The following is a 72,089-nucleotide window of genomic DNA, read 5'->3' as shown; positions in this document are numbered from 1 at the left end:
GTTCGTTTACCTGAGTGAAGAGTCAAGCTATTGTGCCACCAAGTTCCTTTCCAATCATTCTGTGCACTAGAATCATTCGCTGTTATAAAAGGAGAAATCAATAGGCAGACCACAGAGAAAAAGAGGAGAAAAAAAGCTGTTGAAACATATGCAATAGAATTCTGCAGTCTGGATACTAGAAATTAAAATGGCTTTCCCAACAACACTTTCAGCTTGAGATCAGCTAATTGCCAAATACCTACCAAGAAAATAAAGAAGAACGACATGTCCTGCATCTAGAAAGCAGATAGGCTGCAGTTTCCACCAGATTTTGTTAATATTAATAAGTAAATAACAGCTGCTACAATATTTGGCGGTCAAAGTGAGAACCGGTGACCATATACGTGATCAATGTGAGTGTGAAAACCCACCATGTTTCAATTGAGATGTATTTACTCCTACGATATATCTTGCTCCGTATTAGAATTCAACCATCAAGAACAGTGATGGTCATTTTTCTGTATATTCTTCAAGAGGAAATTGCACTACCGTACAGCAGAGAATTATCTTACATCCCAGTCAATTTTACTCTCCGAAAGCCTCAGGAGAAAAGACAGCTTAAAAGTAACAAGGTTCCGAAAGAAAGACAAGTTTTAAGGCAACTAAAGCTAGGAAGGTAGGTTAAAGTGACTAGTCTTTCTTATCCAAAAGCAAGCAAGACAACAAGGGAGGTTTTAGGCAACTCGCTGGTTTCAAGATGGGTTTCCTTGCGGGTGTATTCACTTGTTTTCCTATTCAAGTTCTGGTTCCAATTTCAGAAAGTTCAGATTCTTATTGCCACTACTTAGCATACACCGGTTAAAAGGTTAAATGGTTCATTTTTCTTAACTTCAGATAAGTTAAGTTCTTTACGCAAAGAAGACAAGCGAAAAGCGCACACGAAGATTATAAATAATATGTTTAAATCGAATCATCGACAAGATGTTTATCAGAGAGATTTTATTATGGGATACAATCGAAGGGCTCATAAAATTCAAAACTTGAGAAGTAAGGGAATATCGATGGCCTTTGTTGAACAGAGAGCGAACGGACGGCAAGTGACTTTGATCTCATGCTGGCCTTTACTTCGGCTACTAATAAGGGGGTTGGGGTTTGACAAATCAAGACTGGGGCTTCGTTTAGCCGCCTATGTAGTAAGAAAAACTCTGAGTTTGACGTTGAATAGCCATAGTGAGTTCATCACCAGTGGCATAAGCAGAGGAGGCATATGCGGTGGGGAGAAAGACAATTTACCTCACTTCTTACAATTCCAGTTGAACCCGCAACAAAGCCAGCGTTGCTTTCGTGGGATCAACTGCTCGTTTTCGATATAGAACTGGATAATCAAAAACGTCTTTTTTTTTTATGAAATCGAGCGAGATGATATGCTAAAACGGGTGCTAGCTTGAAAACCGCCGCAAAACGAAGCAACATTGTCGGTTGAGGCCTCACCGGGCTTTCATAAATCAGTCTCTCAACAATCAGTATTTCTTAGTAGGGCACTGAGGGAGAACTTATCGACGACAAAAAAGACGAGGTTTCTGTTGGAGGGTCCCTGACGCCCCGAGTCAAATGGAATTGAAAAGACTTTTTTTATATTTATAAACAAGGTGGCATCTCAAAAGTGCCGCTAGTCGGTTTAATCATGGAACGTCCAAAAAGCCTGGTCAAATGCGAACATTATTATTAAAATAATATGCCCTGGAACATGTTATTGAATTGAGTGAGAGGTCCCTTTCTTTCCTAACAAAATTTGCAGGTTGTTGAAAACAATGTAACAACCCTATTTCCAGGTAACATTTTCCTATTGTATCGGATACACAGTGAAAGAGATGTCTTCTGAGTCTGAAAAAGTTTTTAAAATAGAGTAGCAAAAACAATAGAAATGCTTTTGAAATAAAATTTTCAGCTCCACTGGATTAATGTCTTTATTATATTCTTGGTAAACAAATCAGCAAAACATAGTAGTCAGCCTTCTTCTGATATTAAGTATATAATTACCAAAAATCTTCAGATCTCTTCATAATATGGACTAGATGTAATCTTTGGAAGGCAAAGAACATGAACCGTGTTGAAAAACCTTTCTGAACCGCTGATTTTTCCAATTTCTCAATTCAAAAACTGCACAAAATCAAGGCCCAAAAACACTTCCATATCTATTTGGAGTTGATATTTTCATTGATTTAGTAAGAAGAAAACCCCACTTTAGAAAATCTTGAAGAAGAATAGATGTTGCTATAATTAGATTAGCCATGGGCTCTCTGGCACAACTTTCGAGGCAGTAAAGAACAACACTTTTCCGGCGTAATCTAGTTTTTCCGACGTCCTTTTTAGAGTCTCTAATTTAATCATCCTCCAGTGATTAATCTTAAAAACTTTTCTAGTTCATTATGGGTGATAATAGGATTTATTTTACAGCCGGGCTCAAATCGTATGACATCACAAGGCTTGAATCACGAGCAGAAACTTGGTTCGAATGGGTGGAAAGGAGCAGTAATCTCATGCGTAGATCAACCTTCAGCTGGAAAACTATGGAATGGTTGTGCTTTGTCTTTCAAGAAGCCTCAAAAGATGCTGGCACGCTTGTAAGGAAATGGCAGCTAAAGGAGCAATACTCAACGTTTTACAGCTCCAGGAAATACAACAAGTTCGGAAGATTTATTAGCATTGTTACTGTTCAAGGTGACAACAGAGTAGTAACCATTATTCCAGAAGCTACATTTAATGCGGGATGGAATGAAATCGCATTCAAGATCAAGAACTTCATTAATGCTAATAAAAGGTCAATTATTACAAATGGTCCCAAGAAGGCAGATCCAAAAATTCCCTATGCTTCCTCTGTTAAAGTCAGCAAATGGCAGTCAAGGGTGTGCGATGAAGTCCACGTTACACATGGTCCCAACAATAGAATATTAATCTTCGATGGTGAGGTCAACACAGATGAGGGGTTGCTGAGCAGGTGCATTGTTGGAAGTTTTGACGAGGGCTTGGATGAAAAACCAGCCCTTGCCGACAGCCGGCGATGGTCAGTGAACACTTGGAAGGAAGCTTTTGGTGTCGATGTATACGAAATGGCCGGACACAATTTTCTCTTTCAATTTCCCAACAAATACATGGCAGAACATATCCTTAAACGGGAATGGAGGTGGAAGCGAGCAAAAATTCAGCTGGAATGGCGGTCGCCGACGGCCGGCTGCTGCTCAACCAACCCAAAAAGGGATTGGACATGGATTAGAGCTATGGGTCTCCCAATGCATTTCTGGACTGAGAAAATCTTCAAAGCCATTGGAGATCTTTGTGGAGGTTGGCTAGAAACTGAGGAAGAAACATCCTTAAAGAATCATCTCAAATGGGCAAGGATTAAAATTAGAGGTGATGGGGAGAAAGCACCGAAGGAAGTGGTAATAGTTGACAAAGGAATAAGCTTCACTATTCCGATCTGGTGGAATCTCCGACGAGGGTGGCTACTGGAGAAGATGATGATGTGAGAAGAAAGCTGTGAAATGACCACTGGTCATTAAAATCCTATCATGAAAAGGTGTGCAGGGGTTTTAATGACTGCGTCGGTCACGTGGGTACATCAAATAATGTGCCAATTTCAAAATATGATAAAGTGGAAGGACCAAGTGTAGAGGCCCAAAGGTTTCTGGCCCACAAACACTCAGATCCCTCAAAACCTACTTTTCAGAAGAGGACTCTGGGCTCTTTTTTAAATGAGGAGGCCCACTTTCTTTTTTCGGCCCAGATTACTACACCTCACTGAAAAATAGCAGACCCATTAGTCGATGAAATAGAGGCAATCTCTCTCTCCCCTCTTAACAATGCTCTATCTTCTGAAGTAAAAAAGAACGAAGAAAGAGAAATCCCTCTCTCACTCACACAGGAGGTTGAGCAACAGGCACATCACGAAGATGGTGATAATTATGAGGATGCCATGACTAATATTGACTGCGAGGGTATTCTAATTGATGGGGTGGGAGGCAGCAACGACATGCAAGTGACAGTGCAAATTGAACCTGAAAACTGGGCAATCGAGGAAGCTGAACCTCTGAAGATGTAATTGCAAAGTGACGATTTAGAGGGGGGGATGGACGCAACCTTATGGGTTCATCAGAATGTAATTAAGCTCAGCAAACAATTTAGGGTTGATTTCCAGGGATGCGAAGAGGATGCCTTGGCTTTATTCAAGAAGATTGACAGATGCAGGCAAGCGAAGAGGCAAGAACCAGAACCAGTAAACACGGTGACTCCTAAAAAGAAAGGCAGCAAGGAGTTAAAGGGCCTGGTATTTGACATGAAGTTCAAAAGTTCTGGGACAAGGAATAGGGGGAAAGAAATCTCAATCATTGATCAATGAATGTGAAAATTATTTCATGGAATGTGAGGGGACTGAATCGCAGGAATAAGAGAAGGGTGATCGGAAGCTTGATCCTTAACTGGAAAGCCGATGTATTCTGTTTTCAAGAAACGAAAATAGAAGGGGACATAGAAGGGATTGTCAAAGAAATTTGGGGGGTCAGGGGTATTAAATACGGGCAATTGGAGGCTAGTGGCACTAGAGGTGGTATTCTAATGTTATGGGATAGTAAAGTTTGGAAAGGGGAGGTAGTAACCATGGGTGCTCATTCATTGACTTGCAAATTTGAGTCGCATTCTCAAGACTTTAATTGGCACATGACAGGAGTTTATGCTCCTAATTGCATCAGAGAAAGAAGGGAAGTATGGTGGGAAATAGGGGGTACTAAAGGTCTGTTCACAGGGCCTTGGGTAGTTGCCGGTGATTTTAACACAGTCAGATTTCCCTCTGAAAAGAGGAATTGTAGCAGAATAACCAAAGCTATGACTGAGCTTTCTAATTTCATTGAAGACATGGACTTGGTTGATCTTCCATTAGAAGGGGGCATCTATACATGGGCTAGAGGGAACAGTCAGGAGACCATCTCAAAAATTGACAGGATCCTGGTATCGATGGAGTGGAATGAGTATTTTAAAAACATCAAACAAGAAACTCTTCCTAGAGTTTGTTCTGATCACACACCCTTAATGTTACGGTGTGGCAGCTGGGATCACAGTAAATCCTACTTCAAGTTCGAAAACTGGTGGTTGGAGACTGAAGGTTTTTCTGACAGAGTCCAGAACTGGTGGACATCCTTCATCTTTGAAGGAAGACCGGATTACATCCTTGCTTGCAAACTAAAAGCCTTAAAAGGTAAATTGAGAGAATGGAGCTTGAATAGCTATGGCAACCTGGAGAGGGGGAAAAATCTCATACTAACCCAAATAGCTGAGTTGGATGCTATCCAACAACAGAGGAACCTTAATGAGGAGGAGATGGCCAGGAGAACAAATCTCTCCATCGAATTTGAAGAATTTGCTACAAAGGAGGAAATTGCTTAGAGACAAAGATCAAGGGCTTTATGGCTCAAACAAGGAGACAGGAACACCAAGTTCTTCCAAAGAACTGCCAATGCACATAAAAGATTCAACAACATTAGCAAACTAGAGGTAAATGGGAAGAGTATTGAAGAACGAGCTGAGATCAAAAGGGAGATTATCGACTTCTATCAGAAACTGTACTCTGAAACAGAAGTATGGAGACCTACCTGTAATATGAACAATTGTCCATCTATTTCTGAAGCTGAAGTACAGACATTGCAAAATGTTTTCGAGGAGAATGAAGTTTTAGAATGCTTAAAGACTTGTGCAATAGACAAAGCTCCGGGACCGGATGGGTACACTATAGGCTTTTTCATCAAATGCTGGGACGTGGTGAAATCAGACATAATGGCTACTATTCAAAACTTTCATTCCCAGGAATTCTTTGAAAAGAGCTTCAATGCCACTTATGTGGCATTGATACCTAAGAAGTGTGGTGCCAAGGAGCTAAGGGACTTTCGGCCTATCAGCCTCATAGGCAACATCTATAAACTGATCTCCAAGTTACTCACTGAAAGATTGAAAAGGGTGATGCACAAGTTGGTAGACTCACAACAAATGGCATTTATAAAAGGGAGACAAATCACAGATGCAGTTTTGGTCGCGAATGAATGTGTAGATTCCAGACTCAAGGAGAAGAGGCCAGGAATTATGTGCAAGTTAGATATTGAAAAGGCATTTGACCATGTCAACTGGGAATTTTTGCTAGGAACTCTACAGAAGATAGGTTTTGGTAGGAAATGGGTCAACTGGATCAGATTCTGTATAAGCACTGTCAAGTTCTCCATCCTGATCAATGGAGCCCCTGAAGGCTTTTTTCCTTCGGAAAGGGGATTGAGACAGGGAGATCCCTTATCCCCTTTCTTGTTCATTCTTGCTATGGAAGGGCTAAACAATATGTTAAGAACAGCACAGGGCAATGGATGGGTTAAGGGCTTCAATGTGGCAAGAAACCAAATTGACAGACTGGAGGTTACTCACCTTCAATATGCAGATGATACTCTCATTTTTTGTGATGCTGATGTGACCCAAGTAAAGTATCTAAGAGTGATCCTCATAATTTTCGAAGCCATCTCTGGACTCCATATCAACTGGAGGAAAAGTTAGATTTTTCCAGTCAATGAGGTATCTAATATCTAACTGCTAGCAGGAATTCTGGGAGGTGAAATTGGTTTTATCCCAACCATTTATTTGGGGATGCCTTTGGGTGCTAAAAGCAAATCCAAGGATATGTGGAATGGAGTTCTGAAAAAATGTGAGAAAAAGCTAGCAAGATGGAAATCTAACTACATTTCTTTGGGTGGTAGATTGGTCCTCATTAACTCTGTGCTAGATGCCCTTCCCACATATATGTTGTCCCTATTTCCTATACCTGCCAATGTAGAGAAAAGACTGGACACCTTGAGAAGAAACTTCCTCTGGCATGGAAACAAAGAGAAGAAGGGCTTTCATCTAGTCAAATGGAAAACATTGACCCTCAACAAAAAGAAGGGAGGTCTAGGGGTCAGGAACTTGAGAATGCAAAATAAAAGCCTATTGATGAAGTGGCTTTGGAGGTTTACCAGGGAGGATCAAGCTTTGTGGAGCAAGGTAATAAAGGCTAAATATGAAAAGGAAGGATTTTGAATGACTAAGCAGGTAAACAATGCTTATGGTACCAGCTTGTGGAGAACAATAAGGAACCTGTGGACAAATTTTGCTGACAAGCTTCAATTCAACGTAAGAGATGGAAGGAAAATTCTTTTTTGGGAAGATAACTGGTTAGGATTTGGTTGTCTTATGAATCTTTTTCCAGACATTTATGCCCTGAATCAACAACATAGAGCTACAGTACATGAACTTCGGGGTACACATGCATGGAATCTCACCTTCAGAAGACCTTTACATGATTGGGAGTTGCCCAGAATTACAGATTTCTTTAACACTCTGGAGCTATGTAATGGACTGTAGGAGGGAGATGATACACTTAGTTGGAGTCAAAACAGCAGTGGGGTGTACACAGTCAGCTCAGCCTACAAGTACCTAAACCAAGATAGTGGACAAGTCAATCTATGGCCTTGGAAACACATATGGAAAGTCAAGATACCATACAAAGTGGCATGTTTTTCTTGGCTGGTAGTTAGAGAAGCAGTTTTAACACATGATAACCTGAGGAGAAGGGGAATGTCAATCTGCTCGAGGTGTTACTTATGTGGCCAAGAGGTAGAGACAATCAGCCATCTGTTTCTACATTGTAGAGTGACTAGTCAGTTGTGGGACTTATTCATCAACCTCAGAGGCATTAGATGGTCAATGCCGGGAAGAACATCTGAACTATTGCCAAGCTGGAATGAAGGGGGGAAGTGCACTGCTTCCAACAAAGACAGATGGAAAATTATCCCTGCAACTATTTGGTTGACAATATGGAAGGAGAGGAACGCAAGATGTTTTGAGGATTCAACTAGTTCTATTCAGAAAATCAAGATGAATTGTATTCTTCTTTTTTGTTTTTGGTGTAAAGCAGAATATAGTGACGACTTAGAGTCAATTCTACAGGTCCTAGATTCCTCGTAAGAAGAGCAATGATTGTAATAGGGAGCTTGTAGGCTTTTGTAAACTCTTTCTTTTGGCCTCCAGCACTTCCTTTGTGCTGAAGATTGATTAATACAAATATACATGTTACATTGTCAAAAAAATGTAACAACCCTATTTATTTGCAATTTATTTCCTCATGAAAAGTAGACCCATTGATACTCAGTGAAGGAAGGACCAACACATTTGTACACTATTAAGCAATAGTTCCCTTTAAGCGCGGGGGTGGGGTAGGAGAGTTCAGTACAGACTTAGTTCAAAAATGAGAGAAGACAAAATCAAAAATCACAGAACGACACACAAACACAGACAAAAAAAACTAGTGTTGTAAAACAAAAGGCTTGTCCTAATCCTAACAATACAAGATCTATACCAAAATTCAGGTCAAAATGTTGCACATCACGATAACAAATACAACTAATATGCATAAGTCATAACAAATACAACTAAAATGCATACGACTTCCTCACTACTTGATGAGTCTTTTGTAGTTCTATGTTAATTTTCATATCCCACTACAATAGAATGCAACGATACCATTCAACTATTATCTATCCTATCCAATTTACAGATGTTGAGAAAAAGCTTGAAGCGTCCTTAAAAAATATTTCCAAAATCATACCTGAAGCACCGATTCCATCTAAATAACGGCAGTGTGGGTTCCAACCATATAGATCAACCAAATGACCAAATCTGTCCTAGTGTGCCAAAAGGTATGAATTAGTACTTCTTGACAAATTTAATGGCACAAAATGTACCGTAAAATGCTACAAAAAGTGCAGAACAACTTGGTTCACCTGTCACCTCCATTTCCCTCACTGTTGTCTACCGGGTTGCCTCCATATAGTCTTCCAGGAATTGCCTTTCCTATTGAGAAATGCATCAGGTCAACTTCGTGGCCCTTGCATGTCTTGTTCGTGCAAGTATCAGGTCCCTCTTCACACCCTCCCATCTTGGAGTTATAAAGTACAAGAACTTCTCAGACGTTATTCTCATATGCATTTCATAATATTTAACAGGAAGAGGGAAATATAAAAGGAAAAAACATGAAAGAGAAAGGGAACAGGTACTGAAGCCACTTACTCTATGATAAGATGCATTTTCACCAATTTGGAACATAATAGCGACAGAGGTAGCCTTGTTACTGTATCTGAAGCGAGCAACAAAAATACGAGAATTAAGATCTCAAACAAGAAAAAAGATGTCAGACTTTGTTTGAGAACCAACAATAAAAATTTTGCTTCCTACAGTCAGATGAACTGCAAAGATGATGGTGACAAGTGGGAAGAGAGTGAAGAAGAAGGCAAGAGAGCGCAAACGAGCCTTTGTTATTCCAGTCAAAACTCAAATCATTACCCAATTAATGTGGTTTCCCATAAATGATCAAGCTGCTAATGCGTTAAATCAGCATAAGCATATTCGGTAACTGGATGACAAGGAAATACAGCCTCTTGCACAAGTTACTTGTTACCCTTGCGGTCTGACCAAATTTAATTAATCTTACTACTTACTTAATTGAAGAGTCTCCACCTTTAAACTAATCAATCAATCAACCTATTGTCCATGCCTCAATCCCAAACTCCACTAATGTGAGCTTCACATTATTCTTTCCATGTCCGAATAAAGGAGGACGTTGCGAGTTAAAGGCAAACTTAAAATAAGTCATGAAATCAAGAATCCACCTCTAAACTAATCCTTCTTTAAATCTTTTATAACTTAAATGTGACATTTCTTCGAATATCATCCTCTACCCTTTCTTCCCTTCCTACTCAAGCAGGAAATACAAATTGTAATAAAGCACGATGGTCTCTTGTTCTAAGATTTGAAAAATCCATACCCTTCAGAATATGTGTAATCCCCACTTGCAACATGAAGAAAACCTCTTTGCCGTCATGTGACGCCTGCAAAAGAACAAGAGAAGCTTGTGCTAAAACTCATCTCGGTAAATACTATCAATAAGTAAATACAATCATCAATCAATCAATCAAATATGCCTCAATTCCAAGCAAGTCAAGTGGCCACACAAATCATTTCTAACTATTCCTCTTTATTCAGGGCTAATTTCAACAAAATTAGCACCCAAGGGTGTGGCCTAGTGGTCAATGAAGTGGGTGAGAACCATGAGGTCTCAGGTTCAAATCCCAGCGGAGGCAAATACTAGGTGTTTCCTTCCCATCTATCCAAGCCTTGGTGGATAAAGTTACCGAATTAGTCGAGGTGCGCGCAAGCTTGCACGGACACCACGGTTATCAAAAATAAAAAAAATTCAACAAAATTATCTAGTTGTCAAAAAAAAAAAAACACCAAACTTGGTCTTTCTTCCACATTTTTTCCCCATCTTTCTTCCACATTGAGCTGTGACAAAATTATAGTAATTGGAAACTAACTGCGGTGGCTATATGAATTTTATGTAGCCACTTCCGCTCTATTCAAGCCTATCTCACAAAAGGATAATTTGACAAGAATATAAAAGTTTCAAAAAAAATAAGGACAAAAGCTTGGCCTTTTCTTCACGATGAAATGTGACAAAAATCCAATTTGACAATATGAATCATATGTAACATATTGGGTCTATTTCACAAATGATAATTTCAACAAGAATCCAAAGTTAAAACTGGGTATTTTTCTTCACAATAAGCTGGTTGTTGTGTAACATGTACCTTGATAGTCATTTTACCACCATTATATGGTTTATCTGAATGTGGGTCTAAAGCAGGTAAAAGTGAAAATGCAGAGCCATCTATTTCTTTCCAATCATCAACCTGCCCATCTAGGTTGATTCTTCCTGGCTTGAATTCGGCTTTAATATGGATGTCCGAGTTCGAATCACAACTCCATTCACCTGATTCTTGGTGCGAGTTTAGGCTTCCAGTTTGAGCCAAGATCAGGATCGTTACTAGTACGACAACTCTTCCTACCATCTTTCACCTCTTTGAACTCAGATGTTACTCACCGAACTGTATGTACAGTACTAATCAATTGTTCATTTCTTTGAAACACACAAATTATTATTCGAAACCTAAATTAAAGTCAATGAGGAAAATAAATAAATAATATCTCGGGATGAAAAACTTATTAATATTTACATTAAATCAATATATATATATAGAGAGAGAGAATTTTTAAATTAAATTATTTGACTTAAAATAAATATCGTGTGTACCAAAAAAATCGATAGTCTCGTGAATTGACTTAAACTATAGAAGTATGAAAGTGTAACGGAAATATTTTAAGGTTAAATTTAGAAATAGATAAAATAATTCTCGGTCATCTTGATAAATATGAAGCTTTACATATTAGCTTGAAGAAAGAGAAAAACAGCAAAAAGAATGTGAGTCAATTAGGTCTCTCGGCAGAATTAAGGCTAGCAAAGGATGACTAATTGAATACTCTTCGCTGAAAAATAGTGCATATACAGGTTAAACTTGACTTATTATTATTAGTATATAAATATATTGTGATCGTATTTACTGTTGTTAATCCTTTTGACATTTGATCATGGTAAAAGAATATGTGCCTTTATCTAAATTTTAAGGGGTTAAATGTCCTTCCAATTGTTTTCCAAAAGCAAACTTGAACCAATTCTTCTTCAAAAATAAATTGTAATATGTATTTTACATTACATATTAATTCAACTATAACCAGCTCCGAAATTAAATTCAAACGAACCTAACTTTTGAAATTGAGTTCGATTTCATTTATACCACCCAATCAAGTGGCTTACGTAGTCCCAAATGAATATCGGCTTGTGGATCAACATCAACTTCTACACAAAAGCCTTTTATTTCAGAAATTTTGAAGAATTAAAATTTCCTTTCTTTAAGAAAAAAAAATACAGTAATATGTTAATGCACACGAATGGATCATCTTGATGATCATCCATTCATCCAAAATTAATTAGAAGAATCATGAGTTCGAATACAGTCATGACTAGATTCTAAAATTACGATTTCAGATTCTATCTAGTTTATTTTTTAAGAGGTCATAATTCAAATCTGTTGTTTTGTGTCGAAACCATATAATTATCCTGTTATAATGTAAATGTTGAAATTCCTGCGATTAAATTTGAGATGAGTTTATTCCATATATGGTTAAAATAAAATCACGATATAATTAATCTCGGAATTGTAATATTATTTCTACCCTATAGGATAATGGAATAACTAATCCCCGAATTAATAATAATTAATTATGAAATAACTTGTTTCTCAAACAAACGCCAAGTGGATATTTTGGTGCTACCAATGGGACAATCTGGACCACAAAACCACATTTTAATGTAAGGTGTTCAGTCATAACTCTTAAAACTATTTATTTTGGTGCTGCCAAAAGGACTATCTGGATCATAAAACCACATTTTAATGTAAGGTCTTCGGTCATAACTCTTAAAACTATTTATTTTGGTGCTGCCAAGGGGACAATCTGGACCACAAAGCCACATTTTAATGTAAGGTCTCTGGTCATAACTCTTAAAACTATTTTTCTATATCTGATAACCATTTAGAGAGAGAAAATGATGAATTTGGCAATTTCTTTACGAATTGGCCCACATAATTGGTAAATTATTTCATCGATATTGAAAAGTGGTTGCACTTATATTTTCTGTTTTTTATACTCCTTCCCCTTGCTATTTTTGCATTGTAGTTATAGGAAAAAGACTTAGATCAAGCAGATCACGAGAAGTTTGTACTCTCTTAGGAATTGTGTTTGATTTTCAGAATACATCTTGGTCTAATTCCCCTTACCCAAAGTATACTTTTCCAAAAAATATATACATATATGTTTTTTTTGTTTATATTTAAACAAAAATTGAAAACTTTTCTAAAGTAATAGTTCAGTTTTATACATGTACAAAAATAATGTGAACGTAAAATTAAAAAGATTAAATAGTGCACGAGGATATATTGAAATTCAAAAGTTTAAATTTATCAATCTAATCCGCCCTTAAAAAACTCCTCTAATGTTATTATTTTAGGACTATAGGTATTTGTTTTAACTGAAGCAGTAAAATTGAATCCCCTAACCAAAATATAATTAGGTAATAGAAAAGAAAAAAAAATCTCTACAACACGTGGGAGTGTAGAAAAGCTAGCAATTTGGCATGTTTCCTAAATCTAAATCCTAAACATTATGGAATTTGGTTTCCTATTTTTCTTCTATTTTCTATTTACTAAATGTTAGAATCCTAATCTCAAATGGTTTGTACTTTTTTGCTTTCCTATATGGTATAATCCCAATTCATTTAGGATTTGTAACTAACGGACGTACTTAGCATATATGAAATCTTACTACTATTAAATATAGTCTTCATTCACTTTGTTCTTACAACACGCTTTAGTAACCAAAAACAGTGCGTAAAGCATATGTGCCTTGTACTAATTGGCAAGCTATTCATTTTTCCGGTATTGAACATACATCTCGGGTTGCCATGTTCAGTCAACAATCAAACAGAGAAATGCACCAATCTATATTAGTTGGTCTTTTCCGCCTTCAGGACATGGGTGGCTCTAGGGTAAAGCCACTAAAGCTTTTGCTTTAGGCCCTTAAGAGTCAAAAGCCCCCCTAAAACTTTTTTCATTAATTATAATTATTTATATTAGTAAGATTTTTTTAAGTTAACAAAACATTAACATTTTGTTTCAATACACTACATTGGTTCTAGTTATCAAATATTTTATTACTTGATGTGAATATTCGCATAATTTAACTCAAATTTTAGAATATTAGACAATGTTATATTGTGGAACACTCAAAAGATAACTTAAAACCTTGAAAGAAAAAGACCGTTCATTTTTTTCTTGGTTATCTAAATTAATCATGTCTACTTGTCCAACCGTTGTCATATTACTAATGCTATTTTCTCACATCTTCCTAGTTTTGGCTGTGGACCTCCGGTTTCATTTAGCCGCCCCTGCTTCAAGATTTATCAAGATCAATACAGATGGCAGTTTCATACTCAATTCAGGATTAGTGGGATTTGGAGGTGTTGCACAAAACGACAAAGGAAGGTGGCTAGGCGAATTCTACGGCAGGCTTAATATGAAAGCAACATAAGCCTTACACCGGAATTATGGGCTATACATGATGGTTTAACCCTAGCTAAAAATTATAACTTGAAAAAGGTTAATTATCATTGAAACTTATTCAAATGATGCCCTAATGTTGCTAACTGTGAGAAATGATGTCGAAAGTCACCCTGATCTAGAAGAATGTAGGCGTCTCATGTCCAAACTTCAAATTTGTCTAATTCATATTTTGAGACAAGATAACAATTGCGCCGATCACTTGTCTAAGTTGGGAAGAAAGCAAAACCAAGACTTGGTAATATTACATCATCCACCATTTTCCATGCACCAATTGCTTTTGGCAGACATGACTCACTTAGCATATCCTAATTAACTACCCAAAACATGTAACGTAATGTGGAGTATAGTAAGGCAAAAATGTAGTACCCTTTGTATGAATAATATTTCATTTTGTTAATATCTGAAGGTAGTTTAGTATTTCTTTTTAGAATTTTGTGTCATTTTCAAGTATTTTTGTGATATTTCTATTTGGCTTGAAGCCTACACGTCAATTCTTTGAAGATAGGAATTCGTTCTTTACCAAGTTAGTTATATAGTATCAATATCACTTTTTTAGGAACTTAAATTATTTTCTTCATTTTTATTTATAGCTCAACTTTGTTTAGTACTATATTTAAGTAAGTTTTAAAATTTTGCACTCATTGCACTATCAATTTTATCTTCTCGCTGTTTTTTTTCTCTCTTAGCTAGCTTTTTTTTACACAGTAAACATTTGCTCTAATACAGGCAATGCAAAATGGCACCAGATAACGAGGTCATATGTCGCGATATGTCTTGTATTGCAACTAAATCTGTAATACAACATTTTCAAATAGCTATCTTTCTACTCCCATAATTATATTTTGAACAGATTTTCAACTTTTGATATTTACCCAAATCAAGGTATATAACAACGTAAGAAAAGAATGCTCTGACTAACAAAATCATATAACATTCCCCTATAGGGAACTGTCCTCGCAAGATAATATACAACACTATATTCTGAGAAAATTACTAGAGATAGCTAAGTGGAAGTGACGCCTCCCAAAGCCCCATGATAAACTAACTATACATCATTCACACATGATCGTAGAATAGCCTAACTCAATCTCTTTCTGTAAATTACTGTTTAAATATTGGAAAGGAAACTCAAATCTTTTTACCCCGTGGAAGTTTTATCCTTTGAAAGAGCTATCTTGGCTTTGAGTCACTTGCCTTGCTTCTGAATGTCGATAAGGAAAAATAATAATTTTGGAGTTGTACAATCAGTAAATCTATACTATATTAAAAGCAAGAACCCCAAAAGTAAAAAAGTTGAATTATTTTAATACCTAACCTAATAACCTACTTAATTATTTCAAACAAAAAATAAAATAAAAAAAAGCCTTCAAAGAGACCCAACGCTTCAGACACCTTATGTGAAGCCAATAAGTTTACACGGTTAGGAAGCATATGCTCAATACTGTTGTTAAGATTGACTAAGCATATTTATGTACATGTTGTTAATCTGATAATTACGGTTAGTCAGTTAGCTTAATGGTAGTTTAGCTGCTAGTTGTTAATGAGTTGTTGCCAGCTGTTAGGTTTAGTCACACTTCTCCACTCACGTATATATATTGTAATTGCTACAGTGAATGAAATCACTTTTTGCATTCCTACATTCTCTCTCAAATTCCAGAACGTTCTCCTCATCCATGAGCTAGCAGCCTTAGCTCGAGCTTCCTCTCCAATGGAGCCTACACCTCACAGTCTCTTAATTTCCACATGGTATCAGAGCAGAGCTCTGTTTTCCGATTTAGTTCTCACTCAATCTTCAATCGATTTCACAAATTCAATCGATTTCATTGACTCAATAAATCTAGGGTTTTCCAAAATCTGGAAATTAATTTTTCTCACTTTTTTGCGTCAATTTGATTCATTGTTTTTCTGTTAGAGTATAATTTCATCTCTCTCTTTCGATACTTCAAATCATGACCGGAGAAGAGGATATTGCTAACCCAATTGTTCATCAATTTGAGAATAACGGACCCAATTTGGTAAGAGATGTTATGGATTCAACTAATCCTCTATATATGCATCCATCAGAAAATGCTGGATCAACCTTGGTACCAATACCTTTTGATGGAGTAGGATATAGATCCTGGAGAAGAGGAGTTCTGCGAGCCCTCTCAGTGAAGAACAAAATAGGTTTTATTAATGGTAAATGTAGAAAGCCTAATGTTGATTCTGTAAATTACGGACAATGGGAAAGGTGTGATGATATGGTCACCTCATGGATTTTGAACTCACTTTCGAAGGACATAGCAGACAGTTTACAGTATGTAAATGATGCGAAGGAACTTTAGCAGGAATTGGAGGATAGGTATGACCAGACCAACGGAGCTAAGATGTATCAACTTCAAAAGGAAATCAATGACTTGACTCAGGGCTCACTGGAGATCACTGGCTATTACACAAAGATAAAGAAGCTTTGGGAGGAATTACACACGTTGAATGTGAATACTCAGTGCAATTGCCAGTGCACCTGCGGGGTAAAGGCTAATATACACAAGGCAGAACAAGATATGAGACTCATTCAGTTTTTGATGGGCTTAAATGAGGTATATACTGTAGTAAGAGAAAGTATTTTGATGATGAACCCACTGCTCAGGATAGCACAAGCCTTCTCTATTCTAATTCAAGAGGAAAAATAATGCGAAGTTAGGCTACACAGTCAGCTAAGTTTGGAATCTGCATCATTAAACGATCATGGGCAAGCAAATAGTGGTTTTAGAACAAATTACAATCAAATGGCAAACAATGCAGGAAATAATGCCTATAGATCAGGGAACAGAGGTCCACGTTTGTTTTGTGACTATCGCAAAAAGCCAGGCCACACTAAAGAAAAGTGTTATAGGTTACATGGTTTCTCACAGAACTTCAAGTTCACAAGAAGCAGGAATACAACATCTGCTGCAAATGTTCATGGAGAATCTCAAGAAATGTTGTCTGTAGAGTTTGATGTAGCTGATAATCGAGGTCATAATCAGAACCATAATGCGCCCAACTTGACGAAAGAACAGTACAATCAGTTGCTTAACCTACTGGAAAAACTTCACTTTGGGACTATAACTAAGACCTCAAACAATATCACAAGTGGAGTTGTGAACTTCACAGGTATATTAGCTTGTTGTACTTATGATGAAATTATTGGTGATCTTTCATATAAATGTTCCCATTTACCTGCTAATTTTTGAATTTTAGATTCTGGAGCCTCGAACCACATGCCATACAACAAAAATCTACTCCCTAATACTAGAACCTCGCCATACCCATTTTTAGTTACTCTCCCAAATGGATATAGGGTTAAAGTGACAGAGATAGGTGATGCGGTTCTTAGTCCAAAGCTGACCTTACACAGGGTGTTGTTTGTTCCCAGTTTCAAGTTCAATCTCATTTCCATTCATTCATTAACATCACAACTCAAATCCATTGTTAATTTTTCTGCGTACACATGTGTATTGTAGGGCCCTTCAATGAAGAGGCCTCTGGAGATTGGTAGAGCAAGGAATAGTATGTATTTTCTCTGCTCAAAATGCCAATCAGTTAGTTCAACTTCTTTACTCAGTTCTGGTAGTTCTAATTCATGTCACGATGCAAGTATTGTGCAGACTCATTCACCATCTTCATTTCCAATTGTAAATAGCTGCCAGTCAAGCAATAAAAGAGTCTGTTTTGGTGAGAGTCTCAGTAGTGATTCTGATGTTGTACAAGCTCTCAAATTACCTTCACTTCCTATTGTAAATAACTACCAATATGATAATAAGAGAGTTTGTTCTAATAATACTTCTTCGTCTGTCTCAAATCATGAAAATTGTGTTGATTACTTGTGGCACAACATATTAGGCCATGTACCTTTTGTGAAAATGAAGGGGATATGTTCTATACCAGCCAATTTTGTACCCAAACAACCTTTCCTTTGTTCAGTCTGTCTTATGGCTAGACAGGGCAGACTTCCCTTTTCACAAAGAACCATATCTTTCACCCAAGTATTCGATCTATTACATATAGACCTTTGAGGCCCTTACCACCTTGCCACATATGATAATTACAAGTATTTTTTAACTATAGTTGATGATTATAGTAGATCTACTTGGACATAGTTATTGAGTTGCAAAAGCAATGCACTAGAAGCTATCAAAACCTTTGTTTGCATGGTTGAAAACCAGTTCCAAATGTCAGTCAAGACCATTAGATCTGATAATGGGTGGAATTCAAAAGCAGTGAAGTCCTGACCTTTTACCAAACCAAAGGGATTATTCACCAAAGAACTTGTCCATATACATCACAACAAAATGGTGTGGTCGAAAGAAAACATAAATATCTTTTAGAGACAGCAAGAGCTCTATTGTACCAGTCTAAATTGCCTTTGAGGTATTGGGGAGAGTGCACCCTAACTGCAACATATTTGATAAATATACTCCCCTCTACAATGCTAAATAACAAATGCCCATTTGAAATCCTCTACAAACAGAAACCCACATATTCCCATCTGAGGAGCTTTGGCTGTCTATGCTATCCTACCACCCTTAAAACTCACAAAGACAAATTTGAACCAAGAGCCAACCCACACATATTTGTAGGATACCCCTTCGGAACAAAAGGTTACAAGGTACTTGATTTGCTTAGTAAAAGAATACACATTTCTAGAGATGTACAGTTTTATGAACACCTTTATTCATTTGCTATTTCTCCTAATCATTCCACTTTCCCTTCAGTTTTACACCTGATAACTTCCAGTCCAAGTTGTGCATCCCATCAGCCCAACATCATAGATGACTGTGATCAAACTAATACTTTGGATAGTTGTCAACTACAGGATAAGAATCACACACACAACTCTGTCACTGATTCTCCTATATCTGTTGATCATGTTGTACCTACTTCCCCACATAACATAGCCCCTGCACCTTCATGTGAGTCACTCATAACAGATGATCTGAATACCGCCACAAATCATGTACCTGATCCTCCCATCATGTTACCAGAACCTAGAAAATCTACCAGGGAAAATAATTGTCACGGCCCAAAATCCAACTAGTCGTGATGGCACCTAACCCAACCCCTTAGGTAAGTCAATTACCAACTATTCTATTATAATGACAATTATTTAAAAGAAAATATCTAAAACCAATATATTTCCCCAAGAACTGGTAGTACAAATCGTGAGCTTCTAAGAATAGAGTATACAAAGCGAAAATAAAATAAATACATAGTCTGTTTGAATAGTACATAAACAGAGCTTATATAAATCTAAGGCTACCCTAAACAAGAGGCAGCTACAACAGGAATGCATGTACATCTTCAAATCCGGCAACCATAGAACACAACTACAACGATAGCCAATATCTGCACGCAATGTGCAGAAGTGCAGTATCAGTACAGCCGACCCTATGTACTGAGTAAGTAATAAACCTAGCCTTAGATTGAAAGCAGTGACGAGTTTCTACCAAGGTCGGGGTCCAAAACCACTAGTCCACAACCGTCCATAACAACATAAAGCAAATAATACCAGCAGAAACACAGAGATAAATGCTCGGCCAAATCATTATTTCAAAAATAATAGTTCTTCCTTTCAAATACATCAGTGAAAACCCAAGTCGTTTGCTGAAGTTGCCAAAAATATGAATAATTTGAAAAAATTATTTTTTCCAAAATCCTTTCAATAATAAATAAAATATCTCATTTTCTTTCCCAGACAACCAGTGTAAAATAAATGCATCACTATGCCCATCTGTCAACATGTGTGAGAAATCATGAATAATGTGATACTGTAAAGCATGAGGAAAACACATCTCTATGCATATATGTCATGTGTGCATATCAATGCAATGTATCTCAGAAATTGCACTCATGTACTCACACTCTCTCAGAGTACTTAATCTCATTGTCCCGCATTCTCTCTCACTGTGCTCAGACCACTCAATCACTCAGCGCTATACAATACCTGTTGCAGCGTGCAGCCTGATCCCTGTTTATAGTCAACTGCGCTCACTGGGGGTGTGTACAGACTCATGAGGGGTTCCTACAACTCAAGCGCTATAAGCACGGGCAACTCACGTGCTGCACGGACAACTCACGTGCCATAATATAAATATCTGGATCCGTATGGCCAACTCACGTGCAATAATAATATAAGGATCTGCACGGCCAACTCACGTGTTGCACGTCCAACTCACGTGCAATAATAATATAAGGATTCACACGGCCAACTCAAGTGGTGCACGGACAACTCACGTGCTATAATAATATAGTATGCTGCAGGCGGGCAGCCCTGATCCACACTCATCCTCACAATCAGGCCCTCGGCCTCACTCAGTCATCAATCTCTCCAGTCTCTCGGCTAACAATGTCATGAATAATAGCCCAAAAATGATGATATGATGTATCAATAAATAACAACAGAGATTGAGATATAATATGCAATGAAATGAATGTGACTGAGTATGAATTTTCAATTTAAAACAAATAATTCACAGCAATATGACCTCTGGGGGTCCCAATAATACTGGCACATAGCCTCAACATGATTTTTAATATGCTTTTCAGCTCAATATCTTTAACTCATAAAACTGCATGGAAAATGCCAAGATTATTTAACTACAAATTCCACAGAAATAATTATGTCATAATTTGTATAGTGCACGCCCACACGCCCGTCACCTGGCATGTGCGTCACCTCCAAACAATTCATAAAATATATATATTCAGGGTTCATACTCTCAACTCCAAGATTAGAAGAGTTACTTACCTCGAACAAGCCGAATCCAATGTCGAGCAAGCTAAACAATGTTCCAAAAATCCCATTATGCACGTATCAACTCCCGAACGGCTCGAATCTATCACAATTAATTTGATTCAGTCCACACAATTTATAGGAATTAATTCCATATCAAAATACTAATATTTTCTAAAAATCCGAAATTGCGCCCCAAAAATCACCCGTGGGGACCACTTCTCAAAATCCGACGAAACTCACAAAATACGACGACCCATCCAATTACAAGTTCAACCATACTAATTTTACTCAAATCCGACTCCAAATCAGTATTCAAACTTGAAAAAATTCGTTTTGTGACATTATAGAAATTTTCTTCTATTTCTCTTGAAGATTCAATAATCTTACACCAAAAATGAAGATTAATTCATGGAATATAATCACAAAGGAGTTAAGAAAACTTATCCCAAGTTGTGTGAAAAATTTCCTCTCCAAAATCGCCCAACCCGTGCTCCAAAATCCGCAAATGGGTGAAAATGTTGAACTCTCGAATTTTAAGGTTCCGCCCCAGCGATTTCCGCACCTGCGGACAAGATTTTTCGCACCTGCGCCTCTGCTTGTACGAGCAAAACGTTGCATTTGTGGACTCCACTCGCCTGCCCAGTTTCCGCTTCTGCGCGCATCCGTCCGCATCTGCGCTCACGCAGGTGCGGAATTTTCCCTCGCACATGCTACCAATGTCTCACAGCCCTATGCCCGCATATGCACTCCTTGTCGCGCAGGTGCGATTCCGCACCTACGAAACATCTTCCGCACCTGCGCACCTTGATTCAGCGCACCCCTACTCGCACCTGCGACTACTTTTCCGCAGGTGCGATTACACCAGAAGGCTTCAGTTCCAGCAGTCTTCCAAATTCAAAAATCAATCCGTTAACCATCCGAAACTCATCCGAGGCCCTCGGGTCCCCGTCCGAACATACCAACAAGTTTCATAACATAACACGGACCTACTCGAGTCCTTAAATCATACATAATAACCTTAAAAATACGAACTATACACGGATTCAAGCCTAATAAATTTCCAAATTTCCAAATTCTACAAACGACGCCGAAACCTATCAAATCACGTCTGATTGACCTCAAATTTTGCACACAAGTCACATTTCACATTACAGACCTATTCAAATTTCCGGAATCGAATTCCAACCCCGATATCAAAAAGTCAAACCTCTGGTCAAACTTCTCAAAAATTCAACTTTCGGCAATTCAAGCCAAATTCCACTACGGGCCTCCAAATAAATTTTCAGACATGCTCCTAAGTCCAAAATCACCATACGGAGCTATTGGAATCATCAAAATTCAAATCCGAGGTCGTTTACACATAAGTCCGCATCCGGTCACTATTTTAACTTAAACTTTAAACCTTGGAACTAAGTGTTCCAATTCCTTCCAAAACCTCACTGGACCCGAACCAATTACCCCGGCAATTCACACAACAACTGTAAGGTACAATTTGAGAAGTAAATGGGAAAAGGGGGTTGTAATACTCGAAACGACCGGCTGGGTCGTTACATTCTCCCCCACTTAAATATACGTTCTTCCTCGAACGTGCCAAGAGTTATTTCCAAGCCATCAAATCACTGTTCCATCTTACCACATACGTACTCGGGGGTGAACCCACGTCACCCTATCCCACATAGGCTTGACTACACAATGCAACTGAAAATCATTAATTTAACCTTAGCCCATAAACCTTGGAGTTTAATTTTCAACCTTTAAAATTTCTTTCAAGACACAAATCTTACATTTACATACCGTATAAGTCCGAAATTGCATCGAGCTATAACTATAACCACGGATATAATCAACCAACATATTACACAACTCGCATGCTCGTAGCACCATTCTTGATCGCAGTGACTACTCCAAAGCCAACCGCATACTAGTATTAAACCCATATCGAACCAAACCTTATCCCAAAACCTTCGTACACTGTTGATAATAAAAGAAACACGCGAAATTTTATGACCACTTACCAGATCAACAAGTCACGGAGCCCTCTCACCCCAACCAGAACCATAATCCCTTTCTGAGCCGACTTTCAATATTATATTCCCGAATATACCGAAATCAATCCTAATAGTACCCATTCTAGGTCCAATGACCTTATATTACTAAACACAACTGTTCTACAGACATGCCTCACCAATATAACTCAGAGCCACAACTCGTGCCATCCGTGCACCAATACGCAACAATTCAAATGTACCCAATCATGGAAAAATGACTCAAATGAGAGAACTGCCCCGCCAGATTAACAAGTACCGCCACAACGAAACGCTGAAAATTCATCGTACACCGTAGAACCATCACCCGATTCTAACACGAGGTTCATGTTATATACTCCGAGCTACCCTGCTCCAAATTAATAACGACGGAGAGGCAAATGACAAAAATACCACAAAAAACCCGAAAGGACATAACCATTAAGCTATCGATCATGCAATACCCAAGTACTCACCACACTCAAATTTCGCTATAAAGCTCAAATAGAACCGCACCATCTATGCACATAACCAATGAATCATAACTCCTCATAGCATAAAGGAGTAACTCACAGATCATTTGAGAACACGAATAAGTTTAACATCAACCGGATGACATATCCCTCAATAATAGAAGTATGGAGCCAACCATTCCGGCTCGGTGTAGAATACACATCTTAATTGGGCCTACCTATGGACCCCCAAATCAACTCGGGTTACCCATAAATAGATAAAAATAATTCCTCCGAAAATCCATAATGACTGAATCATAATATATACTATCATCTGGCTAACTTCGGCCACGACCTCATAGTCCACCGCCATGAAACAATCTGCTCCTGACAACTCCTAGTCTCCAAATCCATAGAACACACGCACCACCATTTCTGGTCCCATCTCCACCGCCCAAATATCTAACGCACCTCTCATACACGATCATCCCACGAGGAATATTTCTAAAATTCTTCTGTGCCACAAGGCAAAAATTTGGACATCAACAGTCGATCAACCGGGAAAATGCCGCAATACCTATGAAATATCCATAATTCAAGACATAGTGCGCCTTCTGAAATGTACACTCTACTCACGCAATACCAAATAGTTATAGCATTCATCTAAACATCAAAAATCGTTCATGCCCTCTAAGAATTTATGACCTCCCCTTCAAAGCCAAACCATGACCTTGTACACGCCAACATTAATCCCACACAACACACCGCATCTATCTTGCCCTTTTGTGAAAAGCATAAGAATCTTATTATCAACTTTGAGTCACCAATAATTTACATACCCACGTTTCTCTTGCTTCTCTCCAGGAGAAAATCACAATACACAACACGTTTCCCCATATCGGTAGAAAAGTATCCGGCTCAAGCCATCCAGAGTACTTTGGAATCCATTTGCACATAATCAAGCCCTTAGAACTAAATTCCTCTAACTCGACCAAGCCTCGCAGGTCGCCAAGTCCAGGTGTATTGCCATAAGGCACCTGTAGAAAACCCCCCACATCATAAGCACCCAAAGAACCGATCATATCCATTACCATACTGATCCAACCTACTACCCAGTTATCCTATTTTCTCTGAGTCCCTTCCGAATTGGTCTTCAGATTGATACTTCTTCTTGCTAAAATACCATGATCTTTAACCATAACCCACCCTACAAACCTTAGCATAGAACCACAACGCTCTACGGCCTATAAGCAACTGTATTCTTCTTAAGCACCTTCAAAATACAACAACTATATACTCACTCTGAGAATACCTTATGTGAATTTGAAATTGTTCTTCTTACCTTCCTTATACTAAAATGTAGAATCCCTTAGTCATACAGAACTTTCGTAAGTCCAGGCACCATCAAATACAAATCTCAGGTTTTATCCATACACAAGTCCGGAGAAATTCTCAATTGTTATATAGAATTCTCAAACCCACTAGAATTCTCTCGGAAGTCACCCACTTTGCTCAAATCTAAATTGCACCGCCCAAATGGGCCAAAAGACACGTGCCCCATTAGCACAACAACACTTAAAGAAGTAACTCTATCTAATACCCCCAATCAAATTCATACTCTGTGCGTACTACATATTTTGAAAATAACAACTCACTCGTCCCACGAATTTCATTTACTCATACGTGCAATATAATCCTTAACCAGGAATTTCCTTATTCGAGTCATCCTCGATCTCAACTTCTGCAAGTCATAGCTAACCCACAAATATGTCTCAAACTAAAATTAAAATTTAACACCTAACCATGAAATCAAATTGTCAATAGCAGACTCCCCTACTTAGCTCAAAGCCATAGATTAAAACATTCCATAACTCATAATACCAATAATTTCTTACTGCCATAATGCCACAGTCAGTCCAACAAAACTTCTTCCCAAGTTCATACAACGCCAACCATAAAAATACCTCAATCATCCACTAAGCTCGTATTCATCCTCTTAACACACAAGTCAACTTTCTCAATCAAATTTGAATTCAAATCTCCAAACATATGCCTCACTGGCAGAAAAGAAACCCTCCACTCATATTACAAGGAACACACCTACGTAGATTACTCTCCAGGAGATAACCCACCTCCCTAGCCTCAAATTGACATCTTGTTATATCTTTTCGCAGCCACAATTTCTACGCAATCACTAAATCTTTCTGAGTCCAAACTCGTTAACCAGACCTAAGAGTTTAATTTGTCCCACAATTTAAACACGTGAAAGATCTTTCAAAACATTCACACTCGAGACTATACGTCGCATCAAATCAAAAATCAAGCATCCAATGGTCTTCCTTTTACATATGAAGGAAACACTTCTCGTTATGTTCAAATCGTCTTAACATATCCTGCGGTCACATCATACCCATCATACCGCTATTTCACCGCTCATCGAGCCATAAATTTCACTGTAGGGTCATCACCGGATATATAAGTCCAATTATACGAGTTACAACTGAAGCTACCGAGCCTAAGTTGCGGTCTAACCATGGCCTCAAGTCCTCAAGACTGGCCCACCACCAAAACACAAAATACTCACCTCGAACCTCGTTCATAGAATCACAAGCCGGCGATGCACAGTTGATATCGAGCGCTCATGCACGCATACGAATACGTGAAAGGAATTCAAAGAGTTTATGATTCAAGCTGAATCAATCTCGCACGATAAGGAAAGAAAGATAGGAAGTATATATCTTGAATGCTCTGTAGCCTCTCGAAGATAAGTATGGACGTCATCATACCGATTCGCAAGACTCTACTAGACACTTGCTCATGACTTGTAGAACCTAAGAACCTAGAGCTCTGATACCACCTTGTCACGACCCAAAATTCAATTAGTCGTGATGGCACCTAACCCAACTCGTTAGGTAAGCCAATTACCAACTATTCAATTACAATGACAATTATTTAAAATAAAATATCTAAAACCAATACATTTCTCCAAGAACTGGTAGTACAAATCATGAGCTTCTAAGAATAGAGTATACAAAGCGGAAATAAAATAAATACATAGTCTGTTTGAATAGTACATAAACAGAGCTTATATAAATCTAAGGCTACCCTGAACAAGAGGCAGCTACAACATGAACGCAAGTACATCTTCAAATCCGGAAACCATCGAACACAGCTACAACGGCAGCCAATATCTGCACGCAATGTGCAAAAGTGCAGTATTAGTACAACTGACCCCATGTACTGAGTAAGTAACAAACCTAGCCTTAGATTGAAAGTAGTGACGAGCTTCTACCAAGGTCTGGGTCCAAAACCACTAGTCCACAACAGTCCATAACAACATAAAGCAAATAATACCAGCAGAAACACAAAGATAAATGCTCAGCCAAATCATGATTTCAAAAATAATAGTTCTTCCTTTCAAATATATTAGTGAAAACCCAAATCGTTTGCCGAAGTTACCAAAAATATGAATAATTTAAAAACATTAATTTTTCCAAAATCCTTTCAATAATAAATAAAATATCTCATTTTATTTCCCAAACAACCAGTGTAAAACAAATGCATCACTATGCCCATCTGTCAACATGTGTGAGAAACCATGAATAATGTGATACCGTACAACATGAGAAAAACATATCTCTATGCATATATGTCATGTGTGCATATCAATGCAATGTATCTCAGAAATTGTACTCATGTACTCACACTCTCTCAGAGTACTTAATCTCATTGTCCCGCATTCTCTCTCACTGTGCTCAGACCACTCAATCACTCAGTGCTATACAATACCTGTTGCAGCGTGCAGCCCGATCCCTGTTTATAGTCGACTGCGCTCACTGGGGGTGTGTACAGACTCATGAGGGGCTCCTACAGCCCAAGCGCTATAAGCAGGGGCAACTTGCGTGCTACACGGACAACTCACGTGCCATAATATAAATATCTGGATCCGCACGGCCAACTCACGTGCTGCACAGACAACTTACGTACTATAATAATATAGTATGCTGCAGGCGGGCAACCCCGATCCACACTCATCCTCACAATCAAGCCCTCGGCCTCACTCAGTCATCAATCTCTCCAGTCTCTCGGCTAACAGTGTCATGAAAAATAGCCCAAAAATGATGATATGATGTATCAATAAATAACAACAGAGACTGAGATATGATATGCAATGAAATGAATGTGACTGAGTATGATTTTTCAATTTAAAACAAATAATTCACAGCAATATGACCTCTGGGGGTCCCAATAATACTGGCACATAGCCTCAACATGATTTTTAATATGCTTTTCAACTCAATATCTTTAACTCATAAAACTACATGGAAAATGCCAAGATTATTTAACTACAAATTTCACAGAAATAATTATGTCACAATTTCTATAGTGCACGCCCACACGCCCGTCACCTAGCATGTGCGTCACCTCCCAACAATTCACAAAATACATATATTCAGGGTTCATACCCTCAACTCCAAGATTAGAAGAGTTATTTACCTCGAACAAGCCAAATCCAATGTCGAGCAAGCTAAACAATGCTCCAAAAATCCCATTATGCGCGTATCAACTCCCGAACGGCTCGAATCTACCACAATTAATTTGATTCAGTCCACACAATTTATAGGAATTAATTCCATATCAAAATACTAATATTTTCTAAAAATCTGAAATTGCGCCCCAAAAATCACCCGTGGGGCCCACATCTCAACATCCGACGAAACTCACAAAATACGATAACCCATCCAATTACAAGTTCAACCATACTAATTTCACTCAAATCCGACTCCAAATCTGTATTCAAACTTGAAAAAATTCGTTTTGTGACATTATAGAAATTTTCTTCTATTTCTCTTGAAGATTCAATAATCTTACACCAAAAATGAAGATTAATTCATGGAATATAATCACAAATGAGTTAAGAACACTTACCCCAAGTTGTGTGGAAAATTTTCTCTCCAAAATTACCCAACCCGAGCTCCAAAATCCGAAAATGGGTGAAAATGTTGAACCCTCGAATTTTAAGGTTCTGCCCCAGCGATTTCCGCACCTGCGGACAAGATTTGCGCACATGCGCCTCCGCTTGTGCGAGCAAAATGTTGCATTTGCAGACTCCACTCGCCTGCCCAGTTTCCGCTTCTGCGCTCACGCAGGTGCAGAATTTTCCCTCGCACCTGCGACCAATGCCTCACAGCCCTCTGCCCGCATCTGCGTTCCTTGTCGCGCAGGTGCGATTCCGCACGTATGAAGCATCTTCCGCACCTGCGCACCTCGCTTCAGCGCACCCCTGCTCGCACCTGCGACTACTTTTCCGCAGGTGCGATTACACCAGAATGCTTCAGTTCTAGCAGTCTTCCAAATTCAAAAATCAATTCGTTAACTATCCGAAACTCACCCGAGGCCCTCGGGTCCCCGTCCGAACATACCAACAAGTTCTATAACATAACATGGACCTACTCGAGTCCTCAAATCATACCTAACAACCTCAAAAATACGAACTATACACGGATTCAAGCCTAATAAATTTTCAAATTTCCAAATTTTACAAACGACGCCGAAACCTATCTAATCACGTCCGATTGACCTTAAATTTTGGACACAAGTCACATTTCATATTAGAGACCTATTCAAATTTTCGGAATCGAATTTCGACCCCGATATCAAAAAGTCAAAACCCCCGGTCAAACTTCCCAAAAATTCAACTTTCGGCAATTCAAGCCAAATTCCACTACGAGCCTCCAAATAATTTTCCAGGCATGCTCCTAAGTCCAAAATCACCATACGGAGCTATTGGAATCATCAAAATTCGAATCCGAGGTCGTTTACACATAAGTTCGCATCCGGTCACTATTTTAACTTAAGCTTTAAACCTTGGAACTAAGTGTTCCAATTCCTTCCAAAACCTCACTGGACCCGAACCAATTATCCCGGCAATTCACACAACAACTGTAAGGTACAATTTGAGAAGTAAATGGGAAAATGGGGACTGGGTCGTTACAATAATCCACCTTCTTACTTAAATGAATATGTCTACTCCCTTCCAACATTGAAGAACAACTCTCAACACACACATTCACTCAATTCATTTTTCACCAAAAACCAACATGTCTCCCTGAATACCTTGAGTGAGAACAGTCAATAGGTTATGAGGAATATTTCACATGACAGTGAACCATGTTCATATGAGGAAGCAACTATAAATCCTGCTTGGCAAACATCTATGACATAGGAATTTGAGGCTTTGTATGCTAATCATACTTGGGATTTAGTAACTTTGCCTGCAGGAAAGAAAGCTATAGGATGCAAGTGGGTGTACAAGATCAAACACAATGCAGATGGAAGCATAGAGAGGTTCAAAGCAAGACTTGTGGTTAAGGGTTACACACAGTAGGCAGGGATTGACTACACAAAAACCTTCTCCCCTGTTCTCAAAATGACAACTGTCAGAACATTAATAAGTGTGGCTGTGAAGAAAGGTTGGGACCTTTTTCAATTATATATAAATAATGCTTTCCTACATGGGGATTTGCATGAAGAAGTGTACATGGATGTCACACAAGGTTTACAAGTTGACACACCATGTGTTGTATGCAAATTGAAGAAGTCCTTATATGGACTAAAACAAGCATGCAGGCAATGGTATGACAAATTGACAGAATCTTTGTGTTCAAAAGGATTTGTGCATTCAACTAATGATTACTCACTTTTCTATAAAAAGAATGGTTCCTCAATTGTATTTGTGGCTGTGTATGTGGATGATGTAATCCTCATAGGGACAGATTTGGAAGAGATCAATGGTTTGGAGAGCTTCCTACATGACAAATTCAAGATCAAATATCTGGGTAAGCTACATTATTTCTTGGGTCTGGAAGTGCTCTATAAGAATGATGGAGTACTTATTTGATAAAGAAAATTTGCTATAGATTTGTTGAAGGATTATGATTTCCTGGGATATACTACAGTCTCTTCCCCTCTTTATTGCACAGTTAAGTTGAAGGCAATTGAAGGATCCATGTTGACAGATCCCACATATAACAGGAAACTTGTGGGGAAGCTCAACTTCCTCACAAACACAAGACTTGACATAACATACAGTGTGCAACATCTAAGTCAGTTCATGCAGTCGCCAAGAGAACCACACCTTAAAGTTGCATTACATGTTCTTAGGTATCTAAAAGTTAATCCCACACTTGGTGTTTTCTTGTCCAACAGTTCTGACTGCACCTTAAAAGTATATTGCGACTCCGATTGGGCCGCATGTCCTGATTCTAGGAAGTCTGTGAGTGGCTATGTAGTTCTGCTTGGAGAGAGTGCCATCAGCTGAAAATCAAAGAAACAAGACACAGTTTCCTTGTCGTCTGCAGAAGCTGAATATAGATCAATTCGAAAGGTAGTTGGTGAGTTAATATAGATAAGGAGATTGTTGGAAGAATTAACTGATACATGCCAAAAACCTATTCCTGTTTTTTGTGACAGTCAAGCTGCTGTGTACATGGCAAGGAATCATGTGTTTCTTGAGCGTACAAAGCATATAGAGGTTGATTGTCATTTCGTAAGAGACAAGATACAAGATGGGTTGATTACTCTTCATCACATCTCAACAAATGATCAACTGGCTGACATTCTAACTAAGGCTTTGACAGGCATCAAACATACCAGCATCCTTGGCAAGTTGGCAGTGAATTCTTCCCCACCAACTTGAGGGGGATGTTAAGATTGACTAAGCATATTTATGTACATGTTGTTAATCTGATAGTTACGGTTAGTCAGTTAGCTTAATGGTAGTTTAGTTGCTAGTTGTTAATGAGTTGTTGCCAACTGTTAGGTTAGTCACACTTCTCCACTCACGTGTATATATTGTAATTGCTACAGTGAATGAAATTATTTTTTGCATTCCTATATTCTCTCTCAAATTCCAGAACGTTCTCCTCAACCATGAGCTAGTAGTCTTAGCTCGAGCTTCCTCACCAATGGAGTCTACACCTCACAGTATCTGAATTTCCACAACTGTCGTGCAAATATTTTCATGCCGTTTCAATATTTTGGACCAAATGATGCAAAATTTGGATGCGACAATTCTTGCCAATGCTACTACATTTATCCAAAGGATCGTCCTTCTTTATCATAATTTATTTTGAGGAAATAAAGTAATATTCATGGAAGGCAAAGTCAATTCCAAAGTGAATAAACAATAAAGTGACAACAAAATCGGATTCTTCTTTCTTCACTCTATTCATTCTTTAATATTTGTTCTTTGTGATTTATGAAATTCAATATGTATAAATATTAGGATGGATGGTTATGATCTAATATGATTCTTCAATAATGTGTATCGAGGTCTGATTCAATAAATGATTACGCTACTTCTTTGAATCCTTTTTGTTTTTCGCTTTCACTGTTTTTCCCTTGTACTTGACAATTCTAAATAAAGTAGAAACTGACGAGATAAACAATTTAGGTTCTAATTCTATTTAGAGCACAGAGTGCGAAACTTGAAACATGTGTATAAGCCATGTAATTGCTTCTCTGATTTAAAATTACCAAAGGTAAAAATAATTTTCCTAAAATCGCGATTCGTGGCAACCACAATATTTCTTAAGAGGCTGCACAAACACTAAGTGTTGCCACTTAGTATAATTAGTAAAATTCTTTCAACCTTTCGGTATATATAGATGCAATACACATCTCACTTTTGATGACAAAAAAAAGGAAGAAATGATTTGATGGCAGCCGCCACCCTGCGGCATATGATATTTGGGATGAAGTTTTTTAGATTGTTGAAGAATAGAAAAGAAATTGCAGGTAATATCTTAAATAGTGCCTTGGATAACATCTTTCAATAATCTAGCTATGGATTCCTTTTGGAGTTAAAAGTTATAGTTTTGTACAGATAGAGTTAGAGTAATTTAAACAGTTGAGGATCAACGTTACGTACGATAAAGAATAAACTATGCAAATCAAGTGATTCATACTGAAACTTAAGATTTGTATTTCTATTCTACATATGCTTAAATGATTTATATACTCAATTGGATTTAATTTTGTCTGATTGATAGATTTTAATTCATAATAGTAATTTGATTATTCAATTAAATTAGGGTTTGCCAATTATTCATAAGTAAAAGAGACTATTTAATTTTTAAAAAGATAAACAACATTTAAAAAGTTACAATCAGGTAATATATTTTGTTTACTATGAGTACATGGGCGAATATGGATCTTTTTGTCGTCATATTTTTGGCATTGTTTCTTTTACATAAACTTTGCTCATTTAGTCAACATCATGTATATGAGGAGGTTTTACTCCATAATAGAGTTACTCTGTGCCTAAAGTTAATCGTTTGTTTGCAAAGTTTGTGGTCTGCTTGGAACAAACTTTATATTGGTGTTTGTTTAGAATGAACTTTCGTGTTTATCCCAAGAAAATTCAATTTTATCTCCTTAAAAATCAAGGATACCTTTTCAAATTTGTCTACAAATAATACTTTACGATAATGATAAACAAAGCATAGAGTCAAATAATTTTGAATTATAACATGTTCTGTTACATGACCAACTTTACATATGTGTACCTCATAAAATCAAAATAAGTAAAAGAAATCACATGTTTGTATGAAACATATAATTTATAGTTTTCATGTATAATTATTTATTAAAACTTTTTATTTTAATACATAACCGACATACGTGCCGAGAAACTAGTTAAATAAAAATTAGCATGTATAATACTTCGGATCACTGAAGCATAATAATTTTACAGACTTCAAATTTCTGCAATAAAGTAATATTGAGAAATACCAGACGTTCTATAAATATGATAATTAATATGCAGTTTCAATTTTGACCAGAACGACTACGTGAAGGAGTTGTAGGCCGTGTCTGAAATTCAAAAGCAGAAGAAGTCCTCAGCAAGCATATAATAGAATTCACATACTCCCTCTTGTTTTTTAAACCAGTGGATGCCTCACAGTTCTGGTGTTTGGAAAACAATTGATGTGTAAAAGGCATGCAAACTTGTTCTATAGAAGCAAGAATATTATACAAATTATTTTTTTTCCCTTTTATATAAGTATGTCGTTCCAAAAATAGTCAAACAACAGCTAAAATTCAATTCTGCTGCACAAAGTTGTAAGGTATTGTTTTGGTAAGTGACCATGCACATTTAACTTTCAACTAATACAACAGTTATCATTTACTCCCGGAATAGAAGTTTAGCAAATTTTATGTATTCGATTCCTCATCTTATGAGGAGTAGTAATTTTAGAGAGATGCCCAACGCAGGGGCGAAGGTACATTATCCAAAGGTGGTCAATTGACCATCCTTTGTCGAAAAGTTACACTGTGTATACAAATAAAATATTAGGTTTTAGAGGTGTATAATATATATATATTGAACACCCTTTGTCGGGCAATTTTTTTCAACTCTTTCAAGTTTGAACATCCTTGCGGAAATTCTTGACTTCGCCACTGACCCTACATAAGAATATCAACAACAAATTTTTATTGAAAAAGTATAAAATAAAGGTAGAATAATAAAACCCAGTCAAGAATTTGATAAGTTGATATACAATAACAACACGCCCAGTGAAAACCCATAAAGTGGAGTCTGGGAAGGTAGAGTGTACGGTGACTTACCTCTACCTTGAGAGATAAAGAGGTTGTTTCCGAAAGACCTTTGACTCAAGAGAAAGCATGGCAAAAAAAAGCTAGATAAGGACAATCAATTCAATGCAGTATGAAAATAAAAGTAACGAAAGTGAATAAGTCATGATAAAGTAGTCTAAAAATGAGCATTAGCTATCACAGATAAATAAGATAATTGAAGTACAAGAAACAATAGATAGTACCAGAAATTAAAGTGTAAGAAACTATAGAGCAAGATAATGATATCGAAAAGTATTGTATTGCTTCAATATAATGATTGCTAATTGTAATGCTTTGAAGAAGATAACTTGTAAGCAGCGGTAAGTTGCCAATTGAGAGACTTTCCAATATTGAGAACAAGAATAGTAAAAGAGAAAATAAAAAAGGTAAATATATAAATAATAATGTGGGCATGTATTAGTTGTTAGGATATAAGCGAGGCAAAAAATAAAATAGCTACCATACCCATGTAAGGAAATAATTCATTAAAAAATATTCAATTCTCTAATTATTACAATGATCATCACATTAAAGTTATTGTACTTTTGCTCCAAAAGTTCTTTTTAAATTTAAATGTACACATATTTTTTAATAATACATATACAATACATCTTTAAGGAAAAATGCGGCCCACAAAAAGTTGGGGCCCCAAGCGATTGCCTTATAGTCGAGCCACCCATGTAGGTGACGCTTTGTCACGACCCGAAATCCCAACCTCGAAATCGTGATGACGCCTAACATCCACTAGCTAGGCAAGCCGACGTGAAATAATTAAATAGCTAATTTTTAACAGTTTAAACACAATGATGATATACAACGAGAATTAGAAACCCAATCCAATACAGTACTAACACAAGTCATGTAATAATATCTACTCCCAAAAATCAGGAGTTACGAGTACACGGGCAACTAGAAGTTCTACAAACAGAGTCTAAAATGAATACAACTGTTTCGAAGGAATGAACAGTAAAAGAGGGAAGAGGAAGGGGACTTCAAGATCTGCGAACGCCAGCAGATCTACCTCAAGTCTCCATATGCAATGATCCGAGCTGACGCACCTCACGCACCGCTGGGACCAATACCAGAATCTACACAAGAAGTGCAGAAGTGTAGTATGAGTACAACCAACCCAATGTACTCCGTAAGTGTCGAGTCTAACCTCGACGAGATAGTAATGAGGCTATGACAGGACACCTACGTAAATAAACCTGTACAAGTATATATATACAAAGCAGTAACAATAACAGAGAACAACAATGTATAAACCGGGAGGGGGCATGCAAAAGGGGAAAGATATGACAACTACGACAAGTATGAAATCGCGTAATAATCAAATAAATCTTCAACCAATGAGATCAGATAACCAACGATATGAAAATGGCACGGCATCACCCTTCGTGCTTTTACTTTCGTACTCACCATGAAATGATGATATAAGTAAAAATAAAATGGCACGACATCACCTTTCGTGCTTTTACTCCCAACCTCACCAACAACAATGAATAAATGAGATGAGTGGCATGATATCACCCTTCGTACTTTTACACTCTTCTTCACCATATAATAATGAATAAATGAGATAAATGGCATGACATCACCCTTCGTGCTTTTACACTCTTCTTCATCATATAATAATGAATAAATGAGATAAATGGCATGACATCACCCTTCGTGCTTTTACCACTACTAGAAATTCGGCAAAAATCGACCAAGAAAAATCGGCCAAAAAACCGATCAAAGTTGGCCGATTTTTCAAAATATTTTATCTTTTAATTTGTTTTTACGAAACCGACCAACTTTGATCGTTTTCTTTGGCGCAAAAATGCGGAAAACTATTTTTGAGTCCCACAAAATTTATTTTTCAAGAAACTGACCAACTTTGGTCGGTTTTTCAATTAAAATAAATAAAAATTAATATTAAAAAACCGACCAAAATTGGTCGGTTAATTCGGCCGGTCATTTTAAAAAACCGACCAACTTTGGTCAGTAATTTAATTTTTAATAAAACTGACCAACTTTTGTCGGTTATTTTCGTGCGAAAATACAATTAAAGAGTATAAACAAATAAAAGACAGTCTTAAAACAAAATGCACCAATGGTCTAGTGGTAGAATAGTATCCTGCCATAGTACAGACCCCGATTCGATTCCCAGATGGTGAATCTTTTGATTACATAATTAAAAAATCGACCAACTTTGGTTGGATATTTTTTTTGCAATATATTTTTTTTAATTTAACTGACCGACCAACGTTGGTCGGTAATTTTCGACCAATTTTGGTCGGTATGCCTTTTCGACTGTCAAAATACCGTCCACACATAAATGGTCGCGTTTTGGTCAGTAATTGGCCATAACCGACCAACTTTGGTCAGTTTTTTTGTCGGTATTTAGCGGATTTCTAGTAGTGTACTCTCTTCCTCACTATGTATTAATCAATAAATGAGATAAATGCAATGACCCGGCATTACCCTTCGGGCTTTTACACTCTTTCTTACCATGAAATGAAGATGATATGAATTCGAAAAAATAAATAATGCGGAGAATGTACTTAACGTCAAATATGATGCCAAGATACCCAACTTCAACTTTCAAAATACTCATCAATTACAAAATAAGCAATAATTACGGAAGGAATGATTAAAGAAGTAATAACCTAACCTAAGCATAGATATCATAAGGATACAAGTTCCACCCGCATGTTTTAACCCAACAATAACGCATAAGTACTCGTCACCTCACATATATATTGTACCCATACATTAAACACATAGCAAATAGGCAAACAAGTCCTAATATCTCAAGTCAAGGTTAAACACGACACTTACCTCGTTCCGCAATCAAATCAAAGCTCAAACGGGGCCTTTCCTCTAAATTCAGCCTTCAAACCAACCGAACCTAACCAAAACAGAGTTAATATCATCAAACAATGTTAGGGAAATCAATTACAATAGATAAAGCAAAGATTTTTACACTTTTTTAAAAAAGTCAACCTCGGGTCCGCTTGGTCAAAACCCGAGATTCGGACCAAAATTCAATTATCCATTCACCCCTAGCCCGATTATGTGATTAGTTTTGAAATCCGACCCCAATTTGAGATCTAAATCTAAATTTTACAAAAAAATCCAAATTCTACCAAAATCCCTGATTTTCTACCATGAAAGAGCATAAAATAAGGTTAGAAATCAATGGGTGTTGATGAAAATGGAAGAAAACAAGTTAAAATATACTAACCTACGAAGTGGGGATGAAATTCCTCTTCAAAATCGTCTTTAGACCGAGCTCTAATGTGAAGATGGTGAAAAATGAAGAAAATCCCGTCTTTGGAACATTTTAAGGACCCGTTTGGCCATAGATTTTGTCAAAATAAACTTGGGTTTTATTTGGCAAACACATATTTGGCCATAGATTTTGTCTATATTTTGGACAAATCTCAAATCCCAAATCCCAAAACCAGCTCAATAGCTGGTTTTAGGCCAAAATATCACTATTATATTTTTTAAAAATTGTCCCAAACTTTTATATTTTATAAAAGAGCCCACCATTTATTATTTTGTAACGATGTTGCTTCGTCTTCTCGGTCATCTGATAGTGTATCATGTAGTTCATTATAAAAATAATAATTTTGTATCAAATTTATTTATGTTCAGGACTATGGTTTGCGATAATATAATGAATGTTATTGATAATGGTACTGTTGGGTATTTGTGATAGTTTTTAGAACTTGTGGGCATAAGTCATGTTTCATGTTTTTCCAAACCAAACTTCACCAAAAACAGATGTCCAAACACATTTTCATCTTCAAACCAAACTTCACCCAAATCAGATTTTTCAAAATAAATTTGGGAATCTATGGCCAAACGCTAGGTAAATCACTGGCGTCAGGTCTTCATCGCGTTCGCGAAGGACCTGACACGATCGCAAAGCACATCAGCCCTATTGGCCTTCGCGTTCGCAAGATGCCCTACACATTTGTGATGGCTCTGCCTCTGGCTTTCGCGTTCGCAAGATGCCCTACACATTCGTGATGACTCTGCCTCTGGCTTTCGCGTTCGTGATCCTCCGATCGCGTTCGCGTAGAACACACAGCTGATCCCCCTTCCAGGCCCATACACGCTTCCTTGTTATCCTGTTACGTGAAAAGAAATTCGATTACACGAAAGAATTTCTAGGGGAGATGACAGTGTGATTAAAATTTTAAAACAAACAAATTGAGGAAATTTAGTCATAGCCGTCTCCCCACTTTGCAAGTTGCAACATTTCAGAATGTAATCTATTTAAGCTAATAATATACCACTAGATAAATATACTCACTCTATTTCAAAACGAATAAGTTTCTTGACCATGTTTTATGTAAAAGGTCTTTAATTATTTTGAATTGTGACTTATATTATTTTTTATGTAGTTTTAAATATGTAACTTTTATTTCGAAAAATTTAAAGAATCTGTGTCCGAATTTATACTGAAAATTACTCCGTCCGTCTCAAATTATCTGTCATGATTTCTAAAAATAGTTGTATCAAATTATTTGTCATTTTAGAAGTTCAAGACAAAATAAATTATATTTATCCTATTTTACCCTTAATAGTAATTGTTATTAAAAATGGAGATAGTATATAAATAGAGTAAATATTCAATGAAAAGAGATCATATCTTAAGGCATAAATAAAGATAAAATCGTCTAAAATCCCTCCTAATTAATATTTCTTAAGAGACGTATAAAAAAGAAACACGACATATAATTTGAGACGGAAAGGATAGTTAATTTAACTCTCGTACTTTAAAAAGATTCAAACAATTTAAAAGGAAAGAATTAACTATCTTTCTTTTAGTATATAACGGGATACCTAGTGGCTAGTGCTTGTTAATTAATGAGTTACATGGAAAAATAAAGGCCCCCTTACACCCCAAAAAGTTCATACCCAATCTTTCAAAGATCCAAGAACTTTCTCACTTTACCAGCACTAATTTTAAAACGAAATCTCCAAGTCAATAGTAAGCATATATATCTAACATATCGAATTTTAAAGAAGTTTAAGGAGCTGCAGCATTTGAATAATGCAAATTGCACTCTTTAAATTGAGCAAGCAATACTTTTCCTGCTGATGTAGTGAAATGGAAGAAAAAGAGAAAAGAAACACAAGAGAATAAAGAGTAACTATTTGAATTTACTCTAAAATAGTTAGTAATTGTTTAATTTTCGCTACTTTATTAAGTACATGTTAATTATTTCTGGTTACTTCTTTAATTTCTCTACATTATTACGTATTAATTAATTCCGAACTATTTTAGAGTAAATTCAAAGTTGAATAAACGCTAAACTTTATTATTAGTAGTATAGTACTACAACAACAAAAAAGTCCAGTATCCTCATGTCTCAACAGTCTCTTGTTTATCCACTAAACAAAACCTTCTCTTTTTCACCTTTACTAAATTTCTAACATTTATCCACCTTCCAATGTTTTAATTGTAGTTTTCATTACTTCAGTTAAATAGTTTAATGCCGTCTACTGGAGCACTTTCATTTTTAAAATGTACTCTATGTTCCAAATCAATAGTCTTATTTCCTACATTATTTTCCATGTCTTATTTCTATTCTAGTTCTAGATTAAAATTGTGTCCACCTTGAATTTAAAATGGTTAGTCCCTCGTTTTATATTAAAAGCAAATTTGAAATTCTTCAAGATATTTACTTCCTCTCTGCTTATGGACATAAGAAAAAATTGAACTTTTATTTGAAGTAAATAAGGACACATTAACTGCGGAGCAATTCCAGGTAAGGTCCCAATGAACTAAAACTGTCCCTTGTTTCTTTTGGTTTTCGAAGAGATAGAAACGTCAACATTTCATTAAGTCTTGGAAAATGATTTGGGTTTTAAGTAATCAATAATAAAGGTAAAATTGATTTTTTTCTTCTTAATTTGTTAAAATGGATAAGTAAAAATAAAAATATTTTTTTAGTATAATGAACAAGTAAAAGTAATGAAGTAACTAATAATAAGCCACCTCATTACTAATTTCTGGACTATGTTCTCATCCTTTTTGCTAGCAGTTAGCTCGGGAATTTAAGTCGGTTAATGCAAGTGCTACTTCATCAACTACTGTTTCATTTTAATAGTCACATATAAACACAAACCAAATACTATATTTATTCACGACTCATGTTTACATTAAATTAAATAATTTAATATTAGTATTTAAAAATAAAATAAAACATATAAGTAAATAATAAATATATGTATAAAAGGCATATATTGGTTTGTTTGCGGTTTCCAAACCAATGAAATTAGGATGGATGATAAAGGTGGAGCAAAAGCCTCAAGAGACCTCCACAATAGAACGATTTAACTCACCGGAGTATTGGTACCAAAAATACCGGTGAACATCGAGTCACTCGAAGGTTGTAAAACACACTGAAATTTTTGTGCAGAAGAGGAAGAAAAAGATCAGAAACTTTCGTAAGGAAAAATTTTGGGATTCAAAGTATATTTATAGAGTTGCTGGCATTGTTTCTGAAAAGGTTTGCAACCTTTTAGAAACAGCCATGGTTGTTGGAACAGGTTGTTTGAAATATTACGGAAAAACGGATTTAAAATAATCCGGAAAAGAAAACGGGCCTGACCGGGTCATGGGTTATTCCGGATTGAATTTTTCGTTAATTATTTAATTAATTAATTAATTAATTGAAAGAAATTTTATCCAAAAAGATTAATCAATCAATCGATCTTTATCCGAAGTCGAAGCCGAGCCGAGCGAGCGAGCGAGCGACGACGCGAGGCTTGCCTTCTTCTTAACTCTTTAAGAGCTAGAAGAAGAGCAATTATATATATACCCATCAAAAGCCTTTTCTTCCTCCAATATGGGACAATGTCCCTTTGCCAAGGAGAGAAACTAAAATATTTCATTTTTCCTGCATTTCTCATTCACCCTCTTTAAGCTACACAAGCTTAAAATCCCAACAATCCCCCACATGAATGGGGAATGGCTATAAAATAAAGGAATGCATGGACGCGTGTGTGTTTTACATGCAAGAATTAATTGCATCTGGATAAGTAGGTTTCCCTTTGAACTTTCCGTAGTGAACTTATATCGGATATACTCGGTCAATCGGTAGATTTGATATCTTTGAACCGTCGAGCTTTGTTGTATACCTAGACAACATAAGTCACACAATCAATCCTTAACCATCTATGGTTCTCACGGTTGTGTTCGTTTCAGCCATGAACACCACCTGGTTTCATGAGTGCTTAGAGAATGGGCCTTTACTTTCATTTCCCTTGAAGCGGCTTATACTTCACACTCACATAGGTGATTTCTAAACGTGTAATCCTATAGACACATTATCTGGTCATATCCTGCCAGACTTAGCAATTCATTAAAAAACCTTTAAGCTTTGTTGACTCATCAAAAAATCCTAATGCTTTACCTCGATTTTTGAACATTGTCTTCATCACGAGAATGGGTTGAGTTATTTGACAATGTTGAACCGTCATTCATAATTTTGTTTGATCTCTTTGAACCTAGCTCGTCGGATATCCAGTCTGCTAGGTAGAGTTACCGCCATGATGACTTGTCCTAGACCTTAACCCCATTTCCTTTGATGATCTTTCAACTGCCTCTCTAGATAGGCCTTTTGTAAGTGGATCCGACACGTTATCTCTTGACTTTACGTAGTCAATTGTGATAACACCACTAGAGAGTAGTTGTCTAACGGTATTGTGTCTCCATCGTATATGACGAGATTTTCCGTTATATATAACGCTCCCCGCCCTGCCTATTGCCATTTGACTATCACAATATATACAAATAGGTGCCAAAGGTTTGGGCCAAAATGGAATATCTTCCAAGAAATTCCGGAGCCATTCAGCTTCTTCACCTGCCTTATCTAAAGCTATGAATTCAGATTCTATTGTAGAACGGGCGATGCACGTTTGTTTGGATGATTTCCAAGACACTGCCCCACCCCCAATTGTGAAAATATATCCACTCGTGGATTTAACTTCAGATGATCCAGTTATCCAATTTTCATCACTATATCCCTCGATCACGGAGGGATATTTGTTATAATGCAAAGCGTAATTTTGGGTATGTTTGAGATACCTCAAAACTCGTTTCATTGCCATCCAATGTATGTGATTGGGATCACTTGTAAACCGACTCAGTTTACTAATAGCACATGCTATATCTGGTCGCGTACAATTCATAATATACATCAAACTTCCCAATAATCTTGCATAGTCCAGTTGTGAGTCACTTTCACCTTCATTCTTTTGAAGTGCATAACTCACGTCAATTGGAGTCTTGGCAATTTTGAAATCCAAATACTTGAACTTGTCAAGTACCTTTTCAATGTAGTGAAACTGTGATAATGCTAGACCTTACGGAGTCTTGTGAATTCTGATTCCTAAGATCACATCAGCAACTCCTAAGTCTTTCATATCGAATTTGCTAGCCAACATGCACTTAGTAGCATTTATATCTGCCATGTTTTTGCTCATTATCAACATGTCATCAACATATAAACAAACAATGACTTCGTGACTGGAGTATTTTTAATGTAATCACATTTATCGCGCTCGTTGATTTTAAACTCACTTGCCAACATTGTTTGGTCAAATTTGGCATGCTATTGTTTGGGTGTTTGTTTAAGTCCATAAAGCGACTTAATAAGTTTGCACACTTTCTTTTCTTTACCAGGAACCACAAAACCCTCAGGTTGTTCCATATAAATCTCTTCCTCTAATTCTCCATTTAAGAAAGCTGTTTTAACATCCATTTGATGGATTTCAAGACCATGCACGGCCGTTAGTGCCACTAACACCCTAATAGATGTTATCCTCGTTACTGGCGAATAAATGTCAAAGTAATCAAGGCCTTCCTTTTGTCTATAACCTTTGACAACAAGTCTTGCCTTATATTTGTCAATAGTGCCATCAGCTTTCACTTTTCGTTTAAAGATCCATTTCGAACCTAAAGGCTTATTTCCCGGAGGAAGATCTACCAATTCCCATGTATGGTTATCCAAAATTGATTGAATTTCACTATTGACTGCCTCTTTCCAAAACGCTGAATCAGAAGATGACATAGGTGCTTTAAAAGTTTGAGGCTCATTTTCAAGCAAGAATGTCACAAAATCTGGTCCAAAGGAAGTAGATGTTCTTTGACGTTTGCTACGCCTTGGATCTTCTATACTTGGAGTATTTTCCTTTGGTTCTTCCCGAGGTCGTTTAGGTCTTTCACTTAACGACTCAGATTCAGTTTTATACGGATAGATGCTTTCAAAGAATTCAGCATTATCTGATTCCATTACCATATTAATATGAATTTCGGGATTATCGGATTTATGAACCAAAAACCGACATGCTTTACTGTTTGTAGCATATCCAATGAAAACGCAATCAGCAGTTTTTGGTCCGATTTTAACCCTTTTAGGTAAAGGAACTTGTACCTTTGCTAGACACCCCCACACTTTGAAATATTTCAAGTTGGGTTTTCTTCCTTTCCATTTTTCATATGGAATAGATTGCGTTTTGTTGTGGGGTACTCTGTTGAGTATTTGGTTAGCTGTAAGGATAGTTTCGCCCCACAAACTCTGCGGTAATCCGGAACTTATTAATAAAGAATTCATCATTTTCTTTAATGTCCGATTTTTCCTTTCCGTAATTCCATTGGATTGAGGTGTGTAAGGTGCAGTAGTTTGATGGATAATTCCATATTCTGAATATATTTCTGCAAACGGAGATTCATATTCTCCACCCCTATCACTTCTAATCATTTTGATCTTTTTATTCAATTGATTCTCCACTTCATTCTTGTATTGCTTAAATGCTTCAATTGCTTCATCCTTACTATTAAGCAAATAAACATAACAATATCGAGTGCAATCATCAATAAAAGTAATAAAATACTTTTTCCCACCTCGAGATGGTGTCGATTTCATATCACAAATATCAGTATGAATTAAGTCTAAAGGATTTGAATTCCTTTCATTAGACTTATAAGGATGTTTTACAAACTTAGACTCAACACATATTTGACATTTTGATTTATTATACTCGAATTTAGGCAATACTTCTAAATTAATTAACTTCCGCAAGGTTTTGTAATTAACATGTCCTAAATGAATATGCCATAAATCATTTGACTCCAATAAATAAGAAGAAGCTGAAATTTTATTCATACTGTCAACAACCATTACATTTAGTTTGAAAAGGCCCTCTGTGAGGTAGCCCTTTCCAACATATATTTTATTCTTGCTTACAATAACTTTATCAGAAATAAATACACATTTGAATCCATTCTTAACAAGTAAAGAAGTAGAAACTAAATTCTTTCTAATAGTAGGAACATGAAGAACGTTGTTGAGCGTTAACACCTTGCCGGAAGTCATCTTCAGGGATATCTTCCCATAACTTTCAATCTTGGCTATTGCAGTATTTCCCATGGAAAGCTCTTCTTCGGGACCAGCAGTAGAGTAAGTCGCAAATGCTTCCTTGATAGCATAAATATGTCGAGTGGCTCCAGAGTCAATCCACCACTCCTTCGGATTTCCAACTAGGTTGCATTCCGAAAGCATTGCACACAGATCATCAATGTTATCATTCTTATCCACTATGTTGGCATGTCCCTTCTTCTTATCCTTTTTCGGGAGACGACAATCAGGGGCTTTGTGATCGGTTTTTCACAATTGTAGCAGCTGCCCTTGAATTTCTTTTTGTTCTGCTCCTTAGTCTGTTCAGAAGACCTCTTTATCTTCTTACTTTTTGGAGCAGTCTCCTCAACGATATTAGCTCCCATGATCATTGAATTTCCACGATACTTCTTCTCGGCTGTTTTGTTGTCTTCCTCAATCTTGAGACGAATCACAAGATCTTCCAACTTCATTTCTTTGCGCTTGTGCTTTAGATAGTTCTTGAAATCTCTCCACGAAGGAGGCAATTTTTCAATCATTGCAGCCACTTGAAATGCTTCATTCACGACCATACCTTCAGCAATAAGGTCATAAAAAATAAGTTGAAGCTCTTGAACTTGGGTTCCAACAGTTTTGTTGTCTATTATTTTATAGTCTAGAAACTTTGCAACCACGAACTTCTTCAAGAATGCATCTTCAGTCTTGTACTTCATCTCAAGTGCGTCCCATAATTCTTTCGAAGTATTCATCGCATTGTACACATTGTACAAGTCATCCTCTAAAGCACTTAAGATATAGTCTTTGCAAAGAAAATCTGCCTGCTTCCACACCTCAACAATCATGAATTTCTCGTTGTCCGGCATGTCCGCAGCAGGCACTGGAGGTTCTTCACTAGTGAATTTCTGCATACTAAATGTGGTAAGCCAGAAGAACACCCTTTGCTGCCATCCTTTGAAGTTGGCTCCGAAAAATTTCCCCGATTTCTATGCCGGTGGAACAACAGTCCGGCTTGACGAGGCTATCATCGTTGCCGCAATAGTCGCAGGAGAATTTCCGTTATCAATTGTCATTTCTCACTGTAAACAACAGAAGAGTTCAATTAATGGCAAAACCAGAACAGTAAACAATACTGTTATTAACAGCAAACAGTATGTATAATAAATAAAACCGAAGTTTGTATATACTGTTTCACAGAAAACGATGAAGTTTTTATGTTCTTCAAATCGTTTTCTGAATTTCAATACTCCGATGAAGTTTTTATATCTTTAAATCAGAATAGTAAAATTCAGAAGGAGTAGAAAACCACACAGGTTTTAATCTCCACAAACAAAATACAGAATATAATAAAATAATTTTCTTAAGATTGTTATAAATATGTATTGATGTAATAAACAATTAAACCATTAAACTTTCTGAAATATATAAACAAAACAGAAAGTTAGTAATACTTGTTTAACTAAATAAATTACGGAAAAACAGTATAGGAATAAATCGAGCCCACTGAATACACAGTGTGTCCTTAAGGAAATTATTCCCCTCAAGTACCCGAGGTACTGGAATATATCCTCTCAGGATAGAACGATTTAACTCACCGGAGTATTGGTACCAAAAACCCTGGTGAACAGCGAGCCACTCGAAGGTTGTAAAACACACTGGAATTTTTGTGTAGAAGAAGAAGAAGAAGATCAGAAAATTTCGTAAGGAAAGATTTTGGGATTCAAAGTATATTTATAGAGTTGCTGGCATTGTTTCTGAAAAGATTTGCAACCTTTCAGAAACAGCAATGGCTGTTAGAACAGGTTGTTTGAAATATTGCGGGAAAACGGATTTAAAATAATCCGAGAAAGAAAACGGGCTTGACCAGACCGGGTCGCGGGTCATGGGTTATTCCAGATTGAATTTTTCGTTAATTATTTAATTAATTAATTAAATAATTAAAAAAAAATTGTCCAAAAAGATTAATCAATCAATCTTTGACCGAATTCGAATCTGAATCCAAAGAAGCCGAAGCTGTAGCCGAGCGAGGCTTGCCTTCTTCTTAACTCTTTAAGAGTTAGAAGAAGAGCAATTATATATATACCCATCAAAAGCCTTTTCTTCCTCCAAAATGGGACAATGTCACTTTGCCAAGAAGGGAAACTTAAATATTTCATTTTCCCTCCATTTCTCATTCACCCTCTTTACGCTATACAAGTTTAAAATCCCAACACAATCAAACTATTGATTCTAAACCGATCATATTATCTAATTCTGTGGGTCAAAATACAACCCAAACATATAAAATCAAATTTGGCAATTGAACATTATGTAAATTTGGATGAATACAATAATTTAAGAAAAATGCATTACATTTCACTTTTTTATTCCAAAAAACAAAATACAAAAGGCAGGAAGATTAAACATGTTGGGCGGGTTAGGTTATAACCAACATTTGTTCTATCTTGACCCAAATAAACTTTGGCGAGTCGAGTCATTGACCTGTTTATTAGTTCTGATCTATCTTGACTCGCTAAAATTTGACCTAACCCGCCTACTTACAACCTCTATTTACGGCGTTGTTTTCTTGTTGGCCATAGTATGGAGGAGTCATTGGTACATTCAATTGCCAAGGAGCAGGGTGGGATCCGAAGGAGAGAAGAATCAAAGGATACTCGCAGTGCTACAAGCCAATGACAGGGTCAGTCCATGTAAATGACATTGAATGGGACCAACTGAAAGAAGCATCTCAAATGGGTGAAGCAGAGGAGTATGCTGTGTATCTTAACCAAACTGAGAAATTATTCTTGACAAAGCCTACCTCAGACACAATTCCAATGACCATAAAACCATCTTTTTTTGAAATATTTAGCTTTGTACCTATCAAACAGCTCAGTCCTATTGCTAAATTTGCTCCAATTGGACTCACCAACATGTTCAACAGCGGAGGAGCCATACAAGGACTTCAATACAGTAAATTTGCTGGTGATGGTGAAAATGCAAGTGCAAAAGCTGAAGTTAAAGGTGGTGGGAATTTCTTAGCTTACTCAAATGTGTTGCCTATCAAGTGTTACTTGAATGGTGCTGAAATTGAGTTTGAATGGTCTTCTGAAGATGGAAAATTGACCCTCAATCTACCTTGGAATGAAGAGGCCAATGGAATTTCTAATGTAACTTTTCTTTTTTAGTGCAATTTAACCTTGGCAAGATGCTGCTCAAGTTTGAGAATTATAATACTAATAGCCAAGTAATTGTAACCGGGCAGGTACACAGATAACCATTCTCAAGGACGCTAGCCAATACTTACTAATCTTAACTTCAGACCAATTCAGGATATGTCCTAAAATTTGAATTAAAAAACTGAAATTCAGGACGTACTAACTAATTCCTAAATAACAATTCTTTATAGTGGCTACCTGGTATCATTTCTACAATTGTAATGCTATCTTATTAATGATATTAAAGTATGTTTTATGTGAATTACACCCCAAAAATGCCAAATGTGACTATTGGGATTTTGGAATTAGAAGTTTTCACATTTTTTTCCTCCTTTTAACTCTCCTCGGGTTATTTTTCTCCTTTTGTTACATAATCCTTTTTCAATTTCTTTTTAGTTGTATTGTGATTAGGGTGTTCATGGTTCGGTTTGGATCGTTTTTTCCAAAAAAGAAACCAAACCAAGTAAGTTGGTTCTTCAAATATTGGAAATATGTGTTTGGTTTCTTCATATTCAAGTAAGTCGATTTTTTATCGATTCGGTTTTTATCGATTTTTGTCGGTTTTTCGGTTATTTATCGATTTCTTCCTAAATATGAGACATACACTACCAAACACATATTCCGGCGAGTACATTTTCAACGTAACACTATCAAACCAATTGCTCTTTGAGAAATCTATCATTTACCAAGATGTATTGATGATAATTGAATCAAATAGTGATGAATAATTTAATTACCAACCAAACTAGTATATAAAAACAAAGAATTAGATTATTATAATAGCAAAGAACTAGACTAACAATATAAATGACTAATATGTACCATAGATTTTTAGAAACTATATATATATACTATATATATACTATACTATATATACACAGTATATAAGCCATATTCGATAGTATACATCTTACGATATATTATATATACATCTTAATTTAGTAAGATGTATATATATGTAGAGAGAGAGAGAGAGAGAGAGAGAGAGAGAGAGAGAGAGAGAGAGAGAGAGAGAGAAAGAGAGAGAGAAAGAGAGATATCTTAAGCCATATTCGATAGTATATAAATATATATGGTATATATATATATCTTAAGATGTATATATAGTATATAAATCGAATATTAATGTATAAATCTTAAGATATATATATATATAGTAAATTGAATATAGCTTATATATCTTAAGATGTATATATAATATAATATAGTATATATATTATAATGCATTGCTTTGAATATCTCTTTACAATATTTTTGTCTTTAAATTTAAATTAAAAAATTTAGGTGACAATTCTATAATATAATTTACTAGGAATTGCCTTAGATATTTTTATTACCATTTTTTTCTCTAACTTGTATAAAAATAATTTAAAAAATAGAAAGTATTCGTTGGGCCCGCTTAGGGACCGGCCCACTTAACACGAGACCGTTAGTTCGTGGTCCCGGTCCCGGACCGGCTCCAACAAGAAGCCCGCGAAGCCCGGGACGGCTTAGGACCGGCCTGCCTAGGACCAGACCACTTAGGACCGGGCCCGGCCCACATGCCACCCCTAGCTACGATTCACAACACACATAGTTTCTATCATAATTATTTACTTTATCATGTCTATCGTAATGTACTGTAACTGAGAAGTTTACTAAAATACCCTCAATTATTTTAAATATTATCAAGAATTAGACATAAAGTAATTAGAATTGGAGTTAAAAATCAAAGTAGAAGAAAGAACAAAACAAAAAGAAGGCAAAACCTATACCTGATGTTGGAGTTGGAAGCGGCATAAGGAAAAAAGGAATGAAGACATAGATTATAGATTAGGAGAGTTGGATTAAAATAAAAAAAAAGTAAAGGGTAAAATAGAATTATAAAGTAATAAGTTAGGGCATAATTGGAAAAAAAAAATAGGAAACAATCCCACTACACCAAATCGATTGTTTAAAAAAAAGGATTTTTTATTGTTCTGGAACAATGGATTTTACAATACAAATACTACCAATTTTAACTAAACAATCATAATAAACATTATTTTGAATAATAATACAATATGATACAATGGGTAACAACCGCTCAAACAAGCCGTAAATGTATTGCTCATTTATTATTATTTACTATATAGAATACTATACTATAAGCATGCAGCAGGTCAACATGCCTGCTTGCTGACCGTAGGCTTTTTTGGAATTTCAAAATGTTTGAACTTTAGAGCTATTGTACTTCATTGTGACGACTAGGAGTGGCAAACGGGCGGGTCAGTTTGGATATGGTTCGGATCAAAAATGAATAATGAAAAAATAGATAAATTATTTGATCTGATCCATATTTAATACGGATAAAAAATAAGTTAATCGGCGGATAATATGAGTAATCATATTATCCATAACTTTATGAATATGATCACTTTTGGGATAATTCTTAATCTCCTAAACTTGAGGAGCCCCCAATTTAAGGTTTTACAAATATAAAAATTAAACCCATTGAGTACACATTGAGTACACCAATGGTTGTTCGATCACTTGAAGTGAATAAGAATTTGTTCCGACCTCCAAAAGAGGATGAGGAACTCCTTAGTCCCGAAATACCTTATCTTAGTGAAATTGGTGTACTTATGTATCTTGCTAATGCTACAAGGCCTGACATAGTATTTTTATTAATTTACTAGCAATATATAGCTCTTCTCCTACACAGAGATATTTGAACGGGATTAAACATATATTGCAATATTTAAAGGGAATACTTGATATGGGTTTATTTTATTCTAACAAAGGTAGTGCAGATCTTGTTGGTTATACAGATGCATGTTATTTATCTGATCCACATAAAGCTCGATCTCAAACCGGGTACGTGTTTACATGTGGAGATACTATCATATCATGGCGCTCCACAAAGCAATCTATTATTATCACTTCTTCAAATCATGCTGAGATAATAGCTATTCATAAGGCAAATAGGGAATGTGTATGGTTGAGATCAATGATTCATTTTATTCAAGGAAAATGTGGTTTGGAATGTGATAAAGATCCACAATTTTATACGAAGACAATGCTGCTTGCATAAATGGAGGATTTATAAAAGGAGATAGAACGAAACATATTTAACCAAAATTATTCTACACACATGATCGTCAGAAAAATGGTGACATTGATATATAACAAATCCGTTCAAGTAACAATCTGGCAGATTTATTCACTAAATCTTTGCCAACTTCAACTTTTGAGAAGATGGTTTACAAGATTGGAATGTGGAGACTCAAATATTTGAAATAAGATTTTTATCAGGGGAAGTAAAATACACGCTATACTCTTTTTTCCTTATTAAGATTTTTCCCACAGGGTTTTCCTTATAAGGTTTTTAATGAGACAACTAGTTATGCGTATTACTAAATATGTGTACTTTTTTTCTTTCACTAGGATTTTTTCCCACGGGGTTTTTCCTCGTAAGGTTTTAATGAGTCACATTATCTTTTAAATGAACATCCAATGGGAAGTGTTATAAATATATTATATTATGGATGTTCATTTAGTATTCCGTTGTAAATAAGCTTCCTGAAAAAGCTTATCTATATGAGACTCCGCCGTAAATATGTTTATCTATTTAGTACTCTATTTTCTCCTAGGTTTCTTATTATTGATGATGGTTGGCAAAGTATTAATTTTGATGATCAAGATTCAAATGAAGATGCAAAAAATTTGGTTCTAGGTGGGACCCAAATGACTGCTAGGCTCCACAGGCTAGATGAAGGTGAAAAATTCAGAAAGTACAAGGCTGGATCTTTATTGGGGCCTAATCCTCCACTTTTTGATCCCTAGAAACCAAAGATGTTAATTTCAAAGGCAATTGAGATTGAGCATGCTGAAAAGGCTCGTGACAAGGCGGCTCAATCAGAACTTACTGACTTGTCAGAGTTCGATATAATGATTGAGAAAGTGAAGAAAGAACTGAATGAGATGTTTGGTGGGCACCGGTTATGAATTGTACGCGGGCAAGATGGTGATGGATTGCGATATAACAACCAAGGCTGTGGAAGCAGCTTTTGTAAGTCGGAGGACAAGGGGATGAAAGCGTTTACTAAGGATTTGAGAACACATTTCAAAGGCCTAGATGATATTTACGTGTGGCACGCATTATGTGGTGCTTGGGGTGGTGTATGGCCTGGAACCGCGCACCTGAATTCCAAGATAATCCCTTGTAAACTTTCTCCAGGGCTTGACCGAACGATGGATGATCTTGCAGTGGTCAAAATAGTGGAAGATGGCATTGGACTAGTTCATCCTGATCAAGCTGATGATTTTTATGATTCAATGCATTCTTACCTTTCTAATGTGAGAATTACAGGCGTTAAAGTCGATGTTATTCATGTATGTTCTTCCAATACTCTGCAGTTACAATTTAGTTTTTTAGCAAGTGGTTTATTGCCTTCATTTTATTTTACAAGCAATTTTTAACTGGTAAGTTTTCATGCAGACACTTGAATATATCAGTGAGGAATATGGTGGTCGAGTTGAGCTCGCGAAGAAATATTACAACGGGCTATCAAAATCAGTAGCATAGAATTTCAATGGGACTGGACTCATATCCAGCATGCAACAATGTAATGACTTTTTCTTCCTAGGAACAAAGCAAATTTCAATGGGAAGAGTTGGTAAGATTTTCTTACTATCCTTTTCATAGTGTAAATTTAACAGAACATATGTAAGCTAATACTAGTGGTTGTTAATAAAAACTATTACAGGGGATGATTTCTGGTTTCAAGATCCAAATGGTTACAGGGGGTGCATATGATTCATTGTGCTTATAACAGTATGTGGATGGGTCAGATTATACAACCAGATTGGGATATGTTTCAATCTGATCATATTTGTGCTAAATTTCATGCTGGATCCAGGGCTATATGTGGGGGACCTGTTTATGTGAGTGATTCCGTAGGTGGCCATGATTTTGATCTTTTAAAGAAGCTAGTTTTCCCTGATGGTACAATTCCAAAGTGCCAATATTTTGCACTTCCAACTAGAGACTGCATCTTCAAGAATCCACTCTTTGATGGCAAAACCATACTCAAGATTTGGAACTTCAACAAGGTATGCAAACAAGCAATTGTTATTAAAATTTTGAATTTGATTTAGCATGCCAATTTGTATCATCATTTTCAAGTAGAGGTAGAAAAATCATCTCACTTCAACTAATCCACAAAGTTTAAATGGGTTGGTTATAATATGTTTGTTGACTTGATTCAACAAGTTGAACTTGAAATGATCCATCAAACTATTGATTCTAAACCGATCATATTATCTAATTCTGTGGGTCAAAATACAACCCAAACATATAAAATCAAATTTGGAAATTGAACATTATGTAAATTTGGATGAATATAAGCTAATAATTTAAGAAAAATGCATTACATTTCACTTTTTTATTCCAAAAAACAAAATACAAAAGGGAGAAAGATTAAACATGTTGGGCGGGTTAGGTTATGACCAGACATTTGTTCTATCTTGACCCAAGTAAACTTTGGCGAGTCGAGTCATTGACCTGTTTATTAATTCTGACCTATCTTGACTCGCTAAAATTTGACCTAACCCGCCTACTTACGACCTCTATTTACGGCGTTGTTTTCTTGTTACATTCAATTGCCAAGGAGCAGGGTGGGATCCGAAGGAGAGAAGAATCAAGGGATACTCGCAGTGCTACAAGCCAATGACAGGGTCAGTCCATGTAAATGACATTGAATGGGACCAACTGAAAGAAGCATCTCAAATGGGTGAAGCAGAGGAGTATGCTGTGTATCTTAACCAAACTGAGAAATTATTCTTGACAAAGCCTACCTCAGACACAATTCCAATGACCATAAAACCATCTTTTTTTGAAATATTTAGCTTTGTACCTATCAAACAGCTCAGTCCTATTGCTAAATTTGCTCCAATTGGACTCACCAACATGTTCAACAGCGGAGGAGCCATACAAGGACTTCAATACAGTAAATTTGCTGGTGATGGTGAAAATGCAAGTGCAAAAGCTGAAGTTAAAGGTGGTGGGAATTTCTTAGCTTACTCAAATGTGTTGCCTATCAAGTGTTACTTGAATGGTGCTGAAATTGAGTTTGAATGGTCTTCTGAAGATGGAAAATTGACCCTCAATCTACCTTGGAATGAAGAGGCCAATGGAATTTCTAATGTAACTTTTCTTTTTTAGTTCAATTTAACCTTGGCAAGATGCTGCTCAAGTTTGAGAATTATAATACTAATAGCCAAGTAATTGTAACCGGGCAGGTACACAGATAACCATTCTCAGGGACACTAACCAATACTTAGTAATCTTAACTTCAGACCAATTCAGGATATGTCCTAAAAATTGAATTAAAAAACTGAAATTCAGGACGTACTGACTAATTCCTAAATAACAATTCTTTATAGTGGCTATCTGGTATCATTTCTACAATTGTAATGCTATCTTATTAATGATATTAAAGTATGTTTTATGTGAATTACACCCCAAAAATGCCAAATGTGACTATTGGGATTTTGGAATTAGAAGTTTTCACATTTTTTTCTTCCTTTTAACTCTCTTCGGGTTATTTTTCTCCTTTTGTTACATAATCCTTTTTCAATTTCTTTTTAGTTGTATTGTGATTAGGGTGTTCATGGTTCGGTTTGGATCGGTTTTTTCCAAAAAAGACACCAAACCAAGCAAGTTGGTTCTTCAAATATTAGAAATATGTGTTTGGTTTCTTCATATTCAAGTAAGTCGGTTTTTTATCGATTTGGTTTTTATCGGTTTTTCAGTTATTTATCGAAATATGAGACATACACTACCAAACACATATTCCGGCGAGTACATTTTCAACGTAACACTATCAAACCAATTGCTCTTTGAGAAATCTATCATTTACCAAGATGTATTGATGATAATTGAATCAAATAGTGATGAATAATTTAATTACCAATCAAACTAGTATATAAAAATAAAGAATTAGATTATTATAATAGCAAAGAACTAGACTAACAATATAAATGACTAATATGTACTATAGATTTTTAGAAACTTTATATATATACTATACTATATATACATAGTATATAAGCCATATTCGATAGTATATATATATATACTATCTCACTATATACATAGTATATAAGCCATATTCAATAGTATACATCTTACGATATACTATATATACATCTTAATTTAGTAAGATATATATATATATAAGGTTAACTGACTCACTAATCATAGGAAAGTACTTTTTTTGTCCATCTCCATTCTCCCTTTCCAACATTTATCTTTTCACTCCATTTTTGAAAATCTGATACATATGTAAATGTCACCTAAATTAAAGATGTATTGATTTATACGTCTTTTATACTTTATATATCAAGTATCACTTTAATTCAAAATGTATTTTTATGTATATAATTGTTGTATATTTATTTATGAAGTGCCATCTTATTTTAAGATGTATTTTTAATATATATTTCAAATATATTTTATATGTCAAGTGCTATTTTAATTCAGGATATATTTTTTATGTATAATTTTTTTGTATATTTATATGTCATCTTAATTAAATTTAAGATATATTTTTTTATGTATATTTCACATGTCTAAGTGTCATCTTAATTGAAGATGTATTTTTTATGTATGTTTTAATTCAATGTATATTTTTTATATATACGTTTTGTATATATTAACATATATTATTATCGAACTAAGATCTTTATGTTAAGAAAGGAAGAAAGAAGGAAGAGAAAAACTTAAGAAAGATAATTAAAAAGAAAATAAATGGAACAAATTTAGAAAATATATTGGCTTAACAAAATTAAGAAGATGAAAAAAAAGAAGGAAAGCTAATAGATAAAGAGAAAAAAATGCATCATTTTTGTACAAAGAATTATTGACTTTTCATTCAAATTGCTTATGTTTAGGGATTAATAATTAATATTCCTATTTTAATGGAACTGTGTGCTACAAATATAAATATTTTTTTGCCACAACTGTAATATTGGATTTCATGCTAAAAATTTATTATATTTCTTTTAAACTGTAACCGTAAAGTTCCCAAAAAAGAAACTAAGATTCAAAATGAAAATTTAACTTCAAATACAATATTGGTATATTTCGAAGTTTGATTACTCTTTTTTGGAAGTTAGTTTACTTTTTGAATGCCAAAAGATAAGGGTGGGCATATAAATAAACTTGTTCAACATCTTATACTCTAAAATATTTTTTTAATATATGGTAAATTAGTAATTGTTGGTCTCCACAATAGTACATAGACACTAGGGGTTTTCATGGGTTGGGTTGGTTCGGATTTTCTAATTACCAAACAAAACCAATTATATTAGGTTATTAAATCTAAATAACAAACCAAACCAATAAAAGTCGGGGTTTTTAATCTCAATTTTTCTCGGATTTTTCGAATTTTTTTTCATAAAGTCTTCATAGCATAAAACGTAAAATTTGTGCTCCAAATATTTCTTTAATCCTAGTAAGACAGAACTATATAAGGTGTTTCTTAATAAAATAATATAAATATGAGACGAGTCATGGCATTGTACTAAAATATTCAATAATTGTAACGACTCGACTTGTCATTTTAATAATTTATGCCCCGTTCAACGACTTAAGGTCCCGAGCAACTTCGTAATATATATTATGACTTGTGTGTGCGGTCGAGTTTGGTTTTTGGAAGGTTCGAAATTTAATTGGAAGAACGATTCTTATTTTTGAAGCTTAAATAAAAAGAATTGACCGGAGTTTGACTTTTGAGCAAACGACTCCGGAATAGGATTTTTGATGATGTTAATAATTTTGTATGGTAATTTCGGACTTAGGCGTATGTCCGTATTTGGATTTGGAAGTCCGTAGGACAATTTGACGCATTTTGGCGAAAGTTAAAAAATGGAAGAATTTTAGAAAGTTTGACCGAGAGTTGACTTTATCGATATCGGGGCCGAAATTCGATTTCGGAGATTGGAACAGGTCCATTATATCATTTATGACTCGTGTGCAAAATTTGAAGTCATTTCGGATTGATTTGATATGTTTCGGCACGAGTTTTGGAAGTTAGAAGATTTGAAAATTTCATGAGTTCGATTTGTGGTGCGATTCGTAGTTTCAACGTTGTTTGAGGCCTCGAGCAGCTCCGCGTTATGTTTTAGGACTTGTTGGAATATTGGTTGAAGTCCCGAGTGACTCGGGTTTGTTTCGGGGTAAATTTTAAACGAGTCTGGGCATTTCGGCACTCTAATGATGTTTTGGGAACAGTAGGAGTGCGGGGCACATTTTGGAGTGCTAAGGCAAAGCCTCATGTGCGGACCGCAGAAGAAAAATTGCGGACCGCAGAGGTGAAGTGCGGACTGCAGAATTTCTCTTGCGGCCGCAGAAAGGGGGATTCTGCAGGTTCGATGGTCTGATTTCGGAAGCTTATATCTTTTGATCTACAAGGAATTCAAAAATGATCCAAAAACAAAAGCTGTAGCCCTTTGATTCTAGTTTTCAGAAAGGTTAACCAATCAGCATTTGGACATTTGTGTCGAAACTTATGATCAATTTACTGAAGCCTGGTAGTGCAGTGGCTGCTGAAGTGCGGCCGCACAATTTGGATTGCGGCTACAGAGACCTTAAATGTGCGGACCGCACAAAAAATGTGTGGTCAGCACTTTGAAAGTCAGATATGGTACCATATAAACGAGGTTTTCATCTCATTTTTTATTTTTGGACCTAGAGAGCTCGGTTTGTGACGATTTTTCAAGAAAATTATTGGAGTAAGTGATTCTAACTCGAATTTGGTTAATATACATGAATATATCATTATTTTCATCATTTAATTAGTATTTTGAGATGGAAATTTTGGGGAAATTGTAGAAGTTTCATAAAATGAATTTTTAGGATTTGAATGTCAATTCGGAATCGGATTTGAGTGAAACTAGTATGGTTGGACTCGTATCGGAATGGTTGTCCGGATTTCATAAAAATTCTACCGGGTTCCAGATGCGGGCCACGCGTTGACTTTTTAATGTAAAATTTTAGGTTGACATTTTATTATCCGAAATTATTTCCGATGAATTTTAATAAAAGTTATACAATTAATTTGGTTAGATTTGAGCTGTCCGGAGGTCAATTCAAGCAATAAGGCGATTTTGGAATATCGGCCTAACTTCAAAAATATAAGTATCTTGCCTAACCTTGAGTGGGGGAATTACCCCTTAGGTATTGAGTCTTATGTGAAAATTGTGTAATTGAAAATCATGTACGCAAGGTGACGAGTACGTACTTGGTTTATATGTGCAAATTATATCGGTTGAAATTCGTAGACGCCCTTATGTATTAAGTTGGAAAATTGTTGGAACTTAGTAAATCCTTGATTTGTCATGCCTTATTCCTTATTTGTCGAGTTTGTATTTTATATGATAATTTGGTGTGATTGTCACTTGGACTTTTTACGTGAATTCGTGTGTTGGTTAAATAGATATTTCTTGGAAATAATCACATTATGGATTTTTCATCTGCAAATAATTAATTAAATAAGTTTAAATTGAGGCGTTAATATAATTATCTAAAATTTAGATTTAAGAAGGCGTTGTTCCTTGATGAATTACTTTCCAGTTCATGTTGTTGAAATTGGTATTGAGTTATAAAGGCCGTAAATCATATTGAGGCAAAATGTTAAATTATGAAATATTATTCTGTTGAGTTGTTCACTCCCGTATATTTTTTTTAAGATTTTGTGTACATTATGTTCGAGCCATGGGCTCCTTATTGTGAAAAATAATGTATTGTTGATTTCTGTGACAAGTTATAATATTTGAGCACTTGAGGTGCAATTTGTGAGGTGTTGTGATATTGGCACGTGATATTGCTGGGAGGTTTGTTCGGGTGTTTGCACGATGTTTTTGTCGTGTTATTGTTACTATTGATATATGCACATGCGGCGTGACAAGGTGGGCTATATATGTGGGTTTGCGCATGTGGCGAGACAAGGTGAAAATATTATTATGCGCATGCGTCGAGATAAGACGGGCATTTACTTTATTATTGCGCACGTGGCGAGACAAGGTGGGCTATGCCGGGGATTGATTTGTGATGACTTGTGATGGCCTGTGGGCATTGTTGTTGTTGATATTTATGATTTGGGACTACGAGGCGGTACCTCGGGAGTGCCCTTTTGTTGATATTTCTCTATGGATGCACTTGCCTTTGGTTATTTTGTTTTTCCGTAATATGTAAATTTCTGTATTCTTCGTGATATATAATTTGACTTAATATTAAGTGTTTTGTATTTCGTGTAGTATTGTGTTGGCTTTGGCTTTTTCGTACGAGATTCTAAGGATTTATATTTCTGGTTTGTACTTTTTCTTGATGATTGAATTGTTTTAAATAAAAAAAATTACTATTATATTTTAATTTAATAAGTTTTGCATCCAAATCATTAGCTTATCTGATGTTTTATTTTAATTGAAATGGAATTCTTCTTCACTCATACTATTTCTAAAATAAACTCACTTCTTTGTTAAATTCTTACTTGGTTTAAAAATTGTAACCTTACTTCATTGAAAATAAATTGATCGTGCAGATTTTATGTATTGATATATTTGGCACGAGAGTTGTCCGTGCGGTTGTAATAGAGATATGGGCACGAGGTGCCGTGAGAATATGAAAGGGGAGCTGAGACCCGTATTTCTAATTATGATATAAGATATTTAATTGAAAGGATTTTCTTCCAAAGATTTTTATTCGAAAAACTAGTAGATAAAAGGTGTATATTTTGAAGGACTTGATTAATTAGTTGTGATTGTGTTCATCATTCGTTTGGGCAATATTTATGGTGTTCTTGATGTCTTGCTGTTTACATCACTAGTTGGTTGTTATTGCTATCACTGGTATTGTTTTCTATTATTTTTGTATACTATATTGCACAGGTTATTAGACTAGTGGGTGTCTTGACTGTACCTCGTCACTACTACATCGAGGTTAGTCTTGATACTTACTGGGTACCGACTGTGGTGTATTCATACTATACTTCTGCACATTTTTGTGCAGAGCCGGGTAAATTTGGAGTCAGTTGACCGCTAGCTAGCTAACTGTACGGATCTTGCTGTGGAGACTCAAGGTAAACCTGTTGCTGCGTTCGCAGGCTTCGGAATCACCTTCTGATATTGTACTTGTACTGTTTTATCTCTACTTCAAAACAGTTATATTTGTAGGCTTTCTAGTAACTCAGTAGAGCTTATGACTTGTACTACCGATTTTGGGATTGTAAGTATTGTATAGAGATTTCTACTTCGCATTTGTCAGTCGTTAATTAATATTGTTATTATTTCAGTAAATGTTAGGCTTACCTAGTCCCTAAGACTAGGTGCCATCACGACATCCTACGGAGGGAGATTTGGGTCGTGACAACAATAAAGATAATAAAATCGCATAAAATAAATATTATTAATAAGCCATAATGAAAACAAACATAATTTAAAATTATGACTAATAAGTACTACATTATTTACATGACTAACCACTAAAAGAAAAATAAGTTATACATTTTATCTAAACTATAAAAAAACTAAAACATCATATCCAACACTATTTTCATTCATAGTACAATTGAATTGAATGTCTTTTATAATTATTAGTATTGATTTGATTTTGGTTTAGGATTTTTGAGTTACTAACATTTATGGATTATAAAACTTATTGGAGCATCCAAAAATTATAAGCCCAAACTTAAAATAATACGTTAAAAGATAAAACTATGAAAAAGCTTAAGAATATTTATAAACTACACTACCATAAATATTTTTATGTATTATATATATTTAAAACTTCTATACATATAATGTCGGGTTGGTTTGGTTTCGGTTTGACTTTTTTTAGTTAAAACAAACCAAACCAAATATGGTCGTTTTTTTTTTCCAACACCAAACCAAATCAAATCAAACCATAGTCGGGTTTTTTTTCTCGGTTTGACTCGAATTATCCGGTTGGTGCGATTTGTCGGTTTCACTTGTACACCCCTAATTGACACTATCCGTTGCAAGAAGTATAAAATGAATGTTTTTACTCCATTGATAATATGGAGAAACAATATCTCTTAGCAAGAATTTTGGAGAAAAATAGTTTTAAGTTCAACTTTTGCCATCTTATTGAAGTTTGACAATAAAGAATAATACATAATGTTGTTGGATAGTAGATCTAATTAAAATGTTTTATAGTGATATTAGGATTATTGATGTTCAATTTTAAAAAATGAAATTTTAAATCAATTAGTTGACTCCGAAATGAGATAGCTCTTATTGAATTATTAATGTTTAATTCCAAGAATTTAATGTTCAAGTCAAATATTTTACTTAGAAGGGAAATAATTTTTAGTTGTTTAGATCGAAAATGTTTGAAATCATAAGAAATTAGTAATGAAGATAAATAATAGTCATAATTTTATCATGCTCCTTAACATCCCTGTTCCGCAAATGGTTGGAGGGACAAATCAGCTCTCTTCAAGATACTTCAATAGTGGAACTAGTATTTGCCAATGAACTCTAATAATAATGCCGAATCAAAGTAAAATTATTATGCTTTATTATGCTGCTGAGGATGTGGTGGGATGAATATGATCATTTCATTCTTAACCTGGAATTTGGAGTTCAAATTCTGAGAATGAAAAATTTCTAATAAGAAACGCTTCCCGTTAATGAACCTTATACGACGTAAATTTAAATTAGACACCGAATAAAAAACTAAAAAATAACATTATCACGAAATAAGCAAGTTTAGACCCATGTTTGGTATGTTTTCTTGTGGATTCCATTAATACCAGCCGACAGCTAAGGCGTATGTAGTATTACAGAGGAAAAAACACGATAGAAGGATGTCAAATGTTCCCGAAAGTATCATCTCCATCCATTGTTGCCTACTTATTCAACAACATTAGTTAATCAAAAGCTATCGTCAGGGGTTCGGTGTATAAATAGCATTCCTCCATCCTTAATCATAGGTCTCAGATTTAAATCGTTGATGTTTGGAATATTTCGATATGTGTTGATGTTACTTTACCCATGTTTTAACCGCTTCTTGATATTATTTGATCTTTAAAATACCCAACATGGTTTAATTATTGGTTTTATGACTAATTGAGTTGTGTGTGGTGAATTAGGGTGTTTGGAGTACAAAAATATGAAGAAAATGTGTTCTAGGTAGAGGAAGAGAGATTGGATGCGTCGCATCCAATCTAGAAAAAGATCAGATTTCGTGCACCTTTAACAGTGAAGTCGGCCCATAGCATCCGCCTTAATATCCGCACCTGGGCAAAGCAGAGAAGTGGAGGACGAGGTGGATGCGAAGCATCCACCCTAGCATGCGAAGCTGAGAAGTGGAGGACGAGGTGGATGCGACGCATCCACCCTAACATCAATTCCTGAAGCTGATTTGGATTAGAAATAGGAGAACTTTGGCCCACGACTTTTGTACGCAATATATAAGTTAAAAACGCCTCTTTTAGGTCATCAAACATATTGGGGAGGGGGAAAAAGCCACGACAAAGCTGTGGAGGCCGGAATTCATCAAGTTCCATCTTTCTCCCACCAAACTTAGTAATTTTTATGTTTCTTTGTATGATTTGTTGTTTGGCTACCATGTCTATGTGGAGCTAAACTTCACGTTCTAGGGTTGTGGTTCTTTCATGACTATTGTTATTCGGGTATTGATTTTGCCTTCTTGATTTATCATATTAGTTTATTTATTCAATCTTGCACTTAATTATTTAATTGCTTGATCACCAATTGAATATTATCTACGAATCTAGAATTGAACTCGAAAGTGGGAATTCTATATTGCATATAGGATTGAGTAGGGCAAGTTCTTGAACTCGGGCATCGGAGAACGGATTCGTGGTTAGGATAGACATATACCTAATTGCCTTGCTTGGTTGATTTACAGGAATTATACATGCGTTCTTGTTGATTCTAACTCCATAGACATATAGGCGTTAGGTTAGCTTGAATAGGCGAGTAAGAACTCGACAGATTCTTATGAGCAATATTAACCCTGTCAACCAATAAGCTAGATAAATTAGTTGGTCAATTCAATTTAAGAATACAATATGATTGTTAGATAGCCCATAACCCTAGATCGTTTTCATTACATTGATATCATAAAATATCTGCTCTTTCTCTGTTCAAAGTTCATTATTTATATTTTTTTATTTAATTAGTTTAGAATAAAATATTTTTAGATTTAATTCTTGTTTAGATAATTAGGATAGTCTAATTTAGTTAATAGTTAATCATAAGTCCTCGTGGGTTCGACATCCGACTTTTAGTCACTTTATTACTTGACGACCGCGTATACTTGCGTGAGTGTGTTTGGTCGCAACAAGTTTTTGGCGCCGTTGCCGGGGACTTAGAAATTTGCTATTTTTCTAGATTAGACATTTTTTTTATCTATTCATGTTTTTTTTCCTTCTCTTTTTGTAAATATTTTATTTTTATAACTATTTAATTTTTCTCTTAGTGTGTTTCTAGTTCTTTCACCATGACATCTGGGGATAAAATATATGGAGGTAAGGTTATTGATGAAGACTCTTGGTTGACGAAAGATTTATATGGCCCGTCATTTTGGGCTTGTCATGACCTGGACTCTTGGAAATCTGAATTTGAATATGGGAGTAAGGGTTGGTATTGGGACGAATATTCTCGATTAAGGGAATATGCGGAACGACGTTGTGTTCTGACAATGTTGGTGAATGATTGGTCTAAGGAGAGAGATGATCTTGCACATAAAATTGATAATTTTGGCTTGGCTGTGCATAACTTGAATGCAAATTTGAATGAAAAGGTTGATGCGTGTAATGGCCAACAATTTAATGATGAGTTGTGTGAAGCTGAAAAAAATCTTCTAGACCAAATTGAGGAGCTAAAACGAGAATACCAATCATTAGACCATGTTTTTCTTGAGGATGCCAATGTTGAGAAGAATGCTCTAGAGTCATATGAGGAAATAGATAATATTACTTTGGGAGACTTGAGTGTGTGTATATATGGGGATGTAAATAGTAGTACAATTCATGAGTTAAGGCGCATTAGACCTCATTCCAATATTTTTTCCACATTGTGTTTAGATAGTAAGATAGTAATCGAGCCATCTGAGCCAATGAGGGAGTCAAAGGGTGAGGATGAGAGTGCCTATATTTTTGAATTTGTTGTGCCAAAAAGCAAAAATTACATTCCTCATCTAAAGGCCGAGAAGTGTAGAGTGAAAAATTTATTACTTGGCCTGGTTATCTTTATAGCCCCACCACTGGAGCATAGCCGCAGACTGGATGCCATGTTAGGGGCTCAATTCATAAGTTCGAGGTGGAGGCAAAAAGTGGCTCACGTCGTGCCGCTACGTTAAATCAGGCGCTTGTTGGGAGGCAACCCAACTTTACTGCTTTCTTTTATTTTTGTTTACATTTTATTTTATTTTATTTTTATTATTTTGTAGTATTTATTTTTATTTTGTAGGATTACGAGCATAGGAAGCAAAGCCATTAGAAGAGTGCAAAAGCGAGCTAGATGGTAAGGACTAAGTGTGGGATGCCCACACAAAGGACAATGCCTGGGGAAAGTCTGAGTACCTCGTGAGCCGCTATTGCTTCGGCCTTTGGCCTACCAGGGAGTCTCGTTTACCCTCTTATTATTTATAGTGTGCATTGAGGACATTGCAAAATTTTAAGTGTGGGGTGAGGAGATCGTTTGGATGAGTTTCTGTGCTATTTTAGCTTAGTTGTAGTACTCATTCTTAAGTGTAGTAGCTTTTGTGGGAAAAAAAAATGAAAAAAGTAAAAAAATTGGACTTTTCCCGACGATTGATCTCCTAGACAGTTTTCTTGAGGGATTAAAGTCTAAACAAAAAAAATCCAAAAATATGTCTTTCAGCTTTCTTTAGGTAGTAATAATCCCCTATGGTTTTTCTTTGTGCCTCGGTTCTTTTCCATGAGATGTAGTTTGAACTGGGTAATTTTTTTTCTTTCCGAGTAGATTAGGAATTTAGGAAATAAAAGGAGGAAGAATGATGAACCTTAGCGCCCTTGACTTGTTTCATAGTAGAATATTTATGCTTTGGCATGTGTAGTATCTCCCCTATATTTTGATATTAATCTTGATGCCTTTATATATTGGATAACATGTTTTGTGACGACTATTTCTCGTTTTCTTGACTTGTGTTCACCTTGTGTTTAATACTTAATATCTCATGGCTCCGTGAATACTTGCATTGCATGAGAGTCGGAATGTGATCGTCTTTAGTGAGTCATGTGCCATGTGTGGTGAGGTTTTTGTGTTGTCCATGTATTGTACTTGTGTCTAGAACTTGCCCGATATGTGAGTTGAAGCAAAATTTTAGGTGATGCTCGGTTTGAAAAATAATTTTAGGCTTTCTTTGATCTTTTTGAGCTTATTTATTATCACAAATAAAATTTATCCCTAATTAACCCTTTTGAGCCTGTAGACCTTTTATTTGGTACCCACATTACAAGCCTATACCCTTTTTATTTTTAATTGATATTGTTTTGATCCTTTTACCTCTTAAAGTACTTTAATTGTTAGATGAGCGCTAAAAGAAGTAAGAAGGGACTAAGTGTGTGATGACTTTTGAGTGGAACCAATGAAAGAAAGAAAGGTGCACTTATTTTGTAAAATAATACACCACTAGCGGAAATTGAAAGAAAAAAAAGAAGAGAAAAATCTGGAAAAAATGAAAGAAAAATATAGATGAATAAATTGTTGTCTTGTTCTTGCTAGTGGGTATGAATTAAAGTAGTGCTTAAAGAAGAAGGGACTGTTTGTAGGGGTGATATTGTTTGTGAAATTGAAGTGGTGTTGAAGAAAATACGCTTAAAGTAATTTCGTGATGTATTAAAGTGCTTAGGAGGGTGAGTCACTATTCCTTATATATATCATACCCGTCCCTTAGCCCACATTACAACCATAAAAAAGTCCTAATTGATTTTAGATCGAGCGAGCTTACATTAGTAGAGATTTATATTAAGGGCAAGTCTATGGTACCAATTGCATGCATGTGACTTCTTTGTGAGAGTGAGCGATTTTCTTTGATATATGTGAGTCATTAAAATATATTTGATCATGAGATTCGAATGTGTGGATTGAACTCGCTCTCTTGTTCTTGTTGTGAGGGCACATGGTTTCACGAGGGATAGGTAACGTTATTAGACTTCTCTATGATGTTGGGTGTTCAAGCCATGAGTGCATAGTGACATTGAGTCGGTTTTTGAGGTTAGGGTTGTTGTGAGCATGTTGTCTTTGTTCGAATATGTTTAAAGAAGGGCATAAGTAAAGGGAAGTGTATGTGATGCATAGTCTAGAGCCTAATTGTTGCAAATAACCATGGTCATAGGTGCAGTGTGCTTTGAATGATAAGAGCTTAATTTTGTTTCGTCTACTATATGATGGTTTGTTCGAGGACGAACAAAGGTTTAAGTGTGGGGTAGTGATGTTTGGAATATTTCGATATGTGTTGATGTTACTTTACCCATATTTTAACCGCTTCTTGATGTTATTTGATCTTTAAAATGCCCAACATGGTTTAATTATTGGTTTTATGACTAATTGAGTTGTGTGTGGTGAATTAGGGTGTTTGGAGTGCAAAAATATGAAGAAAAGGTGTTCTAGGTAGAGGAAGAGAGATTGGATGCGTCGCATCCAATCTAGAAAAAGATCAGATTTTGTGCACCTTTAACAGTGAAGTCGGCCCATAGCATCCGCCTTAGCATCCGCATCTGGGCAAAGCTGAGAAGTGGAGGACGAGGTGGATGCGAAGCATCTACCCTAGCATGCGAAGCTGAGAAGTGGAGGACGAGGTGGATGCGACGCATCCACCCTAACATCAATTCCTGAAGCTGATTTGGATTAGAAATAGGAGAACTTTGGCCCACGACTTTTGTACGCAATATATAAGCTAAAAACGCCTCTTTTAGGTTATCTAACATATTGGGGAGAGGGAAAAAGCCACGAAAAAGCTGTGGAGGCTGGAATTCATCAAGTTTCATCTTTCTCCCACCAAACTTAGTAATTTTTATGTTTCTTTGTATGATTTGTTGTTTGGCTACCATGTCTATATGGAGCTAAACTTCACGTTCTAGGGTTGTGGTTCTTTCATGACTATTGTTATTCGGATATTGATTTTGACTTCTTGATTTATCATATTAGTTTATTTATTCAATCTTGCACTTAATTATTTAATTGCTTGATCACCAATTGAATATTATCTACGAATCTAGAATTGAACTCGAAAGTGGGAATTCTATATTGCATATAGGATTGAGTAGGGCAAGTTCTTGAACTCGGGCATCGGGGAACAGATTCGTGGTTAGGATAGACATATACCTAATTGGCCTTGCTTGGTTGATTTACAGGAATTATACATGCGTTCTTGTTGATTCTAACTCCATAGACATATAGGCGTTAGGTTAGCTTGAATAGGCGAGTAAGAACTCGACAGATTCTTATGAGCAATATTAACCCTGTCAACCAATAAGCTAGATAAATTAGTCGGTCAATTCAATTTAAGAATACAATATGATTGTTAGATAGCCCATAACCCTAGATCGTTTTCATTACATTGATATCATAAAATATCTGCTCTTTCTCTGTTCAAAGTTCATTATTTATATTTTTTTATTTAATTAGTTTAGAATAAAATATTTTTAGATTTAATTCTTGTTTAGATAATTAGGATAGTCTAATTTAGTTAATAGTTAATCATAAGTCCTCGTGGGTTCGACATCCGACTTTTAGTCACTTTATTACTTGACGACCGCGTATACTTGCGTGAGTGTGTTTGGTCGCAACAAGTTTTTGGCGCCGTTGCCGGGGACTTAGAAATTAGCTACGTGACTAAGTTAAGCTTTTATTAGATATTTGTTTTCAAGTTTTAATTTTCAGTTTGCCTGGTTTGTGTCAACGCAGGGTTTTTAACTTCTTTGATCCTTGAATCCTACATGAACTGTCAATTATATTATTTTAAAAAAATGTTTGATAACCTTTGAGAACGTTCAAGTAGGCTTGTTTTTGTTAACTAATGTACCTTGGCAAGCAAGAGTTTGTGACGACTAAAGCAGAGGTTAACTCCAACTACTTTAATTTACAATGTTACATTTTAGAATAATACTTTAATAATGCACCTACCTTGCCGACAATATCAGTATACTTGTCTCTATTTATTCTTGTGGGTTCACAAATAAAATAAAATGAAAAAACAAAAGAGCTAGAATAGATAGAGTTTACAAGTTCAAGTCTTACTACCTCATACCGGCCATCAGCAAAAATATATTAGAACAGATAGAATAAATATGAGGCACATTTGAACGTGCAACACGTATTGTGATAACTGGTACACGTATTGGGTTCACTAATAATTAACTCTAGCTTACTTCTGGTGACGTAGCGTAATCTAAGTGAAAAAATCTTCAGATTTGGGAAAATAATATAATGTAGTGAAGTTTGAGAAGCCATTGTTGAATCATCGAAAGTTAGAGATCACTTGGATAGACGTATGTCGGGACGTTAAATCTATTCTTATCCAATATCCAGAACCTGCCGACCAATTTCTAACCAGGAAATGAAGAAACTTCCTTAAGCACGAAAAGTTTTTCCAAACGGTGAGGTAAAACAGGTCTCGCCACTGCTTTGTCCCAATTCCCATGTAATTAACAACAAAAATGTCAAAAGTCCAAAGAGGAATCGAGTTGTTTATCACATGAATCTTGGTCATGTCCGTTTGTCGTTGTAGTACTATCTGGTCATCAAAACGTTCTCATTTCAAGTGAAAGGTTAACTAATGGTAATGGGCTTACTAGTAAGTAGATGGACCTCAATCAAAATGATTAAAAGAAAATAGTTATTATCCACTAAAAAATAAATTGAATAATAAATTTTTTAAAAACGAGTCAAATATGAATAACAACTATATTATCCATTTAGAAAATGGATAACCAAGAGATAACTAAAATGTTTAACTTTTACATTTATAAAGCTTTAAATTTGGAGGACTAAAAATTCTCCCAAAAGTGATCATATTCAAGAAGTCATATTATCCGTCGGTTAACCCGTTTTTTATCTGTATTAACTATGGGTCGGGTCGGATAATTTATACGTTTTTTCATTACCTATTTTTAACTCATCTCATATCCGACCCGACCCACCCGTTTGACACCCCTAGACCTGCTCCAATAGTATTTCCAACAAAGACACGGTGGCAGCTCCTGATAAGGACTCATCCTTTTTTGTCCTATGGGCCGACTATGGGCCTTATGTTTCTGGATCGATTTGCCCTATTTTGTGGGCCAACCCGACCTAAGAGCCAAGTCTGCTGTCAACACAAATTTTCTGTATTTTCCCTGATTCATTCGTTTTTCTTTTTGGTTCGTCATTGGAAAAATTACGCGACACACCAAATATATATTGTATTTACCACTCGTAGCTATACTTTTAGAAAATTTATCGTTTGTAGCTATATTTGAATTTTATAGCAAATTCTCATGTAGTACTGAAACAAGAGATCAATAATATTTAACAAAAACAACAGAGCAACAAGCTCTCATTGCTCAGTTTGTTAGTGCAACCGCTTGGTAAATGGAGGTGTTGAGTTCGACAGTATTTTATATTTCTGTATTTCGCCTTGGTTGTATTCTTTGCGCAAACGAATACAGTTGATACATGTTATATACTATGTATACACTCATGTATACAGTCGATATAAGTTGTATCATTTGTATACACCATGTATTTCGCCTTGGTTGTATTCGTTACGCAAACAAATACAGTTGATACAAGTATTTGCGGCGTGAACGAATATAGTTGACACCGGCTGTATTTATTGTGCGTTTGAGTACAAGTAATACAAGTTGATAATTAGACAAACTATAGTTAATATGCTCTAAATTGTAATGATTTATGAAAATTCTCACATAGATTCAGCACGGAAGTCAAATTCTATTCTCTCACCCAGGCCCATCGTCTATCAGAAATTCAAGCGAGGGAATGAATTTTAAAAGATGAGTCCTTTCGATAGTATAGCTTTACTTCAGAATATTTACGATGTTTTTTTAAGTATAAACCTATTAATTCTTCTTTAACCTTTAAATAGGTAATAACAAGAACGGAAGAGTGCCAAATATACCCATGTACTATCAAAAAAGGTTTATATGTACCCTCGTTATACTTTGAGTCTAAATATACCCTTGTCGTTATACTATTGGTTCAAATATACCCTTTTTCCGTTAAATTTGTCCAAAGTGGATATCCAATCCTACGTGGCACTGATATTTGATGAAATGAATGTCACATCGCTTGCCACCTCGGCGCCCCTAACCCATTATACCCCTTGCTTCTATTTTTTTTCCGCCACTAAAATTTTCTTTTCCTCCGCCACCATTACCGCTATCATGAAAAATAATGTATTTCAAATTTTAGTCTTTTATATATGGATTAGGGGCACTGAGGTGGCATGCCATGTGGCATCCACTTCATCAAATAGCAGTGCCACATAGGATTGGATGTCCACCTTGGACAAACTTAACAAAAGAGGGGTATATTTGAATTACAGCAAGGGTATATTTGAACCTAAAGTATAACGAAAAGTATATTTAAACTTTTTCTCATAGTACAGGGGTATATTTGGCCATTTGCCCTAACAAAAACGAATGTGGTCAGTAATTAGTTATTTATTGCATTTTTTATCAGGTCCGTTTTGAAATAAAGACAATGGAACAAAGCTCCCGCAAAGAGGAAGAAGTTGTGTATAACAGATGACTAGATGAGAAGTTGAAAGGTTTTGTTCGTGAAAAATGCTTGCTTTCATCGTGATACACGATTATATACACATATATACAAAACTATTACAGAATTACAACGTGGGATAAAAATATTTACTTACAAATTTGAGATAAAGATAAAATAACACACCTCATAAAATTTACATAATTCTAACAAAATGAGATAATTCTAGTCAGAAGAGAAAAGGACGAGGAATGAGGATAGGCCGTACAAGGCTACACATGCAATATACTTTATTATGATTAAAGTAATAAATGAGGTGAAAATAAATATTATTTAAACCATTGTTAGAGGATAAAAGAAGTACGTAGAATGTCATACTTTAGTTGAGGCTTATTTGCTCACGTATTCTTTACTCACTCCGTCTCATAGTGTTTCTCTTTTACACTGTCTCTTAACAAATATGTGTTTCTCTTTTACACGTCTCTTAAGAAATATTAAATGTTTCTCTTTTACACGTCTCTTAAGAAATATTAAGTGTTTCTCTTTTACACGCCTCCTAAAAAATATTAATTAGGAAAGGAATTAGACTATTCTACCCTTGTTTATGTCTTAAGATATAATCTCTTCATTGAATATTTATTCTATTTATGTATTATCTCTATCTTTAAGAATAATTATTACTAAGGGTTAAAAAAGAAAAAACAATCAATTTTGTCTTGAACCTCTAAAATGACAAATAATTTGAGACAACTATTTTTAGTAGCCATGACGACGGAGGGAGTACCAATGTAAAAGAAAATTCTGTTATGGTAAAAGAAAATTTCCTAAAATAGAGTCCCAAGTCATTAAGTACTCACTCCTACTATAATTCAAAAATCTTGGTGCAGGGGTAGAAGGGCACATTACAATTGTTAGAATCATAGTAGAAAAAGAATTCTAACACAGTAATCTGTTCGGGAGTTTGCACTGAACAAATAAATAGGATAATTTCTTGGTTTTCCAGAGAACATATACCAGAAAAATAGTTGCTTTCAACGGCGCTCCATAATAAGCACCACTAGAAACAAAAGAGATGGATGAGGCAAACAAGTCTTATGGGGAAATAGAAGAGATTTTAGATGACGTTGAGCAGAGGTTTAAGCAGATCAAGAAATTTGACCTACTTCCTCATCCTCCCTATGATCACCATTTTTTAACGTATGACAGAAATTTCAAAAACTTGGTATCGGGAAGTACCTTTCACCAACGGATTGAAAACGAATGGCTTTCGTTGGAGAACAAACTTCCAAGTTCCATTCTTGTTAGGTCTTATGAGAAGAGGATTGATCTTATGAGAGCAGTCATAGTTGGTCCACCCGATACGCCTTATGCCCATGGCCTCTTCTTCTTCGACATACTTTTTCCAAGAAATTACCCTAATTGTCCTCCAAGGATTCACTACCATTCTTATGACCTTGACTTGAATTCCTACTTGGATCCCAAGGGCAAGGTTTCCCTTAGCCTCTTGGAATATGGGAACTCGGTGACTAACTGGTACTGCGGTGTTCAAGACAAGTGGAATCTACAGAAGTCTGACATATTGCAAGTGCTCACAGCTATTCAAACTTCAGTCTTGAGTGCCAACCTCTTAAATCCTGGTGGTGGAGAAGGTTTGCGAGAATCCAACAACTTAGAATGGCTCAAATACAAGAAAGCCTTAACCTTGACATGCAAGGGCATGCTTTATATGCTGAGGGAACCCCCTTTGAA

The 72,089-nt window shown here is 35.8% G+C and overlaps 5 protein-coding genes across 7 annotated transcripts in view; 4 read left to right on the top strand and 1 right to left on the bottom strand.

Annotated features, from left to right (window-relative positions):
- LOC104119707 (uncharacterized) overlaps positions 1-11,043 on the bottom strand; it is a 14,501-nt gene extending 3,458 nt beyond the window's left edge. Inside the window, exons 1-6 of one of the 3 annotated variants that reach the window (XM_070187693.1) lie at positions 10,686-11,037; positions 9,863-9,926; positions 9,109-9,175; positions 8,823-8,977; positions 8,648-8,718; positions 11-79 (exon numbers count right to left, since the gene is read on the bottom strand). In XM_070187693.1, the coding sequence (XP_070043794.1) occupies positions 11-79; positions 8,648-8,718; positions 8,823-8,977; positions 9,109-9,144 (331 nt within the window). In that variant the 5' untranslated portion in view covers positions 9,145-9,175; positions 9,863-9,926; positions 10,686-11,037. Of the gene's footprint in view, positions 1-10; positions 80-8,647; positions 8,719-8,822; positions 8,978-9,108; positions 9,176-9,862; positions 9,927-10,685 lie in introns of all 3 variants that reach the window. The other 2 variants (XM_070187685.1, XM_070187694.1) reach the window with 2 other exon arrangements.
- A 5,017-nt stretch (positions 11,044-16,060) lies between these two features.
- Positions 16,061-16,435, top strand: LOC138907193 (uncharacterized). The gene has a single exon (XM_070197560.1). It carries the CDS (start codon positions 16,061-16,063, stop codon positions 16,433-16,435), a length of 375 nt encoding a protein of 124 aa, XP_070053661.1.
- A 30,625-nt stretch (positions 16,436-47,060) lies between these two features.
- On the top strand, positions 47,061-47,555 carry LOC138907190 (stachyose synthase-like). The gene has a single exon (XM_070197555.1). The coding sequence runs from the start codon at positions 47,061-47,063 to the stop codon at positions 47,553-47,555; it is 495 nt and encodes a 164-aa protein (XP_070053656.1).
- Positions 47,556-51,143: 3,588 nt separating this feature from the next.
- On the top strand, positions 51,144-53,834 carry LOC104105941 (stachyose synthase). Its single transcript, XM_070197550.1, is given in 5 exon segments — positions 51,144-51,938; positions 52,045-52,222; positions 52,313-52,336; positions 52,339-52,665; positions 53,189-53,834. Coding segments are annotated over 5 exon segments (1,905 nt in total). The 3' UTR covers positions 53,770-53,834.
- Positions 53,835-71,246: 17,412 nt separating this feature from the next.
- The window catches only part of LOC104091132 (probable ubiquitin-conjugating enzyme E2 24), a 1,117-nt gene continuing 274 nt past the window's right edge, over positions 71,247-72,089 (top strand). Inside the window, exon 1 of the mRNA XM_033654768.2 lies at positions 71,247-72,089. This exon is cut by the window's right edge and continues 274 nt beyond it. Coding sequence (XP_033510659.1) covers positions 71,413-72,089 — 677 coding nt within the window. The 5' untranslated portion in view covers positions 71,247-71,412.

This window comes from Nicotiana tomentosiformis, chromosome 1 (assembly GCF_000390325.3).
Source record: "Nicotiana tomentosiformis chromosome 1, ASM39032v3, whole genome shotgun sequence".
In the NCBI taxonomy this organism is placed as follows: domain Eukaryota; kingdom Viridiplantae; phylum Streptophyta; class Magnoliopsida; order Solanales; family Solanaceae; genus Nicotiana; species Nicotiana tomentosiformis.
Note: the sequence above shows the minus strand (reverse complement) of the source record. Positions and strands in the feature narration are given on the sequence as shown.

Coding starts and splice junctions, on each gene's coding strand:
- LOC138907193 (XM_070197560.1), top strand. CDS start 16,061: ATGACCGGAGAAGAGGATATTGCTAACCCAATTGTTCATCAATTTGAG.
- LOC138907190 (XM_070197555.1), top strand. CDS start 47,061: ATGACAGGGTCAGTCCATGTAAATGACATTGAATGGGACCAACTGAAA.